Here is a 71,585-nt window from a genome sequence, read left to right on the forward strand (position 1 = left end):
ATAAAACTGGCATTTGAGAAGTAGAGAAGTTTCACTTAACACATTTTCTGAATGTCTCTCTTTTTAGCTCTGGTCCTCCTATTTGGATCCCAGAGTGAACAAGCAGATATCTTGAGGTAGAAATGTTATGCCTCCAAAAGTGGCTTAATTCTTGCGCCTAGTAGTATCTTCCTGTGACACTGGAGGAAGGTCCTGAAGGAAGGACAGCAGGGCATGTGTGCAGGATTTCAGGAGCTGGAGACTTCTGGAGACCATGCAGGAAGGCATGACTCTGGGGTCCTGCTACAGAGAAATGGTACTCAAGGCTGGTTGATGATTGATTATGTGCTTGGATCCCAGAGCCAGACACTGAGGTGCTAATACTAGAGATTTGTAGTAATTGGGAAGAAAACCAACTACAGATTTGTAGTTTGTGGAGAAAGGGACAGATAGGAACAAATAACACGTGAAAAACTATTCCCAAATGTTTGTGCTTTATCTCTGAAGTGAATTAGACATCTTAAAACATTGCCTAAACTGTGCTCAGATGATCATCACATAAAATTCTCAGTCTCTGGAAATGACAGGGGTTCCTTCTGTCCCTTTGTTCAAGCATGGCACTTTATCCAGGTGAATTTTGCTATGGTCATTCATCCAGTTTGGTTTTCTCCCCAGGCTATGGAGAGCGGGGGCCCCAAGGTGCTGGAGACAGCAGAGGAGATCCAGGAGCGGCGCCAGGAGGTGCTGGGCCGGTATCAGAGATTCAAGGACCTAGTGGCTGAGCGAGGCCAGAAGCTGGAAGAGTCCTACCACTACCAGGTTTTCAGGAGAGATGCCGATGACCTGGAGAAGTGGATCCTGGAGAAGCTAAAAGTCTTGGAAGATAAGAGTTATGAAGATCCCACCAACATTCAGGTTCTTATTGTCCCATCCCAGCAGTCCCCTGGACGTTGTGGGTGTGGTGGTGGGGACATGGGACCACTTATCTGCTGTCTGCCAGCCTGGTGAGAAGTCAAGTGACATTATCTGTGCAGGACAGAGCTGTACCTCCTTGGCCCACAGGGTTCTCTGCAGGGAAATCTGCTGATATGACATCAGTGGCTTCACTCTCAAAGGCCCAGCTGTGGAAGAAACAGGCTGTTGTGGGTGTTGTGTGATGTCACAGGCATGGGGATCTCTTTGCATTCCCTCTTCTCAGAAAGAGGGGGAGCAACCAGGAGATTCATGGATTTTCCCCAAAATAGCTCTTCATGGTCTGAAGTCTAAGAGAGGCCCTGGAGGGGGCCTCGGTGAAAGCTCTGTCCCCTGCTGGTGGAGAAAGAGCAGAAGAAAGGAATCCCTTACCCCAGGAGGAAGCAGTTTTAGAAGAGCATCCAGACACCCCCAATGTAACCATTGGGTTACAGACAGAGCTGATGTCAATATCATCCTCCAGACAACCTTTGCCCACCCTGCCTGCTTGGGGACAGCCCCATGTAACTTCTTGAAAGGGGACAGACCTTGTCTTCTTTTCTCTCCAGAGGAGGACTGGCATTCTAGAGAAGCAAACCTCACCTGTGGGACCCTCTTTGCCTTCTTTGCCCAGAGGGTCTCAGCTGAGGCCATGGAAATTGTCTGTGTCCTGGGACACTGGCCCCAGGCCAGCACCTTCTCTGTTCACAGGGAAAATACCAGAAGCATGAAGCCTTGGAGGCTGAAGTGCAGGCCAAGTCGAGGGTCCTGCCTGAGCTTGAGGAGATCCGGTCACTCCGCTTTGCTGAGGGGCACTTTGCTCATGAGGATACCAAGGTAAGGTGCAGTCAGCTCCCAGTGCCCTCCCTGAGCTCCTGGAGTCTCTGGGTGCTGGAATCCCCAGCAGATGGAGCAGGAGGACTTCCCGGGGCTTCTTCCAGTGGGTTTTTCCTAGAGCTTCTATTTCCTTTGTTCATTGGGTCATCCTGAAATCTCAGTTGTTCCTACATTATGCCCTCACTCCAAGGTGTCCTCACTTCCAAGGCCTCATGCCCTCACCTCCATGGTGTCCTCACCTTCATGCTTCATGCCCTCATCTCCATGATGACCTTACATCCATGAGCCCATGGACTCACCTCCATGGTGCTAACCTCCTTGACCTCATGCCCTCTTCAGCTCAGGGATTTTCTGTGCAGGATCAGCAGAATGACTGATATGCCCTTCTCAGCATAGCCCCTGCTTAGAGCTGACTTATGTCCTGCATGTGTTTCTCAGCCTAATTTTCATACATGAGCCATGCTTGTTCACTGCAAAGCTCTCCTTTTGGAAAGACCATGTTTGGCTCAGTTGATGTTGATATTCATCTATTCTTTCAACTTGTGAGCTGGGCTTGGTGCCCTGGAAAAAAATGTCTAGCACAGCCCTGTGGGAGCCTGCGGTTTCTGCCCTCTCTACCCCCCAGGTGCACTTGGAGGAACTGTGCCGCCTGTGGGACTTCCTGCTGGAGCTGTTGCAGAAGAGGGGGGCCCATCTGCTTCGGGTTCTGCGGCTCCAGCGCTTCCTGCAAGAATGTGCTGATATCCTGGAATGGGTGGCAGACAAGGTGAGCAGCCTCGCTACTGGGTTTACACTCTGGTGAGCATGACATGCTTCTTCCTCACTGACTGGGAAAGGAGGCACTGGGGTGGAGGTCTGGGAGTATACAGTGCTGAGAGTCAGTCTGATGGGTAAGTGAAGTATCTGCCACTAGCCAGGGTCCCTCCCTAGCCTTTCTCTCTGGGCTGAGCTGAGAACCTTCTTCCCACCCTGGCCTGAGATCTACCAGGTGGGTTTGCTGCCCACATCCTCAGAAACCAGGTCTGTGAAGGACTGCCTATCCAGTAGAATCTACAGAGTTGTGGGAGTGGGATTGGGTCGAATCCAAAGTCTGAGGGTCTTTGTTCCAGCAAAGGTCATACCTCCCTGTAACCCAATTCTCTCTTGAGTTTATGGGAGGCTTTACCACCCTGAGCTCTGGCCCATACACATTCTCCTGGGAAGTGGCTGTACACTCAGAGTCTCTTGCTCCTTCCATGACACCAGAGTTTGGGGGAGTCCCTGTGTGGCTGGTGACCAGGCCTGCAAGGCTCCCAGGAGGCCTGGTGACTGACTGACTGTGCACACAGGAGGCCATCGTGACATCGGTGGAACTTGGGGAGGACTGGGAGCGCACAGAGCTTCTACACAAGAAGTTTGAGGAGTTCCAAGTGGACCTGGGAGCACGCAAGGGTCGAGTAGATGGGGTGAACCAGTATGCCAATGAGTGTGCTCAGGTGAGAGGGTCTCAGCCATGGCATCTGGGCCTTGGTGAGGGGAGTGAGTGTGTGATACAAATGTGGGTCCTTCCTTCCTAACACATATGATGTCATGCATATGATAGATATGTGGGCTATTCACAATATGCATGATGTCACATATCATGCATGGCATCTCACATGTGACATTGTGTGAGACCTTCATAGCTCATGATAGTAGTAGGGATTCTTCATAGCACACATGATATATCACATGTGACACACATGTGGGACCTTTAGACACTCATGGTGTTTTATACCTGTTGGGCATGTGGATCCTTCATGACATGCATAATGTCTCACATGTGAAAAATATGTGGAACCTTCATAATACTTGTGATAGCTTTCATGTGGTCTTCCTGGAGTGACCACAGCTGGCTTGCTTGCTTCTTTGTCCTCATTGCTCAGCTAGCTATGTAGCCCCAATGTTAGCATGGTGTTGGAGTGTTGGCCACCACCGCCTCTGTGTGTTCTGTCCATTGCCAGTGTCTCTGAAAATTCTCCAATTACCCTCTGTCCCCTGCAGTGGAACGCCTTCCTACTGACCAGCACACACTCTATCACATTGAGTATCTGGCCCTTAGCTCATAGCAGGGGAATTTTTGAAAATGGAGTCATGTTGTACACAGGGAATCTTTCTCTTCATCACTGTCCAGGCTCTTTAGGGCTCTTGGGGTAATAGGGCCAAGCAGTGAAGGGACACGTTTAGAGTGTGTGAAAATTGAAGATGAGAGATAGGAGAGCAGGGAAAACACCTGCTTTGCACATAGTCAACCTGGGCACCATCCCTGGTATCCCTTAGGGGCCTTCCCAATACCACCGGGAATGTTCTTGAGCACAGAGCCAGGTGTAAGCCCTGGATGTGTCTCCAAAACAGCAGAGCAGGTGATGGAAACTCAGCCTGCATGCAGGCATAGGGATTGGAGATGACACTTAGGCTGGCTTTGAGCATGGCCAGATGAAGGTGGCGTGGATGGCACCCATGCTCCTGGCACAGAAATAGACATAATTATCCCAGATATGGGGTGGGGGAGCAGCCATGCCTGAGTGTACCCTGTCCCTCTGCTCAGGAGAACCACCCAGAGCTGCCGCTAATCAGGGAGAAGCAGGCTGAGGTGAATGCTGCCTGGGACCGTCTCCACGACCTGGCGCTTCAGCGGCGGAAGACCCTGTCCAATGCGGCAGACCTCCAGCGATTCAAAAGGCATAGTGTGGGGTCTCTTGGGGGACTGCATGGTGTGGGCACTCCTGGAGTTTGTCAGAGGTCTTTGTGGAAGGGCCTGGGGGAAGACCTGGGAAGCCTGATGAAAGTCTTGGAGGTACTGAATCTCTGTCAGAAGGCCTTGGGGAGCCTGTGGCGGGTCCTTCTGATTGTGCTTTCTAGGGGGAAACTGGGCATTTTTCAGGGTGCAGTCTGGGCAGGCTGCCTCCAAGTAACACCCACAGGCCATGTGCAGGGACGTGAAGGAGGCCAGACAGTGGATGCAGGAGAAGGAGCCACTACTCAGGTCTGAGGACTATGGCAAGGATCTGGTGAGCGCCGAATCACTGTTCCACAGTCACAAGGGTCTGGAGCGCAGCCTGGCAGTCATGGACGACAAGGTGAGACAGCCTGGCTTCCTGCCCCACATGCTCCCATGCTGCCAGGATCTGCTCCGGGTTCTGGGTTCTTCCTCTTTGTCAATTCTTTTTTTTTTTTTTTTTTTTTGGGCCACACCCGGTGGTGCTCAGGGGTTACTCCTAGCTCTGTGCTCAAAAATCACTCCTGGAAAGCTCGGGGGACCATATGGGATACTGGGAATTGAACTCGGGTCCATCCCTGGTTGGTGGTGTGCAAGTCAAATGCTCTACCAATGCACTATTGCTCCAGCCCCCCACCCCCAAATTTTTTTGTTTTTGTTTTTTTTTTGTTTTTGGATTTTGGGCCACACCTGACAGTACTCAGGGCTTATTCCTGGCTCTGTGCTTAGAAATCGTTCCTAGCAGGCTCTGGGGACCATATGGGGGTGATGGGGATTATACCCAGGTCTGTCCTGGATCAGCCACATGCAAAGCAAACATGCTACTGCTGTGCTATCACTCTGATCCTTCGTCACATTTTGTCAAGCTCTGTGACTTAAGGCAAATAAAATGGGCCTCCAAAGCCAAGTACTGATCACTGTTTTCACCTGCACATGTTCTCTCTGGGTACACTAGGCCTTTCTTTCGACCCCCAGGGACTGTTCCTGACTCCCATACAGACAATCTGAGAGTGTGGGTATGTCTCTGCTCTCTTGCTGCAGGGAACATCTTTCTGTTTTGCCCACAACGTTTATGATCAGAAATAACAGTTCAGGGACTGAGAGGAAGAGGTCTGGTTTAAGTTTGTTCTAAGTAGGTCAGTATCTGCAATAGGAAAGTGCTGGAGAGCGAGGGTCTTGGGGACACTCTTTGGAGGCAGCTTGTGGGCAGGACCACAAGGGTCTTAGCAGGATCTTCAGTGTGCATGGACTGGTCCGGGGTGAATGGGGCTGAAGCAGGGGCACTGTGATGATAAAACAAGATAGATGTAAGAGAGAAAACCTTGAGGTCTGGGGGACCGAGAGTCCCAATTGTCCTCTAAGTGCAGTATTTATTGTTTAGGATCAGGAACACAGGAATAAAGAGCAAATGTTTACAGACAGTTGTCTATCTTTGCTCATCTAACTTGGCTACATTTTTTTTGGCCACACCCCGTGATGCTCAGGGTGCTATGCGCTCTTGCTATGCGCTCAGAAATTGCTCTTGGGGGACCATCTGAGACACTGGGGGATCAAACCACGATCCATCCAAGGCTAGCACGGGCAAGGCAGATACCTTAGCACTTATGCCACCACTCAGGCCCTTGACTACATTTTTTACAGATCAAAGGTACCCAGAGTAGCCAATGCACAAGTCTTTGGATTGTCTTCTTCTGGGAGAAGGGGCAGATAAAAGAGTAGATACAGGATCTCAGCAAGAGTGCATTCCCTAAAGGTAGTTAGGAATTAGGATTCCTAAATAACCTTTTTAGCCTCCTCCAGACTATTTTCTTTCTAGCTAAGCATATTTATTTCCTGGATGTCTGTCTATACAATCAGAGTGTGGCCTCACTGGATGGGCATGGTTACATCCTCCCAGAAGTATCAGTGAAGGTGCTGAGACCTACATTTGCCAGAGCCCCTCTTGCTCTTAGGTGAAAGAGCTGTGTGCCAAAGCTGACAAGCTGTCACGCTTGCACCCCTCGGAGGCTGCCCACATCCAGCAGATGAAGGAGGAGCTGATGGCTGGCTGGCAACAACTGCGGGACCTGGCCACACACAGACATGCTCAGCTGCAGGCATCCTACTGGTGAGAGCCTCCTGCAGGGTACAGTTTGGGGAGACAGGGTGTGCCCAAACCTGGGAACCCTCATGTGCAGTGGATCCCACACCTGTACTGTGTTCCCTCACCTGCAGTGTGTCCCAAAACCAGTACTGGGTCCCCAAACCTATACTGGGTCCCCAAACCTATACTGGGTCCCCACAACTGTACTGAGTCAGCTCACCTGTACTGGGTCCCCACAACTGTACTGAGTCCTCTCACCTGTACTGGGTCCCCTCACCTCCACAGCCTTGGGGAAAGGAGCATATGGGGCAGGGAACCCTGTGCTCACCTCAGTGCCCCTGGATAACCCTTCATCCTGTTTTCCTAGGTACCAGCGGTTCCTGTCAGACTATGAGGAGCTTTCAGGCTGGATGAGGGAGAAGACAGCTCTGATCAACGCTGATGAGCTGCCCACTGATGTGGCTGGTGGGGAAGCCCTGTTGGACAGGCACCAGCAGCACAAGGTGTGGGACCCAAGAGATTGGGGGTGGGGCCATAAGAATGGGTCTTGGGGAGCCAGGAGGATGGGACATGGAGTCTGGGACAATGGAAGACTGGGGCATAACAGCTTCTGCTTCTCTCATGTGCCATATGGCCACAGCATGAGCTGGACTCTTACAATGACCGATTTCAATCTGCGGAAGAGACTGCCCAGGCCCTGCTGGACACTGGTCATGAAGCATCTGAGAAAGTTCAGGAGAAGGTGGGTCAGCTGGATGGAGAAATGATCCTGTGTGTGCAGATGTGTGTACAGGAATGATGCAGTGTGTTGATCACACATAAAGGGTGCACACATGTGTTCATACACAGAGCATATGCATGCATGTGCTACACACAAAAGATAACTGGCATGCTTACATACATGTACACTTGTATGTAGATGTGTGATTGAGTATGCATGTGAGTATGGGTGTGCATATATATGCATGAGTACATACATGGTGCAGTATGTTCATCAATGCAACATAGGCACACAAATAACAATGCACTCAGATACATACTAAACACATGCACAAACATGGTACATGCGTGAGAATGGTGAACAGATATGTTTGTATACATACATGTACAGTATTGTGATTTGTGCTTGTGAATGTATACGTGTGTATACATACAGGTGTGATGCAGTGTATTGATAATATGTTCACATGGCCATGCACACATATGTACATGTACTCAACTCACAACCAAACATGCATGTATGTACAGCATGTTGCACAACACATGCAGATGAAAACAGGAATGTTTTGATGCATGTGTGCACACATTTGTGTGTGATTATTCATGTTTATGTGCGTACAAGTGTGACACGGTACATTGATCACATGCACATAGCATGTGCAGACGTATGTATATGACTCAGACCACACACTGAGCACACACACCACATAGGTAAGTTTGCACACATGTTCACATGCATATTGCACATATTGCACATATTGCACAGGTCAAGTGTGCTTGCTTGTGTGTGCACATGTATGTGTGTGAGTGTGTGTGTGTCAGGAGGAAGGCTGTGCTCACTGCAGGTGCTCACGGCAGCCATTGTGTCTGTGCCACGTAACCAGAATGGTATTGTCCACAGGGTGCCACTACCATGCCTAATCACTGCCCACATAGGGATGGCACCATAAAGCTTCTACCTGTGCACCTTCTATGAGAAGAACAGCAGGATAAGGGAATTGTCAACTCAGCATCCTCTTATACCCCTTCCTCTGTACAGATGTTTGATCTTGCCAGCAATTGGGCAGCTCTGTTGGAGCTGTGGGAGAAACGGCAGCAGCAATACCGGCAGTGCCTGGACCTGCATCTCTTCTACCGTGACAGTGAGCAAGTAGACAGCTGGATGAGCAGGCAGGAGGTATGGACAACCTCCCACAAAACCCCACATATGGCCTTCACCACAGCCACTTCCCAGCCAGTGTGGTCCAAGGGCAGATCTAGCCATTCCAAGGTTCTTGTTTTTGGTTTTCTGTTTGTTTGGGGGCTATACTCAGCAGCACTCAGGTGTTACTCCTGGCTCTGCACTCAGAAATTACTCCTAGAATGTTCAGAGGACCATATGAGTTGCCAGGTATCAAACCCAGGTCTGCCACGTGCAAGGCAAATGCCCTCCATGCTGTGCTATCTCTCTAGCACATGAAGTCAATTATTAAAAAATATAAATACCACAATTCACTCCCATGGGTAAATAGAATATTTAGGTCTCTCTATAACTATTAGAAAAGTGATTTGTTTTTGTTTTTGGGTCACGGTTGGCAGTGCTCAGGGATTATTCCTGATGCCAAGCTCAAGAATCCCTCCTGGCAGTGCTTTGGGAAGCATTTTGGATGCTGGGGGTTGTACCCAGGTTGGCCATGTGTCAGGCAAACATCCTCTTCTCTGTGCTATTGCTCTGGCTCACCATTTCAAGCTTCTTATAACCCTGCATTTCTGTTTAAAACCAGAAAACAAACATCAGGTTGCTGAGGGCTCAAGGAGAGATGTGGGGGTTCTCAGGACTTCCTGAGAGGCCACATCCTCGTGAAGCAGCTCAAAGCTCACACTGGTGGTTGTCCCCAGGAAGATGCATGTGGAAAGATGGAGATGGGTTAGGAGGGAGGCTGAAGCTCCCATTGCTGCCTGATGTGGTGGTGTCCCATGGTGTCCACTATCCACCACAGAGTCCAGCAAAATGGCATGGGCCCAGCTCAGCGTCTTCTGTGCTTATAGGCCTTCCTGGACAACGAAGAGCTGGGCAACTCAGTAGGCACCGTGGAGGCTCTCTGCTTGAAGCACGCAGACTTTGAGAAGGCTTTCTCTGCACAGGAGGCAAAGATCATGGTGAGACGCCACAGGCAAAGCTTGGGGGGCCCTGCAAAAGCAGGGGGTCTGTGTGTTTAGAAACTATTCCTCCCAAATCTGCACTCTGTGTACTATTCCACGGGCTTCCTAGACCCTGAGTGGCCATGTCCCTCACAGAACCAGAGAGCAGGACTGGGAAGGGCAGGTATTTTTGTGTACACCTTTGTAAGCAGCTGCAGAAAGAGTGGACAATTGCTGTGCTCAATTCCCCAGCTATCTCTGGTCTTAGCCACACACCGGCCATTGACACATACAGAGAAGAAGCTATAGAGCTGTAGCTCCTTCTGATTCTTTGCGGGGGAGTACATACCTGTTGATTCTCAGAGATTCTCAGCTCTGCTCTCCTCGAAGTGTTGGATGGAGACACATCCGGGTAGTGGGGGATTGAACTTAGATTGGTCACTTGCAAGGCAACACCCTCCCTGCTGTGCTATCGCTTGGGTCCCTCAGGCTCTTGATTTTGAGAGGAAACTGCACTTGCCATGGTCCTTATTTGTCTATACTCTTGGTCCCACTGCCAAAAGCCAACCATGTGGAATGATATTACTTGAGTGTGGCCATTGATTTTACATAATTTTCCTAATTCCATGAAGGTGCATTGATGATTCTAGGGCTACTTCATGAATCTGAGTGAAAATCCCTTCCTCCTGTCCAGTGTCCACACAGGTGTATGAAGGACAGGCATAGGGCACAGCAGCCCCTGGGTAACATTTTGAGCACAAATGAATTATCTGTGGCCAATGGCACAAAGAAACTGCCAGAAGCTTATAGCAGATGGGACCCAGGCCCTGGGTTTGCTGACTGCACTCTCCCTCCACTATTTTTCAGACCATGGATGAGACAGCAAACAAGCTGATAGATAATGGCCACTATGATGCAGAGAAAATCGCTGACATCCGGGACCGGGTATGTCACTTGCTCCTGTGTAGGGCCTAGAAGAACCCAGGCCTGTATCCACGGTGGTTGGGGCAGCCTGTTTGCATGGCCTGTTTGCAGTGGAGTCTGCTTGTATTCACAGCTGCTAGCTCGGCGAGACACCTTGCGGAATAGAGCGGCCACCCGACGTGAAAAGCTGGAAGCTTCGCTACTCCTGCAGAAATTCTATCAGGACTCAGATGACTTGAAGAATTGGATCAACAAGAAAAAAAAGCTGGCAGATGAGGAAGACTACAAGGTAGGCAGTGAGATCCAGACCTGAATGTGGCTTGGTTTGGTGGGCCAGTCTCAGAGCTGCTGGTAGCTGCTGGCCAGTGACAAGGTTGAACTCAGAGGCCAGCACACCCCACTGTATGCTCAGTGCTACTTTCTGAGTGCTGTGCTTGCAGCACTACCCTTGTCCTTCATTTCTCACTGCCCCTCTGATGGTGCTGAACACAGTGTCGTGCCTGTGCCCATCTCTTGCCCATTGGTACAAACTTACCTTGGGAACAGCAAGCAGGCAGAAATGGTGGCCATGGGCTGTACTCAGCTTTTGTGGCTCAGGAATATGATTTGGAAACTCCAGTCTGCCATGATGCTACTGTAGGGGGTGACTGAGTGCAGAGTCAGAGCAAACACCTGTGCATGGGGACCAAGAGACTTCCTGTGTGCCTAGCCAGGGCCTGAAAAAGCTGCTATTTTGTCACTGAGCTGTGGGATGGCATGAAGCATCTATAGTTGTGTTTTGAAATAAACAGCTACACACAAACACCTACTGGACAGGAAGAAGCTGAGGAGGCCTCCCCAAGCCCTAATAGCAGTGGACTGAGACTTCTCAGTTTCTCATGGACACAGCCTCTTCTGCTGAAAGGACACAGAAAGGGCAGGAATTCTCAGGGGGAATGTGTGTACTGAAGGGAGGTTCTGTGTGCTATGGGGGCTCATGCTCATGTGCTGATGGAATCTATGAACCTTCTGGGGCTGTGCTTCCTGCCCATTGGGGGCATCTGGCTCTGTCTGGCTTTACGAGGTCCGCCCTGCTGCCACAAAACATGAGGATTTGTATCCCAGGCTCCAGTGTTTGTACTCCTTTTGCTAACTGCTTCCCTCTTACTTTCCTTCCAGGAAACACAGAACTTAAAGAGCCGTGTCCAGAAGCAACAGGTGTTTGAGGAGGAGCTGGCAGACAATGAGAAGCTTCTCCACAGCTTAGAGCAGACAGGCCAGGAGATGATCGAGACAGGCCACTATGCCTCTCCCCAGGTGGCTGCACGTGTGGAGGAGGTCCAGGGGCTCTGGAAAGAGCTGTTAGAGGCCACAGCACAGAGAGGTCAGCACAAGGTTGCCATGTGGGGATGTGGGGTCATGGAGGGGACATGGAAGGCATTCAGCGGCTCAGAGAGATACTTTGTGGATGAGTCTGGAGACCCTCCCAATGCTGGTTAGGGAAAAGCTGTCCACTGTGGTGGAAGCAATTCTACAATCCACCATACAATATTTCACAGCAAACACAGGCTACACAGATATGATGTAACTATTTGTGCCATGTCCCCAGATACTGTTCTGAAACATGGAGAATCATAACATTTACTCAAAGAGAAAATTGTGAGGTTGGTTTGTATTGAGGACAAGCAGGAGAAAAATTCTGAGAAAGACTTTTTTGTGGGGGTTTGTTTTGGGGCCACATCTGTTGATGCTCAGGGGTTACTCCTAGCTCTGTACTCAGATATTATTCCTGGCTGACTCAGGAGACACTATGGGATATAAGGGATCAAACCTGTGTTGACCATGTTCAAAGTAAGTGACTTACCTGCTGTACTATTGCTCTGGCCCCTGACAATGACATTTATAAGGGATGCTTTGAGATCCTCAGGTCCTAGAACTCTTCTTTTGGGGAGCATAGTGTCTGGCATTTCTCTAGGAAAGGGAAGTGCATTGCAAACAAACATACATGTGCTGATGACCATATAACTTCACCAGGATGCCTTGCCCAAGAGTAGACAGTGTTATTTAGCTCCATTTGTGTAACAAATTCCTTCCACTTTGTACCAATCCAAGGGGCTTTCTTAGTCACAAAAGAGTGTGCTGTGTCCAGCCCTTGTGCTGGATACCCTCGAGCAGGCAGGCTCATGAGTTCTCGGTACTATCACTCTGGGTTTGTCTCTAGGGACCCAGCTGTATGATGCCAACCAGCAGCTGCAATTTGAGAACAATGAGGAGGATCTTCTGCGCTGGCTAGAGGAGGTGGAATGGCAGGCGGCTTCCGACGACTATGGGAAAGGCTTGGCTGATGTGCAGAACCTGCTGAGGAAACATGGCCTACTAGAAACGGCCCTAGGAAACCGCCAGGTGTGTGTGTGTGTGTGTGTGTGTGTGTGTGTGTGTGTGTGTGTGTGTGTGTGTGTACGTACAGGGTGTAGGCAGATGGGTGTTGTTGGCTGAGGCTCTGGTGACTGGACCTCACTGTCCCCCACTCAGCACTACCTCTGCTCAGAGTCTTTGTGAGGGCTCCTCCCACCTTGCTTCTTGTGTTTGCTTGGGTTCCTCCAGATTTCCATGGGGAATGGCTCTCTAGCCCCCACCCCCAACCTTTTGGGCTCTCTCTGCTTCCCACAGGGCCAGATGAACACCCTCACAGACCTGGCGGCATACTTTGAGGAAACAGGCCACCCTGATGCCGGGGACATCCGGGCACGGCAGCAGTCCCTGGCATCTCGGTTCGAGGCTCTGAAGGAGCCACTGGCTGCCCGCAAGAAGCGACTCACAGATCTGCTGCGTTTGCAGCAGATCTGCAGAGACACGGAAGACGAAGAGGCCTGGATCCAGGAGACTGAGCCCTCAGCTGCCTCCACCCAACTGGGTGAGTCCCCCCTGGCTGTCAGGTCTTGAAGAAGCTGCTGTGGTACCATCCCTGACCCATGATAATTGTCCTGCCTTTGAGAAGACTGAGGCCATCTCAGAAGGAAAAGTCAGCTCACTCCAGCCTGAGCTCAGATTCTGTAAAGGGCCATGGCCCAGTATCTGAGGGTCCAGTGCTGTGCCCACCTGCTCAGCACTCTTATTTTAATAATCTAAATCATAGCAGAATGGAAGGGCACATAGAAGGCACAATTCCAGTACCCATCCTTCACCATGACAGGCACATGAAGGCACAGAAAGATGTCATACCACAGAGTGTACTCAAGAGAGCAACTCAGAGGCATTTAGTTCTTCTAGAAGGGGAAGTTCCTCATCCATCACAGGGCACACAGTGTTGGGGGAGGAGAGGTATGATGGAGACCAGAATTCCATATGTGAGACTGTGGCCCTGTGATCTTTGCTGAGTGCTTACTGGGAGGCCATCATGTGCTGTTCTCATGTCCACCAGGAAACCTTAGAGGTTATCAACAGGGCTACTTAGGAACATGACAGAAAGGAGCATGGGCTGACCTGGGGGGATCTAATTGCTTTCAGAAGGTCAAGGAGAAAAGTGGGAATTTCAGGTTCCCAGGAAGTCCTCAACCTCTGACTTTCTATCTCGGCAGGCAAGGATCTGATCGCCTCCAAGAATCTTCTCAACAGGCACCAGGTCATCCAGGATGACATTGAGAGCCACAGGCCACGCATCCAGGCTATCACAGACCGGGGGACCAGGATGGTAGAGGAAGGTGTGTGGTTGTATTGGGAGGGCAGAGATCTGATGCCTGCAGCTTGAGGTGGTCCCTTGGTTTCTTCTTCTGCACCATCACTGAAGTCCTGGAGCTGCCTCCAAGGAAGCTTTGATGAGAAGTGAGCAGAATCCTATCTCTTGGGACAGAATGGTGTCTTTCCTGGCTTAGTTTACTTGCACAGGCCCTGGGAGTAATGGCCTTCCTCCTTGCAGGCAGGTCTGCTCAGCTCCTGTGCCAGACACCACTGGGATATCTGTCCCTACCTTTAAACACAGCTCCTTGGCCAAGTGACACTGCCTCCTGTGGTCACTGGGAGTCACAGTAGATCCTATGTTCCCAGAAGACACACTCTTTGCTTGTTGGAAAACCACTGGGGTTGCTAGTGTTTGGGGATGAAGAGTGAGCAAGTCACCCCAACCCTCTGTGAGCAGGACAGAGTGCTGGCTTTGAGCCTCTTTCCACATCTGGGTCTGTGCTTAGCTAGACCCCCACCAGATGCATTCTGTGGCATCCATGTCATAATTTCTACAGACACTATTGAATTGGGGCACCCCAGTACCAAGCTTAGTGATGACTCTTTGTCTCCATGATGGCTCCATAGGACACTTTGCAGCAGATGATGTGGTGTCCCGGGTTCAGAGTTTGAATGAGAATATGGAGTCTCTTCAGGCCCGGGCAGCACGGCGTCAGAAAGATCTGGAGGGCAACGTCCAGTTCCAGCAGTACCTGGCTGACCTGCATGAGGCTGAGGCATGGATTCGAGAGAAGGAACCTATTGTGAACAACACCAACTATGGAGCAGACGAGGAGGCTGCTGGGGTGAGGAGCTTCTCATACTGGCAATGGGCAGGGAGTGCACAGGTTCTAGGACATTGTTTGGGTTTTTCAATGATGACCTTTTGGCCTTCATCTGCTGGGACACCCCAAGAGTTGACCTAAGAGTCTCCACATTTTTCTAATGTCACAAACATCCACAGATTTTTTGGAGGTGATCTTCATCTGAAAGGGCTTGTCCAGAGCTCCACACTTGACTTGTTTCTCCCCAATTACCCTAGAGTGGCCCCGAGAGGTCATAAACAAGCCTTAACTTTAGAGAGAAGCAATTCCTCTCTCACAGAATCTAGAAGGTGAGTCTGATAAGAAAGATCCCACCAAGCTCACATCCCCCTTCCACCCTGCCTCTTCCGGGGTATTGTCCTTGCACTCTGTGTTAAGTTCATTGCAGTAAAGCATGCTGCTGGCAGCATCTTCTCAGTCTGATCTGGATAATTTTGACTTTATTTTGACAACATTCAGATTGTTATTCATATTTTTAACCTCTTATTCTCCTTTTTTTACTTTATTAAAAAATGCATCACATTGTTGACATAGTTGACCGTATTACATTTGTTTCCAGATAAGTGAAAGCAAAGTTACTGAAAAAAAAAAATAGAAAGAAAAAAATAAAAACGAAAAAGGAACAAAAAAGGAAAAAAGAACGAAACATATAGTAGCAAGCACATTTGTGAAAATTATTGTATCTCCCATGAAGTCATTAACATAATGGAAGATTAATTTATTGTCTTGGCACTTGTTAAAAATACCTCACAAATAAATAGAAAGTGGAGTCATGAAATAGTCCAGTGCCTTGATCCCTGTTCAATCTCCATATCTGCATAGTCACCCTAGCACTTCTGGGAACAATCCTTGAGCATAGAGCTGGGAGTGGCCCCTGAGCACTACCAGGTATGGCCCAAATCACCTCTTCCCAAAAGGTGTCTGAGACCAGGAGTTAGGGTGACAGGAATAACTCCAAATGTAGCTGAATTCCCAGGAATGCATCATATTATTCCTGAACTGTTTCTCCACCCACAACCAGGCTCTTCTGAAGAAGCACGAGGCCTTCCTGATAGACCTCACTGCCTTTGGGAATAGCATTCAGGCTCTTCGGGAGCAGGCCAATGCCTGCCAGGTAAGAGGGCAGAGGCATGAAGGGGAGAAGGAGAGTTGCTCTCTGTCCACTTCTCACTCACGCACTCCAGGATGCAATCTAGTGGACCCTGAGTTCTGTGACCTTGTAGCAAGAATCCCACTTCTCTCTAGGTCACATGCTCCTTCTATGGGTTTTCAGGGCCTGAGTTTCCTTCCTCCTGAGTCTCTCCTTGCTCGGGCTTTTCCTCATGGTCCTTCCTAATAATTTCCTTCATTCCCCCCCACCCCCTTTTTTAAAGTAATATCAACACTTGCTAAATCTAAGACAAATATTACTAAACTATAAAAGAGCAGTACATGGCAGCCGGTCAGTGGGCATTATTATTTTCTTTTATTTATTTATTTATTTATTTATTTATTTATTTATTTATTTATTTATTTATTTATTTATTTATTTATTTTTTATTGTGACTGAAGTTCATTACACAGAATTATTTACAGTACATAGTGACAATTAATGAAGGGCTTTCCCACCACCAATGTTGTCCTCCCTCCACTCCTGTTCCCAGCTTGTCTCCCACATATCCCTTCTTTACCCCCCCCACATATCCCTTCTTTACCCCCCCAGAATCCTAGTGTAACTGGTCTCCACCTTACAGTTTGTTATAGGTTGGGTATCTATTCTGTTTGGTGTTCCAGTCTGGTCATTTTTTTATTTACACTACATGTTCATATGACTGGTCTTGGTATCATTCTTTTCCCCCCTCAAATTTATGAGGCTGAATGATTCAAGTTATGCTATTCTGTTAGAGATAAAAAGGTTAAGGAAAAGAGAAGAAAAAACTTGGTATCAACTACTAAAATAGAAAGAAAAAAAATCACCGAATAATATCCACAAAAGTGAAAAAAAAAAAAAAAGAAAAAAGAGAAGTGAGCTTTTTCTGGTTTTGTTTTGCTTTATTTTTTTGTTTGTTTTTTGGGCATAATTATTTTCAAATGTGCAGTCAATAGATGCCTGGGCAGAAGAGACTCTTAGAGGAAGGAATGGGCGACCCTAAAAGCAAGGGAGCATGACAGGGTCCTTTAGGGCCATAGGGCCATATTATTGGAACCATGTGTTTAAAGGAGACACATGGCAGATTAACTTCTTATTATCTTGACACTTGCAAATGAGGCTTAAAAAACCCTAAAAAATAAATAGAAAGTGAAGTCACTGAAATAGTACAGTGCCTTGATCCCTATTAAATCTCTATAACTGCATAGTCACCCTAGCACTGCTGGGAACAATCCTTGAGCATAGAGCATATGGCTGTCTTGTGTAACGTCAGTGTGTTAATGATATACACATACTTGTGATGTGTAATACACCAATGATGGGGATGCTTTGTGTGTGTGTGTGTGTGTGTGTGTGTGTGTATGTGTGTGTGTGCTGCTTGCATGTGTGCATGTGTGATGTGAGGAAACAGCTCCTGAAGATAGAAAGTCAAAAGACCTGTCCGGGAAGTTCTGTCTCCACTCTAGAGGAGGGATAACCCTGTATGAAGACAAGATGTTTCACAGAGTCATTGCCCACGAGGGAGGAACATAGGATATTCAACTTGCTCATGTTCCCACTCTCTAAACTTGGTGGCCTCACCTTGCTGAGAGTCAGCAGGTCAGAAGTCTGGACACAGTTGAAGGCTGGGCTGAAGAGAAGGGAGAGCTGAGGAGGGCCAGAGGCTTTGAGCACTTCCAGTGTTTCTGACGGCCACTCTCCACCTTCCCTGGCTCTCCCCTGCTGGGATGGTGGTGTCTCCCTGCTACTTGCAGAAGCAGCAGGCTACGCCAGTGGAAGGTGCCGCCCGTGAGGAGAGGGTTGTGGCTCTGTACGACTTTCAGGCCCGCAGCCCCCGAGAGGTGACCATGAAGAAGGATGACGTCCTAATTCTGCTCAGCTCCATCAACAAGGTGCACCTACCACCCTGAGTACTTTCCTTCTGGGTCTTTCTTTATCCTCTGGGCCACACCTTTTCCCTTCTGAGCCTGGACAGAGAGCAGTCTTTTCAGCAGGAAGGAAATACCATTTTCTGCTCAGATGAAGCCCTGCAACCTTCATGGCAGGCTCAGACAGTGTGTTCTGTGGGCAGTAGATGTGACTTGTTCTACAGGATCACTGGCCTTTATCTGTCCCCTACTCTCAGTGGCAGGGCATGTCAGCATGTCTTCTTTGGGTCTATGCACACAAGAGGCAGAAAGCTAGGCTGTTAAACCCAGTTTTTCTAGTTCCAGTAGATAGATAGATAGATAGATAGATATATTGCTTTTTGCCATACCTGGTAGTGCTCAGGGGTTCCTCCTGGCTCTGTGCTCAGAATTCACTCTTGAGCAGATTTGGGGGATCATATAGGATGTCAGGGATTGAACCTGGGATTGATTTCCAAAACTCACAAGGAAGAAGAGGGTTTAGGGATGGCTTCTTGAGGGAAAAGTGGATGACAAGCTGTTCCAACTAGGATGCAATCATGGCTCCTGTCTCTGCATGGGCCCAAAGCCTCTGCCTCCCAGATCTCTGAGGAAATGAACTCAGAAGCAGACTCTAAAGGCTGTGTGTGGGTCAGGGCCAGCTGAGCATAAAAAGTTTTCTTGAGCTACTTACATTTGACTGTACTCTGGATGAGGTGGGCAGGGAAGCTGGGGGTTTGTGTGGTCTCCATGCCCCCCCCCAAAAAAAAACAACCCTGTGTGGCTCCAGAGGCTTCTGTGGTTTCTGGTGGTTTGTGCTTTACTACAAAGGGGCCAGTTGCAAGCACCAGGCCTCAGGATTGACTTCAGGAGCCCTGCCTGGCCTTGTTGGAGCCCGGGGCAGTTCAGGACCCTGAGATATGTGAGGCTGTAGGAATATCAGCCTGGGCTGCCCAGAGTCTCACAGCTCCCATGGAGTCTTGTTCCCCCAGCTGAGGCAGGGTGTGTGCTATCTCCCCAGGACTGGTGGAAGGTAGAGGCCGATGACCACCAAGGCTTTGTGCCCGCCGTGTATGTCAGAAAGTTGGCCCATGATGAGCTCCCCTCACTCCCACAGCGGCGACGGGAAGAGGTCGGGAGCATCACTCAGCGCCAGGAGCAGATCGAGGACCAGTGAGTCCAGGGCTGAAGGCCAAATTTGTCTGTCCCTTTGAGAGCTCAGAGACCAGTTGAGCAGCTTCATAGTTTCTCTTCTGTATGAGCACAGTCAGTTTCCTTTCAGTGGAAAATGTCCCTCTCTAGAGCAGGGATGGCATAAATGGTTCAGGATCTGGGACATCCCTGCTAATTGTCCCAGTACCTGCTCCCATCACATCACATCCACCAGTGCTCACTCTTCTCACACCTCTTCTCCTTGTGTCTACTCTTTCAAATCACATTCCCCAATACTTGCTTTTCTCAGATCACATCCCCTGTGCCTGCTCTCCTCACACCACGTCCCTCAGTGACTGATCTTTCCTCAGTCCCTCCTCTTCTCTCCCCTACTTCCCTTTTCTTCCTCTCTCTGACTCTCTCCTCTTCTGGACTTATGTATCTTCTTCTCCCTGAGTTCTCATCTATCTGCCAGGTACCACTCCCTCCTGGACCAAGCAGAGGACCGCCGGCGCCATCTGCTGCAACGGTACAAGGAGTTTCTGCTGGCCTATGAGGCTGGGGACATGTTGGACTGGATCCGAGAGAAAAGGGCTGAACACAGCGGGGTGGAACTGGATGATGTCTGGGAGTTGCAGAAGAAGTTTGATGAATTCCAGATGGTGAGCCAAGGACCGCTCTGCTCTCCTCCAGCTTCTTGGGGCTGCTGCCACTGTTTTCTCTTATTCCATCATGACCTAAGCAACTTCTTAACCTCAGATTTGATAAATATCTTCCTAAAGCTTTGGAGAAGAGCACATTTCAGTTCTTTCTCTGGGAGTTGTAGGTGGAAGGAAAGGCGGAGGGAATCAGTCATCCATTTTTCTGTTCCAGTCTTCACCATTTCCCAATTCTTAATCTCCAGGGAGATTGATTTCCCAAGTTCTACAAAAACCTCCCCGCCCTGTGTCCCTGATTTACTGGTGAGAGAATATGTTGTTAGATTCTGTATATAGTCTATATGCGGCAGAAGTAGAGGAAAAGAGAAGAGAATCAACCAGTTTATGTGATTCAGCACTTGCTTTTATTTTTATTTTCAAAAAATTCGCATTGAATCATTGTGAAATACACAGTTACAAAGTTGTTCATGATCAAATGAACTGATTATACAATGTTTAAGCACCAATCCTTTCACCATTATCTTGTCACCACCAATATCTCACTCTGGTCCCCAACCCTAGAAGGAGTCCTTTTGTTCTCCTGCCTTCCAGTCCACACCCTCCATTCTTTTTTTTTTTTTTTTTTTTGTTTCTTGGGTCACACCCAGTGGCACTCAGGGGTTGGTTACTCGTGGCTCTGTGCTCAAAATCGCTCCTGGCTCTGGGGACTATATGGGATGCAGGTCTGTCCTGGGTCAGCTGTATGCAAGGCAAACGCCCTACCACTGTGCTACCACTCCAGCCTCGAACCACATTCTCCATTCTACTTAATTCTCTGTTTCTTCTTATTCTCTTAATTAACAGTAATTTTAAATATCCCCTACCTTTTTATTTCTCTCTATGACTTGCTTCCCATGGAAGTCATGGTGGTGGACCAATTTGGTTGTCAGAGTAGATACAGCTGATAAAGATGTATAGACAGAGATTAGGAGGAAAAGGGAAAAGAGGGTACTATCATGACTGAATGCCAAGATGAAGAAGATTGTCATAATTTGACACAATGAATTGAAGTCCTAAAAGACCTCCTAGAGGGTTTTTTTTAATTTTTATTTATTTTTTATTTTTTATCATTGCCCTGAGTTTGGGAAAATCACTTCTGGGACCATGAACTTCTGTATAAGTCAAAGGGACCATCTTGTGGAGAGAATGTGGAATAACTCAGATATAGACCTCTGGTGGGTTGACTAGGAGAGATGTTTAACAATCTGGGGATGAGTATATGTCACAATCCAGGTAATTTGCCCCTTCCCTTAACTTGTCTCAGTATCGTGAAGTTTGGAGGAGATTAAAAGAACTATTCTTAGGGGCAGGAGTGAAGTTACAACCAGTATTAATATTTGGCCAAGCAAAGGTGAGGTGAGCCGGAACTATGACAAACTTTATTCTCCTTTGCACAAAACTTCCCACTCAGGATCTGAAAACAAATGAGCCTCGACTGAGGGACATCAACCAAGTGGCAGATGATCTTCTGTATGAAAAACTTCTAACACCACAAGGAGCTCAAATCCAGCAGGTAACCAAGGCTTCTTCAGGGAGAGTTGTAGGGGTCTTAATTTTACTTATAGGCACCCAATTGGGTCTTCTTAGTTCCACTGGAACAGATAGCAGGTGTAAGACACTGAATAGGCACAGAGAAGATCAAAGGCAAGGATCCAAATAATTCAGACACATGTATATCTAACCCCCCTGAAAATACCACCCCTTCTCTGCTACCCCCAGACCAAAAATCCAGACTTCACATATGCATATAGAAGGTGCAAAGGAAATGCAACCAGAGATGTAGAGACAGTGGGGAAGGGCCCTAACTAATAGAAGAAGACAGAATGGAGATACGTGGGTGTTCTAGACCTGATTCAGATCTGGCCCCCAAAATGAATTGAACAGTAGCAATTCAGTATCCATCCAGCTCTCTGGGTGACAGGAAAGCTGTAAGAGTTTTTTGCCCTGAGGTCACAGGGGAAGAAATCTGTCCAGAAAATACTCCTGATCCACATAGTGCTGAAAAGTGACTAGCATCCTGGAATCCAGAGGCAGGGATTTACCATTTCTTCTGGAGAAGCATCGCAGTTCTCAGTCACCAAGGCAGCCTGTCCCTGCATCTATCAGAGTTGGTAGCAATCTTAGTAGTGGACACAGGTTATGCATCTGGCTGGCTGGTTCTGCCAGGAGACTGGTTTGGAAGGGAATCAATGTCTTTTTTGGGGGGGGTGGGCAGGTGTTTTGGGCCACACCCAGTGATGCTCAGGGGTTACTCCTGGCTATGTGCTCAGAAATAGCTCCTGGCTTGGAAAACTATATGGGACACAGGGGATTGAATCAATGTTTGTCTTGAGTCAGCCATGTGCAAGGCAAATGCCCTACTACTGTGCTATCGTTTTGGCCTCAGAAATCAATGTCTTTTTTCATAACACTGGCCTGTACTCAAGCGAAGAAAGAAAGAGAAAGAAAGAAAGATAGATAGAAAAAAGAAAGAAAAATGAAAGAAAGAGGAAGGAAGAAGGAATGAAAGAAGGAAGGAAAAAGGAATGTAGAAAAGTAGGAAGGAAGGAAGGAAAAATAGAAGGAAGGAAGGATGTGATTTTGATGCCATGAAAACAGTCTGATGAGCCTGTACCTAGCCTTTAGACACAGAGTTTTCTCTGCCCTCCCCAGGACCTTTATCTGACTCTCCTTTACCTCTGCAGGAGCTGAATTCCCGCTGGGGCTCCCTGCAGAGGCTCGCTGAGGAGCAGCGCCAACTGCTGGGTAGTGCCCATGCTGTCGAGATGTTCCACAGGTAAGGATTCTAGCCTAAAAAACAGCATTTCTAGACCCAGTTTAAGAAGTCCTGAGTCTAATCACCTCCTTGAACCCTCACTGTCTGTTGCCTTCTTCCTGACATAGATGACAAAGATAGAAATCAGATATGTTATAGATTTTAAAAAATATTTGAATATATTTCTGAACTAGAAATGCATAGGTAGAGAGCAAGAGACAAATGCTAACCATTGTTCATGGTTATGCTAACTATTGACTCAAAATATTTTTATTTTTGATTTTTAAACTTGTATTTACACTAAGAAACACATCCAGCATAAGTAAACCTGTTAGAAGAAAGCAAAAGGAAAGTTGAAATGAGATGACAAGTCAGACAGTTTAGAAAGTCTCAAGATAAAAAACTGTACAAATAATTGTTTTGTATTATTTTGGCTACACCCGACAGTACTCACGGGTTACTCTTGTTTCTGCATTCAGGAATCACTCCTGGTAAGCTTGGGGGACTATATTGGATGCTGGAGACTGCTGCATCCCTGGGTTGGGCTGGGTTGGCGGCATGCAAGGCAAGTGCCTTACCTACTGTACTATTGCTCTGACTCCTGTACAAATAATAGTTGGCATATATCTGTGCATCTAGAAGGCAGGTTTGGATGTTTACTATCCATCAGAGAGTTATGACCTTGAAAACATATGGCATCTTTAGGCTTCTATATCTCTCATTAAAAATGGGAATGGCAGAGTTGAAGCAATCATAATGGTTAGGGGGCCTCCTTTGTATGTGGGTGACCCTGATTCAATTCTTGGCACTCATTTGGCCCCTGAATACTCCCAGGAGGTGTACCTTAACACTTCTGGATGTAGATCACACACCTCCTAAAAATAATGGGAATGATAATATTAACTATGCCCCAAGAAGTTTAAAGATTGTCTGAACCTGTGGTCTGGTGGAAAAAGGTGATATCTAGTGATAACTATGACTTTTATGATGATGATTATGATGATGATGATGGTAGTATCAGTGTAGGCATGCTGCTAATGAGCCTGATCATGATAGCAGTGATGATGGGATTGATGAAGATGAGAGTAGTATGGTGGTGGGTGTGATGATGAAGATGATGATGATAATCATGATAATGATGATGGGGTTGATGTGATGGTGATGGTGGTATGAATACATGTTAGAAAGCCCAGCTTGCCTGCAAATCAGGCACACAACATTACTCTTGCACTCTTGCTCCCATGGATAGAGAAGCAGATGACACAAAGGAGCAGATAGAGAAGAAGTGTCAGGCCCTGAGTGCAGCTGACCCTGGCTCAGATCTGCTAAGTGTGCAAGCCCTTCAGCGGCAACATGAAGGCTTCGAGAGGGACCTGCTTCCTTTAGGGGAGAAGGTGAGGAACATAGTGCCTGTCTCTTCTGGCACTCGCTTCTGTGTTTTTTCCTATCAGTGACCTCTTCTTTGCTTCTCTATCCCAGCCTCTACATATATATATCTTACTCCACACTTTTTTCTAATAATATCTTTATTTAAGCACCATGGTTACAAACATGTTTGTAGTTGGATTTAAGTCATAAAAAGTACACCTCCTTTCACAACAGTGCAACCTTCCCTCCACCAATCCCCCATCAACCTCCCCGCCACCTCCTGAATGTATTCCAGAGGCATTCTATTTTACTTACTATTATTGTCATGATAGTTGTTAGTGTAGTTATTTCTCTAACTGAGCTTACCATTCTTTGTGGTAAGCTTCATATAGTGGGCTGCTCCTTCTGGTCCTCTTGTCTTTTATTCTTCTTAAATCCCACAGATGAGTGATACTATTCTGTGTCTATTTCTCTCCCTATGACTTTATTTAATTCAGCATAATAGCTTCCATGTCCATCCATGTATAGGAAAATTTTCTGACTTCATTTTTCCTGACAGCTGCATAGGATTCCATTGTGTATATGTACCACAGTTCTTTAGCCACTCATATGTTATTGGGCATCTGTGTTATTTCCAGATTTTGGCTATTGTAAATATGCTGCAATTAACATAGGAACACAGAGGGCATTTTTGTATTGTGTTTTGTGTTCCGAAGGGTATATCCCTAGGAGTGGTATTGCTGGATCATATGGGAGCTCAATTTCCAGTTTTTTTGAGGAATATTCATATTATTTTCCAGAAAGGCAGGACTACATGGCATTCCCACCAGCAGTGAATAAGAGTTCCTTTCTCCCCACATTCCTACCAACACTGATGGTTCTTGTTCGTTGTGATGTGTGCTAATCTCTAGTTTTGATTTGAATCTCCCTGGATGAACTTAATACTTTAAGTTCATATTCTAGAACCTAAGAAACACAGAGGGGAAACTTAACATGGAAACAAACTTCCCCATCCTTGTGCTGACAGAGTGGATTCTGAATGAACACAACTCAGAAGTAGTTGGAAATCACCAGCCCAAGATGGAGAGGGAGTGACCCCATTAGGTGGAAGGTCTGAGTCTGACCCTAGAACACTGCTTACTTAGCAAGGAGGCAAGACCTGAATCTTACTCCCAACAAAAGTGAATTTGGGGGAGAGGGGCCACTAGAGAGGATAAGGGGCTGGCCTTGCACACAACATGACCCAAGTTCTATCCCTAGCACCTCATATGGTTTCCTGAGCACCACAAGAGTGATTCCTGGGCGCAGAATTAGGAATCAGCCCTGATCATCAATGGGAGTGGCCCCCAAACAAACAAAGGTGAACTAGGAACTTTCCTGAAGCTCTGTGGGCTAGACTGGAGCTGTGTTGTATTTGGCATTGTCAAGTAGAGCAAGCAGAAACATGGATGTTTCTTTTCTGGAAAGATTTTCCCATTGAACATGTTCAAATTGAAAATCTTGTATTCTTCATTGTTAATGCTGCTCCCAGCCTGGTCACTTTACTAACTGGCCCACAGCCTCCCACCTTCAAAGAACAAGTGTGATGCTGAATTGCTTCAGGCAGTTCCCTGTGTGCTCAAATATTGCCATTTGTTTGCAGTGGAGCAATAGACCCAATGGCTCACCCTGATGCACCATGTGGCACTGGACTCTGGACTTCTGGGCTATAAGCTAGGGGTGGCTCCAGGCTAATTTTCTCTCTCTCTCATATATATATATACATGATATAATATAGTTATATATAATTACTTTATTTAAACACTGTGCATACAAAATTGTTCATGATTGAGTTTCACTTGTAGAATGCATACCAGCCTTCACATTTCGTGCTACCAATCTCCCCAGTTTCCCTCCCATCTCCCAGCCTGCCTCTGGGATAGGCATTTTACTTCTCTCTCTCTCTCTCTTTCCCTTTTAATTGGGGGGTGCACATCTGACAGTGATCAGGGGTTATTCCTGGCTCTGTGCTTAGAAATTACTCCTGGCAGGCTGAGGGACCATATGGGATGCTGGAGGTTGTACCCAAGTCTGCTGCATTCAAGGCAAATGCCCTACCCACTGTGCTATTGCTCTAGCTCCTTTTTGCTCCTCTTGACACTGTGGTTTTATTTTTATTTATATATATATTTTTTGATTTTTCGGTCACACCTGGCAATGCTCAGGGGTTATTCCTGGCTCTATGCTCAGAAATCGCCCTCTGCAGGCTCGGGGGACCATATGGGATGCCGGGATTTGAACCAGCGACCTTCCGCATGCAAGGCAAACGCCTTACCGCTGTGCTATCTCTCCAGCCCCGACACTGTGGTTTGCACTATTGTGAATGTAGGGCTACTGTGCATGTCACTTTTAGCACCCCTTTCAGCACCCAGTTCTTGTCCAGAGTGATCCATTTCAACTATAATGATCATAATGAATCATTCTTTACCTTAACTGCATTCACCATTCTTTGTGGCAAGCTTCCTACCATGGACTGGTCTTCCTGGTCCTCATATCTATTATCTCTGGATATTATTACCTTTTTTAAAATCTTTCTTATATCTCACATATTAGTGGGATTATTCTATGTCTATCCCTTTCCCTTTCATTCAGTATATTACTCTCCATATCCATTATGTATAAGCAAATTTCATGACTTTCTTTTTCTTAGCAGTGTAATATGTGTAATATACCTTTGTGTATATGTACAAATTCCTTCATTCAGGCTGATTCTTAGAGCTCCCATATCTCCACAGGTGACTGTACTAGGGGAGACAGCAGAGCGGCTCATTGAGTCCCATCCAGATGCCATTGAGGACTTGCAGAGACAGCGGGTAGAACTGAATGAAGCCTGGAGTGACTTGTTGGGACTCACAGAGGATCGAAAGGAGAGCCTGAGTGAGGCCCAGAAGTTCTACCTGTTCCTCAGCAAGGCCAGGTAAGACAGCAGGTGAGGTAGGGCAGTGATGCCCCTCCTTCCCAGGAGCATTTTCTGGGCAAGGGTGGGCATGGATTCCTCTTTGATGGGCTGATGGCTCTCTGGGTCCAGGCCCTCCCTCTGCTAAAGCATGTGTCTTAGTTGCTCACTCTGTAAAGCACAGAATTAAAGGAGGCTGGTGTTGGCAGATGGCATGATCACTCTTGACTTGTAGCTTGTTTTCCATGTACAGAGGTTCTTGTGCATGGAGAACAGATGAGGACCAGGTAACTGAGAGTCAGAGTGTGTGAGTCTGAGGGAGTTTCCTACTAGAGCCAGTCCAGGACAGACAGACCTATCTCTTCCATCACTGCCCAATATGCCTGCTTCTCTAGGGACCTGGAGAACTGGATTAGTGGCATCGGGGGCCTGGTGTCCTCACAGGAGCTGGCTGATGATCTCACGGGCACTGAGATTCTGATAGAGAGGCACCAGGTATGACCATGGAGCCTGCACACACATTTGACAGGTTCCACACATTGACAGCTTCCAGTTCTGCTCACTGTGTGTTCTCTCTGCACAGGACCATCACGCTGACATGGAGGCCGAGGGCCCTTCCTTCCAGGCCTTGGAAGACTTTGGTGCAAAACTTATAGATGATGGGCACCGGGCCAGCCCTGACATTGAGGACAAGCTTCAGGCTGTCCGCACTGGGAGAGATGGTTTGGAGGAAGCTTGGGAAAAACGCAAGAGAATGCTGGATCAGTGTCTGGAGTTGCAGGTATAGCTGCCCCTAGTAGACAGTCTGTGCCTTATGCTGCCTTGTGCTGCTCTGTGCAGGTTTTAAGAGTGCTCTTCCCCTTACCAGGCTCATCTGCTCCTCAATGCTGTCACTGCACTGAGGAGCTTTCTTCCTTGTCTGTCACATAAAACAAGATGGGGTGGTCCTAGGGAAGGAAGGTGCTCCCTGAGTGTTTGATGGAGGGTGTACCTGACTTTTACTATGCCCTCTGTGCAGTGCACTCCTTTTATTAATCAGTAAAGTCAGGATGTGTGATTTTCTCATAGTTCAGTAAAATGATTATTAAATCAGAGAAGATTTGACAATTCTGAGATGAAGGCACAGAAGGAAGAAGTGTGTAACCAGCACCTGAGAACCAGTGGTCACCCCAAGTTTAAGGGTAACCCAGTACAGGAACATCAGCTGCTGATGGAACAGTGTTAATAGTGCTGGGGAATGTCTTGGAGGAATGTTTCTGGGAGCACAGTGAAGGTCCCCGAGGCCAGTCTCATGGGAGGAGCAAATCCTCCCTCTTCTCCATGGAATCTAACTATCATCTTCTCCTGTTCCCACAGTTGTTCCAAGGGAAATGTGACCAGGCTGAGAGCTGGATGGTGGCCAGGGAGAATGCCCTGAGGGCTGATGACAAGGACTCACTGGACAGCCTGGAGGCTCTGATGAAGAAACGTGATGATTTAGACAAGGCCATGGCTGCCCAGGTGAGCCTGCTTGCAGGAAGGTTTCTCCTCACTCTTCAGCTGCCCTGCAGTAGCTCCCATCGGCTTAGCTTCACCACTATTGGCAATGCTGAGACCACATCTTACTTCATACTGCCTTGGAACATGATTGTACACCTCTCCCTCTGCAATGTTCAGGGTCTCTGTTATTTTTTTTTTTGGTTTTTGGGTCACACCCAGCAGTGCTCAGGGGTTACTCCTGACTCTATGCTCAGAAATCACTCCTGGAAGGCACAGGGGACCATATGGGATTGCGGGATTCGAACTGCCGTCCTTCTGCATGAAAGCAAACACCTTACCTGCATGCTATCTCTCTGGCTACAGGGTCACTGTTCTCCAGGCCCTTCTGTGTGGTCAGTCATGAGTTCTGCTTCTTCTATTCTTTTTGGAAGCCAAAGGTCCTCATGATTTGTGTGGGGTTGCTTATCCCCCATCTTCTACTGACTTCACTGAGTCACTGAGTTGGGGGTCATAGCAGGCCATAAGCTCTGGGCTCTGGCTCTTCTCTTTTCCCCTGCCTAGGAGGAGAAGATGGTGGAGCTCCAGAACACTGCTGAGTGGCTCATCTCCAATGACCACTATGCTCAGGATGTGATTGCTGCCCGCTTGCAGCGGCTCCTGGACAGGTCTGACCTCATCAATGCTTTGTGAGGAAGATGAGGTGTACAGGGGTCTGGGGGTAGGAAGGGGACTGAGTACCCTTCTCTGCTGGGTGATCAAGACTCCTAAGTGAAGGGAAATTCTGACCTGGACCCACAGATGAAAGGTGCACCTGGCTTGTGAATGGCCGTCATGTGGGGGAATAGACCCACTATCACAGTGTAGATGAGACTGAGCCTTGCTTGGAAAACACTATTCACAGTGTAGACAGACTAGGCCTTGCTTGACATCCACTATCCACAGTGTAGACAGTACTGGGCTTTACATAAGATCCACTATCCACAGTATAGACAAAACTGGGCTTGTTTGAGAAAAACTGTTCACAGTGTAGATGGTACAGGGCCTTGTTTAAGAAAACTATCCACAGTGTAGATGTGACCAGGCTGTAACTGAGACTTTGCTTGAGAAACACTGTTCACAGAGCTTCTGGACCTTGCCTGAGACCCACTGTCCACAGTGTAGATGGGATAGGGCTGTGCAGCTGTTCAGTCACACAGGTTGGTGTGGGCAGGGGAGTAATAGCATGTCTCTACCCCAGGTGGAGGGCTCTCAAGGTACAGTTGGCTGCTGAACGAACCAAATTGGGGGACTATGCAGATCTGAAACAGTTTTACCGGGATCTTGAAGAGTTGAAAGAGTGGATCAGTGAGAAGCTGCCCACAGCCTGTGATGAGTCCTACAAAGACCCCACCAACATCCAGGCAAGCCCACCTCAGGCCCAGTGCCCTGAGATTCGTGCTGGGGGTGGGAGGTGGGAGTGGGGATGAGGGAGGCAGGTGTTGGGGTACAGGATGGAGGTTGTCTTGTGTTGACTCAGCTGAATGTGTTCCTCTCCCTTCCCTCCCCGAACACCTCTAAATTCTTTACTCGGGTGGGCTAGAAAGGGCTCCTCTATGCTGGTCCAAAGGCTATGCCATGTGTGATCTCTACAGAGAAAGTACCTGAAGCACCAGACCTTTGAGAATGAGGTCCATGGCCGGGCTGAGCAGGTGGAAGGACTCCTAAACTTGGGAAACTCACTGATTGAGCGGAGGGCATGTGATGGCCAGGAGGATACTGTGAAGGTAGGTGCCATGTGTGATGAGGACAGAGGGGACAGTCAGGATTCTATATGATGCTGACCCTGAAGTTGGGATTCTTTGTAAGTAGGGTGCCAGGGCTTGCCTCTACTCAGGGCAGGAGACCCACTCACCCTTCCCCTATATGCATTTAGTCTGGGCTCTGAGCCCATAGCTCATGGCTGTGTCTCCCAGCATAGTTGATTGGGCCCACAGTATTCAGTCAGTCTCTTGCACATCAGGCCATAGAATAAAAGGTGGCAACCCTGGCGCCTCAATATCCTGCCTGTGGTGTTTCGCCTCCACTACCAAGAATCCTCCAAGGCATTTAGGTCTGACTATCTTCTAATACCCCCTACTGTCTCCTTAGATGGGCAATTCTGGTGGATTCATGCATTCACCACTCCCTGCTCTCCTCTCAGGTGACCAAGGACTCTGGACTTGCACTTCCTAGTGAATGTCTTATCTCTTGGGGTAGGGGCAGTTGGAGGAATTGGAGAAAGAATGGGACTACCTTCTGGAAAGAACCATTGACAAAGGGCAAAAACTCAACGAGGCCAGCAGGCAGCAGAGATTCAACACGGGTGTTCGGGATTTTGAATTCTGGCTGTCAGAGGTGAGATCCCTGGGGAAAAACAGGGCTGGATACCATGGTTATATGTCCTGGATGTTTGCACTTGTGTGGGAAGAATGTCACCACCTGGAGTTCCAGCTCATTGGGACCATCATATTACATGGACTCACAGTCCTTGTATGGCAAGGCTGTGAGAAGCTGTATGTGCTGGCGGGAGATGAAGATCCATGTATGCTTCCCTTGGGGAACTTGGGGCCATGGCTTCTGCTGGGCTCGCTGTCCTGCAGAGTGATCACCAGTAGGCCTGACTGCATCTTCCTAACCCCAGGCAGAAACCCTGCTGGCTATGAAGGACCAGGCCAGGGACTTGGCTTCAGCAGGAAACCTGCTCAAGAAGCATCAGCTCCTAGAGACAGAGATGTTGGCCAGACAGGTAAGAGTGTGTGCCATCTGGTTTGGAGGGGTTGTGCCTGGCCTCCTGCTCCTGTCTTAGGAGACTGTTAGAAGCCATTTGTGTCTGCAGCCAGTGACCATTCTCACCATGAAGCAATCAGACCTGTCCATCATTGTCCATTAGACTCTTGAATATAGGAAGCAAATCTAGAAAGTCACTTCTGCTTGTTTCCTGACAAGCCTCTGTGAACTCACTGTGTCCTAGTCATGTGCAAGTGTGCTCTAGGGAATTAGAAAAGTGTTGATCAAGGGCTGTGTGGAAGTTGTATATGCATGCTGGAATTTTGGTGGAGAACGAGGCCATGATTAACATGCATGGTTTCCTTGCAGATGTCCCCTAGGGTGGAAAGTCAGAGGCCCTTCAATTTGGGTCAAGACTGGAGGGTCTTCCCTGGGATATCCCTCAAGTGTGAAGTTAGACGGGGGCAGACACAGGAGAGCTGCAGTAACCATCTGAAAACTTGGCATCCTCAATAATTCTATCAGTAGAGGCCATACTCAGGAAATGTCCTGTCTGAGCACAGAGATCTCCCACCAGCCATGCTTCTTGGGGAGAAGGGAAGAGCAATGGGCCCAGGGAAGAAGGTTAGGGATAGCTGCTGACCATTCTGTCTTCCTGAGCAATGAGGGTGTGATGTCCAGTTCTCTCAGAGCTGCCTTCCTCACTTCCTACACTGGGGCTTTCCAGGATGCACTCAAGGACCTAAATGAGCTGGCTGCTGAGCTGCTTTCCAGTGGGACCTTCAATACTGAGCAGATTGTGGAGAAGAGGGACACAGTAAATCAGCGTCTCCTGAATGTACAAGACCTGGCCTCTGCTCACCATGAGAAGCTGAAGGAGGCCCATGCTCTATTCCAGTTCTTTCAGGATCTGGATGATGAGGAGGCCTGGATAGAGTATGTATAGCTACCAGGCGAGGGGCCAGGAGACATTTCTATGGCAAGGGAAAAGGTTCTGTTGTGCTAGGGTGAACAGGCCTGAAGAACAGGTGTTTTGGGGATTAAGAAAATAAGACAGAAAGGGGGCAGTGTGATAGCACATCTGAGTTTTATCCTGGGCATCCTATATGGTCCCCTGAGCCTGCCAGGAATGATTTCTGAGCGCAGAGCCAGGAGTAACCCCTGAGGAAAAAAAAAAACACCCAAAAAAGAAAGAATAAAAAAGAAAAGAAAAGAAAAAGAAAACAAGACAGAAGAGAGAAAAGCATGGAGTCAGGGTGTTTTTAGCCTCATTGACGGAAAGCCCTGACTTCACCTATGGTATTTATTGTTTAGAAGCAATACCTACAGGAAGAAAGGCAAACATTTAATAGATAGTTGCCTGTCTGTTTATCTAACCTAGCTAAGTCTGGAGTATCTAGTGTAGCTAAAATAGCTAATATCTTCAATTTCTCTTCTGGGAAAGGGAACAGATATAAGAATGAATACAAAAACCCCCAACAATAGGATGTCCCCTAAGTAGGTACCTAAGGGTACAGTGTTCTGGTAATTAGTAATTAATGTACCTAAATTACTTTTTAAGCCCCTCTCCTCAGACTGTCATTTTTCTAGCTAAGCACATTTATTTCCAGGATATCTGTAAATCCAACACTGTTGGGGTCTTGGTCCCGTGTGCCAGGCTTTGTTCCCCTGATTCCTCACCTTGGATATAGCAGAGGAGGTCAGTGTGCCAGGAATGGGAAGTCCTTGAGCTGTACTCAGGGAGCTAAGCTGTGAGCCAAGCATCATGTGAGTCTACACAGTCCCACGGCCCCAGTACCACTACCTCCTACAGTTGTGCGCATCTGCAGAGATGGTCATCCACCTTGTTCCACTCCGAGTGGGTCCCCAGTGTGACCTAGAACTGACCCTCTGCTGTTGTGGATTCTATGCTGGAAAATACCAAGGACATTCTCAGGGAACTATTTCCTATACCCCTATTTGTTTTTCTACAAACACCTGAGGTTCCCACTAGTGACTTGTGATCTGGGTTGGCATCAGCACAGGCATCAAACAGGATGAGTTAGAAACCTTTGAAGTTGCTGCGTCACTTAGTTTCAGTGCTTCACAGAGACACAGACATCACCCTCAAGAGCTGTCTCTGCAATGAGTACCCTATATACAAAAAGACAAGAGGTACAGCACTGTGGAAACCATGACCATGCATATGTATGAGGGGCATTTTCTAGAGAAATGAGATGGCCAGGGGAGCAGGCAAAGGGGTGGTGAGGCATCTCTGTACCTCATCTGGCTTTACCTGTGTCTTGTAAACTTTGAGTTTCACTAAAGCTGTGATCACCATTTATTTCCCTTTGTGGTCCTGTCTCCAGAGCACCAGTGAAGTCTCATTGTCTCCTGCTCCAGCCTTGCAAGGTTGTATGAACCCTCCTCCTATGGAGACTTCTGAGATCTACTTTCTTTTCTTCCTGTCTAGAGAGAAGCTTGTGCGTATGAGCTCCCAGGACTTTGGACGAGATCTTCAGGGTGTCCAGAACTTACTCAAGAAACACCGGCGCCTGGAAGGAGAGTTGGTGGCCCACGAGCCTGCCATCCAGGTAGGACTTTTGGACTTTAGGTGGTTTATCCAGCCATAGGACTTAGGCCTATGAATCCCCAGAATAAGGTAGGACTCACCTACTTGAGACAGGAGAGGCAGAGGAAAGACCAGCCTGAGGGCACAAATAAGGAGATCCCCATTAATCTCAGGTCATGGGAGGGTGGTGCTGTTTCCTGGAGCAGGAGGCCTATGACTGGCAGCTGTGAAGTGGGACATGGAAGAAACATATTGATGCCAAGTGAAATGGCACCAGGGCCACCCTGTGCACTGGATATAGGAGGCAGCAGGATGCTCAAGACCACAGAACATTCTGGAAATGGAGTGAATAACTAAGAACCAGGGTGTTTCTGCCTCATCACTCTAGCCTCCCCTTTTAGGCCTCCTGAGACCTTGAAATAGTGTATACTCAGGAAAGAGAGAGGAAGGGACACTGTCAGAGCCAGTAGTGATAGGGATGGTATTCTCCAGAATGTGTTGGACATGGCTGAAAAGTTGGGGGACAAGGCTGCCATGGGCCGAGAACAGATCCACGAGCGACTGGCTCAGTTCGTGCGTCACTGGGAGGATCTTCAAGAGCTGGCGAAGGTTCGGTGAGTGGGAAACAGATACAAGAATCTTGACTTGGGCTCAGTGAGTGGGGAGTAAATGCAGGAACCTGTCATGGGCTTGGTGAGTGTAGAGGGATACAGGAACCTTGTTGTGTTCAGTGAGTGGGGAGCAGATGCTAGAACCTTGTCATGGATTCAATGAGTGGAAAGTGGATGTGGGAACCTTGTCATGAACTTGGTGAGTCCATATCTATGTCATGGACATAGGAGCAGGCACTAAATCTTTGACTCAGACTCAGTGAACCTTGTCATGGGCTCAGTATCAGTATCTGGTCCCAATTGACCTTCTGTGTCTCTCTTGGTAGCTTATTCAGGCTTCTCTCAATACTCAACCCTGTGCATGACTTGCAATCCCACCTCCTAACTGGGCTTAATGTATGTGTGCAAAGAATCAGGGGTCAATTTCCCTTTACAGTCATGCAGCCTCCCAGACCGTAAAGACAGAGAAGTCTGGGTTGAAGCAATGCATGCCAGAAGGGTGTCTCCCTAGGAAGAGCCACCAACTTTGGGCTATTGAGGAGAACCTTCAATATATAGGGGCTGCCACATACTGCACAGAGCCCCCCACCTTGACAGGTGGCTCCCAAATGGCAGTCTTGGCATGTAGGTCACCATGTACTCTCCCTGTCACAAGACAGATGATGCAGATGAGACCTATTTGGGACCTGGTTGCCTCCTTTGAGGGCCCTGTTGCTGAGGCCCAGGACTGTGGCTGTCCTGGAAGCCTGGGTCTGTTCAAGGCTTCCTGGCCTATCCCCCATCCTTGTTCATTACTAACTCACATGCTTTATTGGGGTTTCCTGCCCTGAGCAGTGGTCAGCGACTGGCTGAGTCCTTGGAGTTCCTTCAGTTCATGGAGACTGCAGAGGAGGAGGAGGCCTGGCTCAGCGAGAAGGAGGCCACGGTGGGCCGTGGTGATTCCGGGGACACATTGGCTGCTACAAAGGTGAGCAGGGTAGTCTCCTTCCTGTGGAACTTTCCTTCCAGGGTCATGGTGGCAGACATGAGTTCCAGCCTGGAACAGATGGCAGCCAGCACATGAAAATTGGTAGTGGGTGAGGCCGGGACAGCCCAACATGCAGGTCTTCTCCCTCCAAGCAGCTCACAGACACCACAGAGCATCAGGCACAGACTTGGGCCCCAAGGATGCTTCATATGTGTTAGCCCTGGGTTTAGATCCCTCTAGCTGGCTAATTCTAGAGATCCATCTTCCAGGGAGATAGAGCTTGGGGGCAGGGTAACCAGCCAGCCAGTGCTCACTCTCATTGGTCTTTGTGCAGAGTTTACTGAAGAAGCACGAAGCCTTGGAGAATGACTTCGCTGTCCATGAGACCCGTGTACAGAGTGTCTGCACCCAAGGAGAGGACATCCTGAGGAAGGTAGGCTCTACCTCTGACTCTGGGTCCTACCCCATGCCAAGGCACTCTCTGTGAGCCCAGACCAGGTGCTGTGCTGTGCTACCACAACCACACACACTGCTTCTGTAAACTTATGAACTCCTTTACTATCCCCAGCAAAGGACAGTTGTTTGAATTTTTCTTATATTTATTTATTCATTTATTTATTTTTGGTTTTTGTGCCACCCGACAGCGCTCAGGGGTTACTCCTGGCTCTGTGCTCAGAAATCGCTCCTGGCCGGCACGGGGGACCATATGGGATGCCAGGATTTGAACCACTGTTGGTCCTGGGTTGGCCACTTGCAAAGCAAATGCCCTACAGCTGTGCTATCTCTCTGGCCCAAATTTTCCTCTTTGTTGGTACCTTTTCTGGAATTTTGGGTGAGACTTCTTTGCTTATCCTGTAGGAACACAGACTTTTAAAGATTTTGTTGCAGACTTTGCCATAAAGTGCTGCCAGAATCAAAAGAAAGATCCTGGGAACCCTTGAGTGAGGATTCCTTGTTAGTAACATGATCAATTATTTCAGTGCTCATTTTCTTGAAGACACATTTGACTCAGTGCTCCCAAGAGATACATAAACAGAGATGATTACTGCCTTTTAGAAGGCCATACTCAGGGGTGCAAGTGTGAGTAAGTCCAAACCAGATAAAGGAGTGATCAGCTGCAGTGTGGGTCGATCCCCAGACACCAGACCTAGAGATATGTTCTGGGGAGACTTTTTTTTTAATTATCTTTATTTAAGCACCATGATTACAAATATATCTGTAGTTGGGTTTTCGTTATAAAAAGGAACACCCCCGGGCCCAGAGAGATAGCACAGTGGCGTTTGCCTTGCAAGCAGCCGATCCAGGACCAAAAGTGGTTGATTCGAATCCCGGTGTCCCATATGGTCCCCCGTGCCTGCCAGGAGCTATTTCTGAGCAGACAGCCAGGAGTAACCCCTGAGCATCGCCGGGTGTGGCCCCAAAAAAAAAAAAAAAAAAAAAAGAATACCCCCTTCACCAGTGCAACATTCCCACCACCAATGCCTCCCCTCCTTCCTCCCTCCATCTCTTGCCTGTATTTGAGACAGACATTCTTTTTTTTGTTTGTTTTTTGGGCCATATCCGATGATGCTCAAGAGTTACTCCTGGCTATGCACTCAGAAATCAATCCTGGCTTGGGGGTCCATATGGGACACTGGGGATCGAACCAGGTCCGTCCTGAATCAGTTGCATAAAAGGCAAATGCCCTACCACTGTGCTTTTTCTCTGGCCCCTCATGATAGGCATTCTATTTCTCTCACTCACTATCAATGTCATTATAGTTGTCAGTGTAGTTATTTCTCTAACTGGACTCACCACTCTTTGTTGTAAGCTTCATATTGTGGGCCATTTCTTCCAGCCCTCATCTCTATGGTCTCTGTGTATTATTACAATACTGTCTTTTATTTTCTTAAAATCCATATATGAGTGAGACTATTCTATATTTCTCCTATTCTGACTTATTTCATTCAGCATAATAGTTTCCATGTCCATCCATGTATAGGAAAATTTTATGATGTCATTTTATTCTGACGGCTGCATAGTATTCCATTGTGTAAATGTAAATGATTTTTTTAGTCACTCATCTGTTGTCGGGCATCTGGGTTGTTTCCAGATTCTGGCTATTGTAAATAGCACTGCAATGAATATAGGTGTGCAGAAGGCATTTTTGTATTGTGTTTTTGTGTTCCTAGGGTAGAGACTGTGTTTCTATGTCACCTGAGTGCATCCTCTCCTTGCTCACACAATGCCTCCTCCTTTGGTCCTTGTGTTCCTGCAGGACAATCAGAATCAGGACAAGATTTCTACTAAGATACAGGCTCTGAAGGCCAAGGCTCCTGCTCTGTCCCAGGCTCTAAGGGCCTGGAAAATGCAACTAGATGACGACTATGCCTTTCAGCACTTCAACTGGAAGGCAGATGTAGTAGAGGCCTGGATTGGTGAGTGTTTGGCTCTGAGGCTTTAGCAATGCTGACTTCTCCCTTAGAAATGTTCCAGGGCTTCCACTTTGGGTGAAAGACAGCCCTTTCACCCTCCATCCCATTCCCTTGGGATGTAATCACACCAACACTCAGGTACATGAGTGCAGATATGTGCATGTCCACATGTGTGAATATATGGTACAGTTGCACACAGACACATGGACTTAGTGTCAGCATTCCTGAGTATTCAATTCTGAAAATTTGTTCATGTGAGAGTCTGAAAGTATGTCTTGGCAGGCACCCTGAGAGATGAGCTGCTCATTTTGAAACTCCAACCTGGCCTGCAGATTCCCAGACCCCAGGTGCCCAGATGCCCAGAGTGAGAGCATCTCCCCCGAGCTGGAGGCTCTGTCAAGCAGCCTATGATATGTCTTTTCCAGAGTAGGGCTGAGGGTTCTTTCTGACAAGCTTTCTTTTTTCTTCAGCTGAGAAGGAGGCCAGTCTGAAGATGGAGGGCAACGGCACAGATCTGACTACCTTCCTCAACCTCCTGGCAAAGCAGGTGAGCTCAATGCATTTGCATGAGTACTGCCCACCCTTGATGAACACACTGAGAGTGGTCTCTGAATCTGGGCCATTGTCTGCAGGGTCCTGGGAGCCTCCTCTCCCTCCTGGGAAGGGTACTTTTTAATTTCTTCCACCATTCCCACACTGCTTACAAGGAAATACCCCTGAGCAGTTTAAATTCAATTCCTGGGGGCTGGAGAGATAGCATGGAGGTAGCGCGTTTGCAGAAGGCCGGTGGTTCAAATCCCAGCATCCCATGTGGTCCCCTGAGCCTGCCAGGAGTGATTTCTGAGCATAGAGCCAGGAGTAACCCCTGAGTGCTGCTGGGTATGACCCAAAAACCAAAAAAAAAAAAAATTCAATTCCTGGTTCTGGCTCTCAGGCCTTGGAACCAATGTTACTCAGTGAACCTTAAGAGTATTTATGCAGCAGAGGATACTCACTTTTCTGCTTCCTGTTCATGATCTTCATGCAATTAGCTTCTAGAGTTAGTCTGTCTGCCTCTGAACAGCCTACACTTCAGAGGATCTCTCCTTTTGGCACATTTTCCCCATGGCTTATTCTCAGGCATGCTTCACCATCCCTTTCAAGGTCCTTTGGTTAAAACTTAGTTGCTTTGGGGCTAGAGTGATAGTACAGTGGTGAGGATGTTTGCCTATCACGTGGCTGACACAGGTTTCATCCCAGCATTCCATTTGGCCCTCCAGGCACCATCAGGAGTAATTTCTGAGTGCAGAGCTGAGCACTGCTGGTTGTGCCCCTAAAACCAATAACAAAAAAAGCAATGCTCTGTATTGGTCTCTCCACCTGTATGTGTGCATATTCAGTCTTACGTTTCCATGATCAGCACCTCTTCCTGATCACATGAGTCTGGACCTCAAAGCATCATATGCTTTGGGAGCCTGGCTAATGCACCCACCTCTGGGCACTCAAGTGGCAGCACCCAACCAGAACTCAGAGGGCAAGCTGAGGCTTGCCAAGAATGTGAGTTGGAAGTTGGATGTGGCTGCAATGATGTTGTCTGTCGTGCTCCAGAATTTCCTATCTAACTTAAACAGAGCTCTAGCTATCTGGTCCTCACTACAGTCCTGCCCAAATGTTGCTCTTGGCTTCTGTTAAGGCAGGTTTACCTTTTCCTCAGCCTTCACGACCACCCTTTCTTGCTCTCCTGTACACAGCGCCCAAGTGTGCCTGACCCTGGTTTTGGACTTCTTATTGCTTGAGTTCTCTGGGGTCTTTCTCAGGACACACTGGATGCCAGCATACAGAGCTTTCAGCAGGAGAGGCTGTCTGAGATAACAGACCTAAAGAATGGACTGGTGTCTGCTCAGCACAATCAGGCCAAAGCCATTGAGGAGCGCCATGCTGCTCTTCTGCAGAGCTGGGAAAAACTGGTGGCAGCCTCAGCTGTCCACAGACAGAAGCTGCTGGACAGGCAATTGCCCTTGCAGAAGGTGAGACAAAAAGAGACAGCCAGTATATCCTGGCCAGACACAGCTCCTGCTTTTTAGGCTGATGGTTTTGAAACACACTGGAGACCCTCTTTGGATCATCAGATAGCTGGGTACCCTGGAGATGGTCTAGTGGGCAAAGGGCATGGATGTTTCTTCTTCAGTGTCTCATTTCACAGCCACATTTTGATTCATTAACATGGTTTGTGGTTTCCCAGATGTAAGGGGGAGTGGATCACACATGTAGAATAAGAAACAGAGGGTATTGAAAGGGATCTCTGGGGATCTTAGAACAACCAGCTCCAGCATTTCTTACCCACAGTGCACATGTCAGTTGTAGGCCCCTACTCTGCCCCATGTCAGCCTGGGAGACACAGCCTCAGGCCTGGTTTGCTCCTGTGGGTGGCATTGTTGAGGCAGAGGGACATCCTGTCTGCTCTGTAGGCTGAGGAACTCTTCATGGAATTTGCACACAAGGCCTCGGCTTTCAACAACTGGTGTGAGAATGCGGAGGAGGACCTTAGTGAGCCTGTGCACTGTATCTCCCTAAATGAGATCCGGAAGCTGCAGAAGGACCATGAGGCTTTCCTGGCCTCCCTGGCAGGGGCCCAGGCTGACTTCAACCACCTACTGGAGCTAGATCAGCAGATTAAGGCCCTGGGGGTGTCTTCTAGTCCTTATACCTGGTTAACCGTGGAGGTGCTGGAGAAGATGTGGAAACACCTCCCCGACATCATCAAGGTAACGAGGCCACATGTGGTCTCATTCTTGCAATTCAACTGGGGGATTTGGAGAAATGAAAGAGGAGCACTTGCCTTCTGCCTGGGACAGCTGTCAGAAAGAGATATAGAGCTCACTCATGTATAGAGGTAGACTTGTGGGTGCTGAGTTGGGATGAGAGAGGTAAACTCAAGCACAATGAGGCATCTCCAGAGAGACATGAAAGTTCATGAGTGTGTTTTTCTGGTTCACAGTTGCACAGCCCCCAGTACACCATTTTTGTTTTAAAAACGCTTTCATAGTGTGGCAGGAGTGATAACACAGCAGGTAGGGCATTTGTTTTGCATATGGTCACCCTGGGTTTAATTCCTGGCATCCCATATGGTCCCCCAAGCCCACCAGTAAAGCAGGAGAAACCCCTGGGCACTGCTGGGTGTGGCCCCCCAAACCCAAACAAGCAAACCTCATAGTGCATCTTCATTATGCCTTAAATATATTAATATTTTCCTACATTGTGTTTTATTCCTAATTTTTCTTTTAACACTGCATTTTACTGAGTTGTTTTTAAGTTGTTTCAGCATGAAGTATTCAAATACTAATCCACCATCAGTATAAACTTCCCTCACCAGTGTCCCCCAATCTCGCATCCACCTGCCTACATGCAGGCATAAACCAATTGACTTTGTATTTCTTGTTACAACACAAAGGTCAATGCAGTTATTAAAGCTTAGGTCAACATAGGCCAGTCTGAAATGATAGTTCTATCTGTCCTTGGTGTTACTAAAGTCAATGTATAGGAATTTACTGGGCTGTGTTTGCTGTTAGTTGAGCTTCTATGTTACTGTTTAGGCTCCTTGAGGTCAGTAGATTACTCTGTGACTTTCCCATCAGATTTCCTTTGATACCACTGGGCTAACATGACTATAAGATATTGAGGTGTCGATGCCCACAATCTAAAACAAATTGGTGGCTTGGAAGTTTGATAAAGTTCTGTCACAGAGCTGGGTCATTTCTGTGGGAGAGTATAGGGGTGATGCTTGACTGCTGTAGTTCATGCAGAAGGAGACTCATATATCCACCCCTATGCTTTCTGAGAAGGCCACAGAGGTATCAACTCAGACTAGACAACCTGGGAATACTCAGTGGCCATTACTTTCTTTTCTCTACAATTTTCTTAATCCTGGACACTAAAGGGAAAAGCTGAACTCAAGGGTTGGTCATTTCACAATGAAGGAGCATTGCCAATGTGCACATGTCTGGTTTGTGTTGTAGGAACGGGAGCAGGAGTTGCAAAAGGAAGAGGCCAGACAGGTGAAAAACTTCGAGATGTGCCAGGAGTTTGAACAGAATGCTAGTGCATTCCTTCAGTGGGTCCTGGAGACCAGGTGGGCCTTGAGAAATCCCCAACATGCTTTCCCTGTGCTAGAGGCCCATTAGCAGAGGGCAGAACATACATGGGGTAGGTATGGGAGAGTCTCTTATTGCACTGGCAGCTATAGAGTCCTGGCTTTGACTAGCTCAACACTAGGAAAGGGCTTCTCTGTGTCCTCTCACTTATCCCTGCCACTGTGATCATGGTCCAAAAGATAGTGCCAGCCCTATCGTTTCAGGCACTTTATTCTGCACCAAGAATTCTACATCTTGGTCTGGGAAAAAAGACTCAAAGTTCTGGAAGCACTTGTTTACCATGATAGAGTCCCAGGTTTCATCCCCAGGACTGTACAGCCTGCTGAGCACAAAGCCAGGAGTAGTTCTGAATACTGCCACGTGTGACCTACAGCAAAACTCAACAAATAAACAAATAAAATTCCACATTTATTTCCTCTGTTACCTCCAGTGCAGACATGAAAAGTTCTGAGCAGCTCTGAATCCTCAGTCTGTGGCTGAGCATCAGTTGAGTGTGGCACAGGCCCCTTAGTGGAGGGAAACTTGCTCCTGAGAAGCATAATACTGGCAAATGGGAGACAGTCCTGGTATGAGCACCCAATAGGAAGGTGTTCAGTTCCTGGATGAGAACCAAGGAAAAACAGAACATAGTCTTGGGGGTGGTGCTTTCATTAATTTCTAAATGTTCTACCTGTGAAATTAAGGTGTTGTAATACCTAGGGAAGTGGATACTTGATACTTGGAAGGTGTAATGTCTGAGAAGAAATGGTCCAAGCTGGTTGATTATCCAGTCAGTGGACAATCTGCAAGAAGTTAAGTTTTGAGGGCCAATGATGGATTTAAACCATCTGTGATAGACCAGTGGACTTACTCACTGAGGAGTGTATGCCACTCGTGAATCCCCAAATCCTGAGGACCAAGGGCAGATAGTCACAGTTCAGGGATTCTGGTCCTCTGAAAGCCTGTGATCAGAACTTTACCCTACCCCTACTCCTACCTCTAGAATTGTATCCTATCCCTAGAATCCCCTAGAGAAGGAAATGTGGGAACATGAAGCTTCACAAGGATGTCATGGGTGCTGGGGTTGGATGGATGCTCACATACCAAGCTCCAAGTACCCTCGAGTTTCCTACCCTCTGAAGAAGCTTGCTCAGCCACCTTGTTAATATGCATCTTCCTTTTTCTCTCCTCGGTTTCCTGCTGGGACACCATGTATAGGGCCTATTTCCTGGACGGGTCAGTATTCTGTTCTCATACTTTTTGTGCTCTCTTAGTTTGGGAAATCAGGTGCAAAAGTGGGCTAAGACCAGATCTAAGCTGTAACTCAGGTCCTGCACAAGGCCAGGTGGGGGTCACCATATGGGGCTGTTTCTTGCCAGGCTGAGGAGATACCTTTCCTGAGCCTGGATATGGCTAAAGGAGGGATGGAGAGAGATCCAGTGCCCAGGGGGTCTGTAGGCAGGTTGCAGCTCTGTTGAGGGTGGGAGTCTGATGACTAGGAGTATTAGTCACCTGTGGGTCTGACTGAAATGTTGGCCTCTGACCTGGACAATCATGTTGTCTTCTATTCTTCACTAGGTCTTTGCTCAAAGAAACAGGAACTCTGGAATCTCAATTGGAAGCCAATAAAGTGAGTAGTGTGTGTTCTGTAGTTGAGGAGATTTCATAGAGAATGAAAGAACACACTTCACATGCTGTGCTCCTACCATACTTTAGGTGTGCTACCTGTTCTGAGTGCATCCCCATCCTGAGAGTCTTTCCATCCTGAAGGCCCTCCCCCCCATCTTGATGTACTATGCATTCTGAGGACATTTATTTCCAAGGATATGAAACCTAAGGGTTCACATGAGCCTTCCCTCAGGCCTATTCTTTGCCTACTTGTTCAGAACCCTGGGAGATACTTGAAAGGCGCTTTTAGGTGACTTCAGTTCCTCAATTGTCTTTCTTCCCTGAATCCCTACTTTGGAGCTGGTTCCCGATCTCATCTGTCTTCTTGCAGAGGAAGCAGAAAGAGATCCAGGCAATGAAGCGTCAGCTGACAAAGATCGAGGACTTGGGGGACAGCCTAGAAGAGGCTTTGGTACTGGACCTCAAGTACAGCACCATTGGCCTGGCCCAGCAGTGGGACCAGTTACATCAGCTGGGGGTGCGGATGCAGCACAACCTTGAACAGCAGATCCAGGCCAAGTAGGAGGGCATGGGGCTAGAGGGATGCAGGTTGTTGGGGGGCTGGGTCTCACTCAGGGGGAGGGGGCGTTGGATCAGATAGCCTCTCTACTGAATGTGGAACTCACAAGTTCTTTCCCTCTCAGGGACACCATTGGTGTGAGTGAGGAGACCCTGAAGGAATTCAGCACAACCTACAAGTGAGTACAGCTTACATAACCAGTTTGCCCTTTCTAGATCTTTCTTCTAGATCTCTGAATTGCAGGATTTCACTCTTAGTTGCTCAGTGGAATCTTAAGCCCGTAAGAAGAAACACTAGCTTTTCATTTATTTTTAGAGGTTATAATTTCCACGTTCTTTACCTGTAGTGGAATTTGTCTTTAACCTTTGCATTTTTGAGCTCCTCAATATGGGTTTTGGTGGACATATTGGGTCCACACCTGTGGGTTTGAACCTTAATGGGGGTGTTTTGTCTTTGTGGGTTTTGCCAGAATGATTCCCTCCTGCCTTGCTGTGAATGGCACAAGGCACACTGTAATTTCACACATAGCCTGGGAAAGCAAAAAAGAAACTTCTTTACTTTTATAAAGTCTTTATTTAAGCACCATAATTACAAGCATGTTCGTAGTTGAGTTTCAGTCATAAACGAACACCCACCATCACCAGTGCAACCTTCCCATCACCAATGCCCTCCACCCACCTCCCCCACCCCTGCCTATATTTGCAACAGGCATTTTACTTCTCGCATTCATTAACATTGCCATTCTAATTGTTAGTGTAGTTATTTCCCTAACAGCTTTGTGGTGAGGTTCATGATGTGAGCCAGTCCTTCAGGCCCTTAACTCTATTGTCTCTGGGCCTTATTACAATAATGTCTTTTAATTTTTCTTAAAACCCATAGATAAATGAGACTATTCTGTGCTTATCTCTCTTTCTTTGACTTATTTCACCCAGTATAATAGATTCCATTACATCTATATATAGGAAAATTTCATGACCTCATTTCTCTTGATGGCTACATAATTGTGTATATGTACCACAGTTTCTTTAGCTATTCCTCTGTTGAAGGGCATCTTGGTTGTTCTCAGAGTCTGGCTATTGTAAATAGTGCTGCAATGAATATAAATGTGAGAAAGGGATTTTTGAATTGCATTTTTTTTGTGTAGGGTAGGGTAGGATGTACCCTAGGAGTGGTATAGCTGGATCATATGGGAGCTCAGTTTCCATTTTTTTGAGGAATCTCCATATTGTTTTCCATAAAGGCTGGACTAGATGGCATTCCCACCAGCAGTGAATGAGAGCTCCTTTCTCTCCACATCCCCTCCAGCACTGATTGTTCTTGTTCTTTGTGATATCTGCCAGTCTCTGTTGTTTGAGATGGTACCTCATTGTTGTTTTGATTTGCATCTCCCTGATGATTAGTTATGTGGAACATTTTTTCATGTGTCTTTTGACCATTTGTATTTCTTCTTTGAGGAAGTGTCTGTTCATGTCTTCTCCCCATATTTGATGAGGTTAGATGTTTTATTCTTGTAAAGTTCTGTCTTTTATTTTATTTTATTCTGTCTGTTTATTCTTGTAAGGTTCTGTCGTTTATTTTTATTTTATTCTGTCTGCTTATTCTTGTAAAGTTCTGTAAAGTGCCTTGTACATTTTGGATATTAGCCCCTTATCTAATGGGTATTGGGTGAATAGTTTCTCCCATTCTGTGGGTGGTTCTTGTGTTGTAGGCATTATTTCCTTTGAGGTGTAGAAGCTTCTCAGCTTAATATATTTCCATATGTTTATCTCTGCTTGTTTGGAGAGTGCTGTTTCCTTCTTGAAGATGCCTTTAGTCTCAATGTCCATAAGGTACATAGAACAACACGTAGGAACTTCTTAATAGCTTTATATCTGGGCACACACTGGGTACAGTTGGTGCAGCAAATCAGCTGCATGAGGCTATGGCTCTTTTTGGCTTTCCCATTTGACTTTTCCTTTCCAGCTGCTTTGGAAGTGATGACATGGAAGAGCTACAGTCCTGGCTTTTAGCACTTGGGTGCAGTGCTTGGGTTCTGGGCACAGGCTCTCACATCTCTGGATGGAGCTGATGCCAGCAGACTCCTTAGTTCCCTAATACTCTGCTTACATCGAATGAACCCCTGAGCCTTCTCATACCATACATGCCTTCCATGGTCCCATGAGGCTGCTCAGGTCCCTATGTGACTGCTCTCCTTTCCCCATGTGGCTGTCCTGCCTATCCTCATGCAGCCTTCCTTCCTGCCCCACCCCTGGGACTGTCCTCCCCATCAAGCCTTAGGCCAATGCTTCTCTCTCAGACACTTTGATGAAAACCTGACTGGGCACCTGACTCACAAAGATTTCCGCTCCTGCCTGAGAGGCCTCAACTACTATCTGCCCATGGTGGAAGAGGGTGAGCCTGAGCCCAAGTTTGAGAAGTTCCTGGATGCCGTGGATCCTGGGAGGTAGGAGAATCTACACCATGATGATCATGCAGGCACACTATGGGCCTGGGCAAAGATGCTTCCTAAGCTCTTTGGAGAAAAACCACAGAGCCAGGAAAGCAGAATTGCGGACAGTGGGGCTGGGGTTTGGGCAGAGGGGTGGAGATGAGGGGTGTTTCCATCTGGGGAGTTGAGGGCACTTACCCACTGTCCACAGGAAAGGCTACATCTCATTGGAGGACTATACGGCCTTCCTGATTGACAAGGAGTCAGAAAACATCAAGTCCAGTGATGAGATTGAGAGTGGGTTCCAAGCCCTAGCAGAGGGCAAATCATATATCACCAAGGAGGACATGAAGCAGGTAAGGATCCAGACTTATACTTTAAGGTGCCTGACCAAGCTTGTCTGCCCATCTCATCCTGGGACTGCCCCCCACCACATCTATCAGTGCAAGGATCTACTCCCAACTCTTGTGCTCAAGGATTGCTCCCAGTGGTGATTCGGGAGAAAGATGTGGTACCAGGTATTGCTAGAGGTTAGTAGGACACTAGCCTGAATCTGAAGTTTCTGACCTTGCCTTTCATCTCTGTAGTATCTCTATGACCCCAGAAATCTAAATATTGGTATTTCCTTTTTTTGTTTATGTTTTTGGGCCACACCCAGTGCCACTCAGGGATTACTCCTGGCTCTTCACTAGAAAATTACTCCTGGAAGGTTCAGGATGGGATGTGGGATGAGCTATGGGATACTGGGGATTGAATTTAGGTAGGTCATGTGCAAGGCAAATGCCCTACTTTCTGTGCTATTTCTCTGGCCCCAAGTAGTGTTTTCTTCCTTATTTCAATAGTTTATGTGTGGCCACAAAAGTTGGCATTTCTCCCCTCATTCAGCAATGCTCAGAGGATTTCTGGCAGTGTTTAGGGAAAACTATGGGGTACATACAAGGCAAATATCCTATATTATCTCTTTATCCTTTGGCATTTTATTTGATACTACCTTTTCTCCACAAATATTTCTTAGCAATGTTTACCTATTTATCAATTCCTTATTTTAAGAAAGATCACTTCAGCTTGCTTCTGAGATCTCTGACACATTATATTGGACTCAACATAGATCTGATTAATGATTCAGATGTCTGAAACGACTCAAATGTCTGAACAATTTTGCTATGCTTAACACGTGGATTTGATTTGAGCTACCTCCAATCCGAAGAGGTGGACTCGAACTCCAATCTGTGTTCATGCTTCAGGTGCTTTCCAACACAAGAATGTAGGAGGCAGGCTTGTGGGTGGGGCAGGCTTTGCAGGGAATCTTGTCATCCAGTCTCACCTGCTAAAGCAGCCTATGAGAAAGTGCTGTAGGAACAGGTTAACTTCTTGCTCTCTACTTCCCACTGCTCAACTTCAGGGTGTTTGACTGCACCCCTGGGCGGTACTGTTGACTTGTTTTCTCTCTTGGTTTCAGGCTCTGACCCCGGAGCAGGTGGCCTTCTGTGCTTCACACATGCAGCAGTATGTGGACCCTCGGGGCCGAGGCCACGCAGCTGGCTACGACTATGTGGGCTTCACCAATTCCTACTTTGGGAATTGAGAGCAATGATGTTTGACTGGTGTTTAACCTCCTGGGTAGCAGATGTGATCAGGATGAAGTAGGATAAGATATGGAGGATGCTGGTGGGGAAGGACCTGTGGGTGTTTCTTTGTTATCTTGGTGGCAGTAATTCAGCCACCCCAGCTCAGAAATATGGTACTGGTAGGCCTGGAAGAAAATAAATTCTATCCCTTGGTCCTGTGTTTACTTGCTTATACATGACCTTATGCTGTTGATTGGATTATAGAAAAAGGTAATTCCTTAAAAACTCATTTGAGGCTTTTGGGGAAAGTTGAGTGGGCTATAGCCCACACCTTGCTGGCATAAATCTGGATGTGACTTGTAATATTGCATATTCACCTGGCTGTTGTTAGCTGTGTCCCTAGTTAAAATAATAATAATAATAATTATAATAATTATTATTATTAATTTGGGGCTGGAGCGGTGGTGCAAGTGATAGGGCATCTGCCTTGCTTGCACTAACCTAGGATGGACCCCGGTTCTATCCCCTGATGTCCCATATGGTCCTCCAAGCCAGGAGCAATTTCTGAGTGCATAGCCAGGAGTAACTTCTGGGTGTCTCTTAAGCGTCACTGGGTATGGCCCAAAAACAAACAAAACAAAGAAAAATTTGGAAGAGTTTATTTTTCTGGGTATTGTGGAATGAAATGTTGCTATTAGATCAGAGCCCAAGAAGCTGAGGTTCAGCTCAGTGCTGGCTAAAATGCAACCCATATTTAGTGATGTGCTGTTTCTCTTGGACCATGGGTCCTTTAGCTATTTTCCATTGAAGATATTTGATACTGGGATGGGGGCAATATTGCTTCTGTAAAATGGAGCCATGCAAATAGCCAAAACCTATGATGTCTTCAAACTTGGTGGACGCTAGCACTGAGGTGCCAAGTATGGCAATCATTTAGGGTTCTACCTAAGAAGCATTTTCTGCCAGCCCTTGAGCTATCTTTTCAGTCTGTAGCCTTTCCAATCTGTTCTAGCTCTTCACCATATGCCCATGATGACTCTCACGGAATTCCTTGGACTCCCTTTTTAATTCACAACCCCAATAAACTTTACTTTGTTGCAGATATATCTAGTGTTTTGATTTTTAAAGCATCTCAATGCTTGGCTGTGGAGGGCCACCTTCCCTGTGAAAATGGACCCTCTCCATTTCTTTTTTAAAGAGACATTTAAACTCCCCAAGTGCCCAAGTAATGAAAATAAAATGTTGTGACATCTGATTAGCAATATGACTCTCATAAATCACTGACTGGATTAAAAAATCCATATACTAGGAATACATATAGTTTAGTCCATATAATAAAATGGCAGAAAACATGATCTCTAAATATATAGAATTTCATGAAGTAATTTTACGGAAGTAAAGCTACAATCACACCTGCAAGGTGGCTGTGCTTGGCCATCAGCCTTCTAAATGAATGGATTGAAAACATCAAAGCCTTTTATTTGATGTAAATTATTTACCTATTGGATAAGTCAAGTTTTCTGTGTTTTTGGGTTCACAGGGCATATCCCTAGGAGTATTGCTGGATCATATGTAAAATAAATTTCTAGTATTTTGAGAAATATTCATATTGTTTCCGAAAAGGCTAGACCAGTCTGCATTTTCACCAGCTGTGAATAAGAGTCCCATTTTTTCTGCATCTGAGCCAGCACTGGTTGTTCTTGTTCTTTGTGACGTGTGCCAGTCTCTGTGGTATGAGATGATACCTCATGATTAGTGATGTAGAGCATTTTTAATGTGACTGTTGGCCATCTGTATTTCTTCTTTGAGGAAATGTCTGTTTATGTTTTCTCCCCATTTTTTGGTATGGGGTTAGATGTTTCTGGCTAAGTTCTATTAATGCCTTGCATATCTTAGAAATTAACCCCGTATCCCAGTTATTGGGTAAATAGTTTCTTCCATTCCATGAATAGAAATGTTTACTTTATGATAAACTTGGTATCTATATCTAGATGGCTATTTTTTGTGCTTTTTTTTAAATTTCCAAGTACTGCTTAAAAAAAGAAAGAAAGAAAGAAAGAAAGAAGAAAGCATTTTCACTTTTTTGCTTCTTCTGACCCAATATGTTGTAGTGCTCTGTAATCCATGTGAATGTTCAAAGTATGGTTTTCTGTAGATCCCAGAGTAGAAGTAGGTGACTCTCATCATTGTGCTTCCGTGCCTCCACACTTTGGATTCTTTCAAAGTGTGGTCATTGGTATGTTGTGGACACTGAGGATATAATAGATATCTCAGGAATGTCATCCTCATTCTATAAGAGGACTTTCTTTAGACTCCATCTTTCATATTTTGTGAACATGCTATTTGTTTTTGAGAATCTCTACCACACTGATGACATGGCTAGGATCCATACCTGTACCTGAGTGGTTTAGTGCTTTATGCATAGGTGCTATCCATGATCCTGAAACATGCCCCTCCCACACTATAAGAGCAATTGTAGGCCTTATAATGTGTTTTATCAATGTCAAAGATTGAGTACCTAGAGCTGAAGCAGATGTATGTATCATATTTTCACTCTACTTGTAGGACAGTTGTAGGACCTATGAGGCAGAAAGTGATATTTCTCAGATGACAGTGAGTGTTCCACACTTCCACTGATCTGCTATCTTTATTCCAATGCAGCCTATATCTTCAAAGCATATTTTATTTCCATGCTTTATCCAACTATCACTACTATTTTTCCTATCATTCAAGTGACCTTTTTTGTGGGGGCAATCCTGTCTATGCTCAGGGCTAATTCCTGGTTATGCACTCAGTTATCATTCCTGCCTTTGCAACAGGGCACCCAATGGGGTATAACAATTCAATTCAGATTATCTGTATGACAGGACTGCACTCTTGACAGTGCATTATCACTCTAGCATCATTAGGTGACCTACATTTTTTGGTCTTCACCTAGCAGTGCTCAGGCTGACTTCAGGCAGACATGGCATTTTCTTGGTGTGTGCCAACCCAAGTTTGATCAGTGGCACTGAGCACTACCTGAGCACTACCGGGAAGCATTCCTGAGTTCAGAGACAGGAGGAAGTTTTATAAGCACTTTGGCTATTTCCCCAAAGGAATCTCTTTTAGTCCTACAGTCCAGCACCAGCCAGTCATAAACCATAAACCAGCCTCTTTGAATAAGATCCTAATCATGATTGGCTGCTGAGTTTATAAAACCCTCTCCAGGGTTGGCTATTGGAAAAGACAGTTGGGGAGAGTCATTTGGAAGAAACAGTTGGAGGAGCAAGAAGAGTTTATTGGCAATTGGAAGAGACAGTTGGAGGAACAAGTGGATTGAATTGTTTCTAACCATGGCTACAGTTTTCTTCCTGATTTTGGACAGACCTTTGGCAACTGTAGTCTGTATCCTTTTGCTTTACCTGGCCCTCAGTCTAACCTGGCCCTGGTCCCAAATCCAGATCTCTCTCCCATTTTATCTTTCTCCTGGCCTAGGGATTTGTCATAGGCAAATCCATGGCCTTCTCTAATAAATAAGACTGTAATATTTGTCAGAATCTTGCCTGAAAGGCCTCATGGAGTCCAGAAACATGGGCCCATCAAGCAGATCAGCTCTGATAATCTCTTGCGATGACGATTAGGCTCCTGGTTCTGATCCACACATTTTAAGCTTCCTACTAACATCAGTACAAATGACCTTTCATGGAAAGTTATCTTGTCTAAGATGAGCACCCAGAAAACTTTAGGCCCATTTTTTTCTGTATTCCCTTAGGTTGATTTCAAGTAACTTCCCATTAGTAACCTTTACCATCCATTCCTTGTTTTCATTGATAACATTTTTTGTTGTTTATTTTTGTATTGAGGATACACTGTGCTACTTAGATCTTACTCCTGTCCCTGCAGTCAGGAATCCCCATAGATACTGTCTCCAAGTTCTGCCTCCTCTGTGGTATGGGGATGAAGATCCAATGATTCATGACTGAAATGTTGCTTATTGGTAGAACCTTTGCCTTGTATGTGTGCCTGGGTTTTATCCCCATAAGCAAAGAGATGTAGGGTAAGAGAGAAAAAGGAAGGAAGAAAGGGAGGGAGGAAGGGATGGAGAAAAGAAGGGATGAAAGAAGGGAAGCCTGAGAAATAGTACATCTGGAAAGGTTTTGTCTTAGACCATATAAAGTCCCTGAGCAGTGCCAGATGTGACTCATAAATGAAAGATAGATTACCTTGATCAGCAGGGTTTGTCCCAAAAACAAAAAAGGGAAGAAAGAAGGAAGGAAAGTGATTAGAAAGAAACCAAGTCATAGATTCCCTGAGCATGTGAGTCCCACTTATAGCTCTTTGTGGACCTCCAAAAACATAAGGGGGCTTCATACCCGGCATTTTATCAAAATATTCCTGGCGCCACACTCAAAAATGATTTTCAGTGGGCCCACTCTTTTCAGGCTCACTCCTGGTGTGCTTTCCCACCCTATGGTGTTCACTGCTGGGGGGTCCACGTGCCTGTTTCTCCTGTGCTCTCTGCTCATATTCTCACTCCCTGACTTCTCTGACATCTGCCCTTCTGGTTTGGCCTCATTTCAGTCTTGAGCTCACCTTTGGGAAGGGTTTTTCATCTGCCCCTTTCCTGTGAGGACGTTTTCCTTTTAAGCATTGTAATTGCAATCAATGACCAGAGACAGAAGGTTTCCGATGTTGGAGTTTTTTTTTTTTTTTTTTTTGGTAAATTATTTTCTATTGAAGTTGAAAGAGATGGGAAGTGTGTGTGTGTGTGTGTGTGTGTGTGTGTGTGTGTGTCTGGTGTAGGGAGACATGTTCCAGAGAAAACAGATTGGACAGAAGCTGGGTGGAGAGAGAGAGAGAGAGAGAGAGAGAGAGAGAGAGAGAGAGAGAGAGAGAGAGAGAGAGAGAGAGAGAGAGAGAGAGAGAGAGAGAGAGAGAGAGAGAGAGAGAGAGAGAGAGAGAGAGAGAGAGAGAGAGAGAGAGATGGGAGTGAGACCAGCATTGTCCGTGGGAGACCCTGGCTCCAGACTTGCACCCAGGGTCCCTCCTCACAACTGGGGAAGCCCGAACCCTGCAATGAGCTGGCCTCCTGTGTTGTTGATTCTGCAGGGAGAGTCATCGGAGTTTTCTCTTTCGAAGATGTCCACTGTGTTTCCAGTACCCCAGTACTGGAAATAAAATAAGTAAAGTAAATTACGTTGATTTTAGAAATGCTTCCATGTCCTGTTCAGTTTATTTGGCTTTGCTCCCATTGTTGCTTGGGGCACCTTGCAGTATGGATTTCTGGCTCATGGGTCAATAACATTCCTCACCCATGTGAGCCCCTGCAGAGATTATGGACACTATTAAAAATATAAATTAGGGGCCGGAGAGATAGCATGGAGATAGGGCATTTGCCTTGCATGCAGAAGGACGATGGTTTGAATCCCAGCATCCCATATAGTCCCCCGAGCCTGTCAGGAGCGATTTCTGAACCTAGAGCCAGAAGTAACCCCTGAGCGCCGCCGGGTGTGACATATATATATATATTAAACATCTTAGGAAATCTCAACGAGGAAAACAAGGAAGTTTACGGAACACTGGAAATTAAGGCCCCCCACGGCTGAGTGCAGGAAGAAGCAGCCACTGAGGCTGCAGAGACCTGGCCAGAATTTCCTTCTCTATGCTTCCATCAGGGCTGAGACAGGCCAAGATGGTCACATGAGGGCGACTGCCCAGGTCTGAGCATAATTTCCCACTCAGTGACTCTAATTTTCAAATGCCAGAGCTTGTTTAGCATTCTAGGGGCAAAGTGTTCTGAGAAAACTTTTTTTTTTTTTTTTTTGTGACACAGTAGTGGTGCTCAGAGCACTGTATGATGCCGTGGATGAAACCCTGGACCCTACACATAAAACCCAACTTTTGGAGTCATCTCACCACAACCTTTGAATTTATTTAAATGTTTTCTAGCAAGAGCTATAGTGCAACTGAATAGTGAATTTCTACACACCCAATATGGTCCCCCAAACCACACCAAATCAGATCCTTGAGCTCAGAGCCAGAACTAAATTAGCCCGAGCTCAGAGACAATCATAAGGAGTCTGAGCATAGCTGTGAGTGGCCTAAGAAATTAAAATAAAGAGTTGAGGGTCTGGAATATTGGCTCAGTGGATAAAGCATATGCTTCATCCATGTGTCCTGTATATTAACTCCAGCAATGCTTAAAAAATAAATAAAACAAAATAAACCACTGTAAAGATCACACAGTGGGAGAACAGTCACAGAAAGCTAAAAGAGACCCAGGAACTGAGAGGGTCACACCTCTGTGTGAGAGTGCAGCCTGCCTGTGTGGCTGCAGAGATATGGAATCTGTCTTTTCCTTTGCCTCCATCGGGGTTGAGAAAGGTGATGGGTGCACTACCCTAGGGTGGCCACAGGAGGGCGGAACGCCCATGTCCTGAGCATGATTTCCAACCCCAAAACTTTAATTTCCAATTACAGAGCATTCTTAGTATTCTAGGAGCAAAGATTTCTGATAACATATTTTTCTTTGTCCTATAAAAAGGACGGAACCCAAGACGCTTAGATGCAAACTCGAGACCTTGGAGTTATATTCCCAACGCGCGCGTGCGTGCGTGCGTGCGTGCGTGTGCGTGTGTGTGTGTGTGTGTGTGTGTGTGAAGTGATTTGTGCCAGATCTATAGTACAGCTGAAGGGGACATTACCATACATCATACATGCAACTGAATGTGGCTCTATATGTTGCACCACATATGGTCCACCAAACCCCTCCAAAAGTCCTCCAAACCACTCCAAAAGAGTGCAGAGAGAAGAGTGAGTCAGAATTAATCTGGGATGGCCTAAAATATTAAAATAATAAGTTGGGGGTCTGGAATGTGGCTCAGTGGTAGACCATATTCTCAATCATATAACCTGGGCATGGAGTCCTAGCACTTTTTTTTTTTTTAACAAATTAAAATAAGATAAAATAAAATAAAGCCTTTTTTGAGGGACCAGAGAGGTGACACAAGTGGTAGGGCATTTGCCTTGCACATGGATAACCTAGGACAGACCGTGGTTTGATCCCCTGGTGTCCCATATGGTCCCTCAAGGCAGGAGCAATTTCTGAGCGCATAGCCAGGAGTAACCCCTGAGTGTCACCAGGTGTGGCCCAAAAAACCCCAAAATCAAAAAAGCCTTTTCCTTTTGTAAACCAGGATAGAGTCACCACAGGGAGAGAACAATCCCAGGTAGCCTGGAAACCCCAGAACTGAGAGCACCACGTTGGTGTATGGGAGAAGATGGCCAGTGAGGCTGCAGAAATCCAGGCCCCGAAACTGGGGCACTCTCCCCTTTGCCTTGAACAGGTTGAGAAAGGCAATGCCTGCTCTTCCTCAGAATGGGCATACAAGGGCACATATCTCATGTCCTTAGCAAGCAACTAATTTCTGAATTTAGAGCATTCTTGGGAATCATCAGGCAAAGAGTTTTGAGAATTTTCTTTTTTTTTTTTTTGTGCTACAAGCACTGGTTCTTGGGGTACAATATGATGCTGTGGATAGAGCCTGGAACTCTGCATGAAAACCCCAGTCTTTGGAGTCATGCCCCAACCTTTCCCTTTGAATTTAAGTGTTTTGGGGACAGACATTAATACAGATGAATAGATAATTGCCGTGCATGCCACTGTCTGAGTTTCTTTCCCCTGCCCCTATATAATACCCCAAACCTCACTAAAACCAATCCCTGAGCTCAAAACCAAAAATAAACTAGCCTGATCTTAGAACCAATAATAAAGAACTGAGAAGAGCTGTGAGTGGCCCAAGAAATCGAAATGATAAGTTGAGTGTCTGGACGGTGATTCAGTGGTAGAGTACATGCCTCACCTGGTGTCCTGTGCATTGACTCCCAGCACTGTTTAAAAAAATAAAATAAAGACTTTTTGTAAACCAGGGTAAAGACAACATAGGCGGAGAACAATCCAGATTAACTCATTGGAATGTTGGAACTGAGGACTCCCACATCTATTTGTGGGAGAAGAAACAAGACCCAGACCTGGAATTTGTCACTTGCCTTTAGCTTGATAGGAGCTAGAAATTCTATGGGTGTACTGCCCGTGGTGAGCACACCCCACTTGCCGATCATAATTTTCCACACATGTGACCCTACTTTTCTTTCCTTTTTTTTTGTTTTTTTTTTTTTTTGTTTTTTTTTTGTTTTTGGTTACACCTGGCAGCGTTCAGGGGTTACTCCTGGCTCTGTGCTCTGAAATCGCCCCTGGCAGGCACAGGGGACCATATGGGATGCAGGGATTCGAACCACTGACCTTCTGCATGCAAGGCAAACGCCTTACCTCCATGCTATCTCTCCAGCCCTGACCCTACTTTTCTAATTACAGAGCAATCTTAGGGTTCATAGGGCAAAGAGTTCTCAGAATATTTTTTTCTTTTTTGTGTCACATGTAGTGGTGATTGGGGTATCGTATGATGCAATAGATGGACCAGGGACTCTTGCATGCAAACCAGTCTTTGGAGTCATTCCTACCAATCTCTCCCTTTGAGTTTATTTAACTGATTCTAGGCCAGATCTCTAGTATAGAAGAATACTAATTGCTGTGAATACCACTGTCTAAGTTTATATTCCCTGGAGCCCATATGGTCCTCCAAGCCCCAACAAAACTGAACCCTAATCTCAGAGCCGGGAATAAATTAACCTAAGCTCAGAGACAACAGTAAGGAACCCGAACAGAGCTGTGAGTGGCCTAAGAAATTAAAATAGCGAGTTGAGGGGCTGTAATGTGACTCAGTGGTAGAGCATTCTCACCTTTTCACCCGTGTATCCTGGGCATTGACTCCTAGCAGTGTTTAAAAAAGTAAAATAAATCAAACCAAAGCCTTTTTGTAAGCCAAGATAGAACCACCACAGGGAGAGGACAGACAGTCCTAGGAAGCTCAGAGGCACCTGGAAACTGAGCCCCGCAGTCCTGTGTGGGTGAAGGCGGCCAGTGGGGCTGAGAAAGGTGATGGGTGCACTTGCACAGAGTGGCCACACGAGGACGGCCCGCCCCACGTTCTGAGCATGATTTCCCACCCAAGGGCCTCTAATTTCCCAATTATAGAGCATCCTTGGTGTTCTAGGGGTAAAGTGTTCTGAACATGATTTTTTTATTTCTCTCTTTTTGCTACAACCAATGATGCTTTCGAGCATATGACGCAGTCAGTGGTCGTATATTGGGACGCTGCATGCAAACTCCAGTCCTTGAATTCATATCTCCAACCTCTCCCTTTGAGTTTTTTTTTTTTTAAAACTGTTTCAACCCCAATCTATAATATAGCTGAAGAGTCATTTGCCATACACGATACTACTGTGGCTCTATATCTTGCACCCCATATGGTCCCCAAGCCATTCCAAAAGTGATCCTTGAACTCAGAGCCAACAGTATGAAACCTGAGCAGACCTGTGAGTGGCCTAGGAAATTAAAATAATGAGTGGAGGGTCTAAACTGTGGCTCAGTAATAGAGTACATGCCTCACCCATGTGTCCTGTGCATTGACTCCCAGCACTGTTTAAAGAAATAAAATAGAGACATTTTGTAAACCAGGGTAAAGCCAACAGAGGGGAAGACAATCCCAGGAAAAACAGGATGACTCCAAAACTGAGGATCCCCACATCTATGTGCAGGTGAATGCGGCCAGTGAGGCCACAGAGAACAGGCCCTGGAATTTGTACAGGTCTTGCCTTTGCCTTCATAGGGGCTGAGAAAGGTCATGAGAGCACAGCCCTGGGGTTGCCACACGAGTGAGTCTAATTTTGATTTACAGAGCATGCCTAGCATTATAGGGGCAGAGAGTTTTAAGAGTATTTTTCTTTTTTGTGCCACACTTTTCTTTTTTGTGCTTGGGATATTATATGATGCTGTGGATGAAATCTGGGACCCTGCAAGCAAACCTCAGTTTTTGGAGTCATCCTCCAACATCTTTCTTTGGTTTAATTAAATGTTTTTAGGCCATAACTATAATACCAATGAATAGCTAATTGCTGTGCACAACACTGTCTTGAGTTTCTTTTCCCTATACCTGATATGGTCCCCAAACCCTACTAAAACTGATACTGAGCTTAGAGCTAGAACTTAGTAACCTGATTTCAGAGTCAATAGTAACAAACCTGAGAAAGCATGTTTTTCTGAATCAGGTTAAGGTCAAACTGAAGCAAAACATATAAACATGGCTCAGTGGTAGAGCACATGCCTTACCCATGTATTCTGGGCATTGACAACTGGCACTGTTTAAAAAATAGAAAGCAGGGTCAGTCAACATAGGGATGACAGTGGCAATACAAATCCAAGATTTGGAAGCAGAACCTTTGTGTGATGAGCCGTGTCAATCACTTGGAACAACTGCAAAAAAAAGTTCTTTGGAGAGGAAAGAATGTCATTCACTGAGGGGAAAACCACATGCATTCATCCCAATCTTGTCTATTGTTTGATTACATGCTAATTGTTTAGGCATTCTTAATGGGAGTTTCATGTTTTGTGGTTGTTTTTTTATAAGTTTGCAGTGGATGGCTGGAATGCAATAATCAAATAGATTTTTTTTACCTGTCCAAGATGTGCTTGTTATTAGGAATCTCAAAGAATCTGTACACATAATCAATATTGAAATGATAATGAAAGTATTCTGATTCTGTTTAAATAAATGTATTGAAGAATTCCAAGTACAAGAAAGGCCCAAATCACCAGAGCAGAGAAACTGAAGCAAAACTGTTTAAAACAAAAGCCCTTTGTTCTTCAAAGCCACATCAGCTTTCACTGCAGTTTAGCTTGTGTAAGAATGTTTGTTTGCTTGCTTGCTGGCTGTTTCCAGAGTAGAAAGCATAAAGACCCTTTGTTTAGGGCAAGAGTTGGCAGGGCTACCTGAATTCTTGGTCTGGGTGAATGAATTCTGTTTCTTTCCCCCGACCTTGGCTGCAATTTTGATTTCTTGAACTTTCCCTAACTAAAAAATGAAATCTGCTTTTTCTGGAACATACCCAGTTTCCTGGATTCTGCCTGGTTTTCAGACCAGTAAGGGCTTTCTTTGGGTGTGGTTCAAGGGCAAATATCGAATTTCTGCACAAATATCAAGGGAGGCAATCGGACACTGGCCAGTAGAAAAGCAGGACTGGGAGACAGAAGAAGAAAGTGCTCAAGGGCTGTCTTATTTCCAGAAATCTCTCCAGCAAGGTTCCTAAGGGCAGCAGGAGGTGCTGGAGATGGGGGCAGACTCTAAATTCCAAGAGGGTTCACGTCCAGGGAAAGAAATGGAGTAGGAAAGATGAGGGCCAGGATCCGGAGTTCAGTGCCTGCCTAGGAGGACAGATGCCAGGAAATGGGCAAATGCTTCCCTGCCCACGTGTTCCCCAGGCAACCAGCCTTGCCCAACAAAGAAAACCAACAGGGGTGCTAGAAAGACTCAAGGGGGCCCCATGGAAGGGACAGACAGAGAGGGACAGAATGAAGACACTTAAACTCCAAGAATCAGAGCTGTCTTCACAAACGAAACTGAGTTTACTCACTTATTGATTCATTTATTGTCACTTACTCACTTTTTATTCATTTATGCACTTATTTATTCACAAAGTTACTGTTAGGGTCCAGAAATCGAAGGATGAGACCACACAAATTGGAGTAAATTTAAACTTTATTCTGCCTGCCAACAGCTCCTAGGGTTCTCTCCCAGGGATGAAAGAACTCTGCCAAAGGTTGCAAATGGGATTATATATATATATGGATTATATAGGATAGGGATATAGGGAGGTCCTAATTTTCTGATGATCTTTAAAATAATTGGCTCTTGTCTAGAGGTACCTTCCTATTGTTCCCTTGTCCTTTCCTCATAGGCTACCTAGTACAGGTAGATTGAGGCCGGGTCTATGGAAATAGGCTTCTGAAACCCCAGCATGTGGCTCATACCATATGGTCCTTACAAAATGGTGTTTCTCCCTGCTCGGAATCTAAGAAGAAGCCCGTCATGTGGCTTTTACAAAATGGCGTCACTCCTTGTTCAGAATTCAGGCCCCAACAGTTACTGGCAAAATGAGTGGAAAACTTTTTTTTTTTATTATAAAATATTTAATTAAATTTAATAGATGTAACAGAAAATCAAGATATAACAAGCAATATTTCACACTATTATAACATAAAACTTCAAATATAATATTTATTTTATAAATAAAAATTAGTTAATATAATAATCAGTAAAATTTTTAAAAATTTCAATGAGGTTATGTTTAAAGTGTGCTCTATTTGTGTAATATGCACATTATTAAAAGTATCAAAGATAACTTACCTTACATTGTATCTAAACAATTACTATAAATATGAAACTGTAAATCAATCCTTTGTTAACCATACATTTACACTAAATCCTGATGACCAATATTTTATACAAATATTCTTGACTTCAACAAGTTTTGAAAGGTCCGGCAGTCCAGATAATACTTCGACAAGGAGAAATGAAGAGACGATTACTCAGGCAAAAGCTCAAGTGGGTCTTTATTTCTGCAGGGTCTACCGTTGTGTGCCTGTAACAGGACAAAGGCAAAAGACCAAGGCCTCGTGGTGTTCTACATTTCTTCTTATATACTATAAGGGGGAAGGGGTAGAGACGACTTCTTTAGAGGCGGGACATCCGCCAAGGTAATACGAGGTATTGGTGGGGGTGGGGTAGTGAGGTAGTGACGACTTCCTTAAGGGCGGGACATCCGCCAAGGTTAGTGGGGGTGGGGGTAGTGACGACTTCCTTAGGGGCGGGACATCTGCCAAGGCAATTCCAGGTATTGGTGGGGGTGGGTAGTGAGGTAGTGACGACTTCCTTAAGGGTGGGACATCCACCAAGGTTGACTTTCCTTTTCAGTTTCACTGTGATCTCACTATGTAAACCCACTGGCAAACATAACTACTATTTACTTTTTTTTTTGTTTGTTTTTTTTGGGCCACACCCAGCGGTGCTCAGGGGTTACTCCTGGCTGTCTGCTCAGAAATAGCTCCTGGTAGGCATGGGGGACCATATGGGACACCGGGATTCGAACCAACCACCTTTGGTCCTGGATCGGCTGCTTGCAAGGCAAACGCCACTGTGCTATCTCTCCGGGCACTTTTTTTTTTTAATTTTTATTTTGATCATAATGGCTTACACATCTTTCACAGTAGTATTTTAGGTACATATAACATTGAATCAGGGGAATACCCATCACCAAATTTGTCCTCCCCCAGCCCAGTTCCCCTTCTGCAACCCATATACCCCACCATCACCCCTGGACTGATATAGTAGGTGGTCCCCTCTTTGTCTAGCTTACTACTAGTGATCATATATCTGTTTGGTCCTGGTGCCATCCCTTGTTTCTGCCTCTATGTAAGAAATGGAGCTAGATAAATCGAGTTATGTGATTTTGTTTGAAGGAAAGAAAAGCAAAATAAGAAAGAAAAATAAAGAAAAATACAAAATAAGAAAGAAAAAAAAAGAAGTCAAATATGCTGAAAATAGGCAGAGTCCTTCTAGAGGATTTTAACCTCAGTTTGAGAGAGGATGTGAAAAAGGTAATTGAAACACCACCACAATACAGAAAGAAATATAAAATTAAATATCCAGAGAGCATTACAGCAATAAAGACAAGCACCACACAATAGTCTCGGTTCTGAAATCAACTCATGCCGGAGTGCAAAAAGAAAGAGAAAGATAAGATAAAATAAAATAAAATAATATTGGAGACATCAACTTCAATCTCTACACTAATATAAAGACTTCAAAAAATCAATCAATCAATAAATAAATATGCGGAAAAATGATTGTTTTGTGTTTTTTTTTTCTTTTTTCCTCTGCATAGGCACAGTAACTATTGGGAATTCCCTTGGCCTAGGACAGGGGTCTTCAAACTTTTTAAAGTGGGGGCCGGATTATGGTTCCTTAGAGAGCTGGAGGGCCAGACTATATGAGCTACTAATTCCTACTCACACTGCACTTATCTTATATAAATAAAATGAAAACCATTTATAAACAAACAGATCACTCACCAGTATTTCAATGGGAACTGTGGGCCTGCTTTTGGCTAATGAGATGGTCAATGTCCGGTTCCATATTTGTCACTGCCAGCCATAACAAGTGATGCAAGTGGGCATCAGTTAATCTTGATCTGGTTGGAGATTTCAGATGTTTCATTCTTGAAAAAGTCTGTTCACAGGCATAAGTGCTACCAAAGATGGTTACCATTTTGAGTGCATGGTTCCTGATATTTGGATATGTCTCAGAGGGGAGAGATGCATAGAAATTCAAAAGGTTACTTGACTTAAATGCGTCTTTCAGAGAGTCACAATTCTGCAGTTCAGCCAGTTCCATTTGGTAAATTGTAAGGACATTTTCAATCTCAACAGAAAATGGGTTACAAAAAAGCTGTATGTCCTGTTCATGGAGATGAAGCTCTTTGAATCTAAATTGAAACTCCTTTTGCAACAATTCTAGTGAAGCCAGACATATTTCCTTTGGGAATGCAACCAATGGTTTGTCCGCTGACAGGTTTTGAGTTGTTGGGAGATGACTGAAGTTTTCTTCCTGTACTTGTTTGATGAGAAGGCCTAATTTTACTTCAAATGCTTTCACATGCTATGCCATATCACAGATGAGCTTCCCCTTGCCTTGAAGTTGCAGATTGAAACTGTTGAGTAGCTCTGTTATATCTGTCAGAAAGGCAAGGTGCCATTTCCATTCTGCATCATTGAGCTCTGGTACTTCTTGGTTTTTTGTAAGTAGAAAAGCTGTAATCTGTGGAAGTAAGTCATAGAAACGTTTCAAAACTCTCCCTCTACTCAGCCAACAGACTTCTGTGTGGTACAGATCATCTTCATGGGCAACATTTACCTCAGATAGAAATTCCTAAAATTGTCTGTGGTTTAGTGCATGAGTTCTAATGTAATTAACACAAGATACCACAATTTTCATAACAGAGCCCCACTTCAGTGATTTACAACACAGCGCTTGTTGGTGGATGAGGCAGTGTATGGCAATTGGATGAGGATGGTTATGTTTGTCCATCTCTTGTGTAATGTGAGCAATTACTCCTCTCTTAGACCCCACCATGCTAGGAGCACCATCAGTTGTTACACTGACTAGTTTAACCCAGTCCAGCTCCAAACCATTCACAGTTTGGCAAACCTTTTCAAATATATCCACTCCTGTGGTTGTACCTTTGATACTTTGCAGTGCAGCAAGCTCTTTTGTGACTTCAAAATACTCATTTGTCCCATGCATATAAATGAGAAGATGGGCAGAATCATGAACATCATTGCATTCGTCGAGTGCCAAGGAAAAATAGCAAAGTTTGTTTGCAGAGTTTTGCAAATGGTGCAGCAAATTTTCTCCCATTTCTTCAATCCTTCGTGTCATTGTAACTCCTGAAAGGCTTACTGTACTAAATAAATCAGCCTTCTCTGGACACATCTCTTTGGCAACAAAAATAAGGCATTCTTTAACAAATTCTCCCTCCACAAATGGTTTGCCATTGTGCACTATTAGCTTGGCAACTTGAAAACTTGCCCACAGTGAGGAAGTATTTAACTGCTTCTGCTTCACAAAAGTATTTTGCTGAGTCGTCAGTGTATATTTCAGTTGTAATATTTTATCTTTTCTCACTTCTCCAACCAAACAATCATATTTATCTTTATGTTGAGTTTGATAGTGGTGTCGCAAATTGTATTCTTTGAACACATCAACTATATTCTGGCATATCAGACACACAGCTTTTTCTTTGTACCGCATAAAAAAGTAATCATAAGTCCACTGTTCTTTGAATATCCTACACTCACTGTCAATTTTTCTTTTTCTTGACATCATTGTTTCCTAGGGATTCCAAACTGATATTAGTGAAATACAAATATGTGTGTATATATACACATGGTGTATGAACCCCCATTAGTCCCTGACGTGAACACTTACCCCTTGCAGGCTTTTCTTTTTTTTTTTTTTTAATTTTTTTATTTTTAATTATGAAAACAATGATGCAAAGAGGACAAGGTAAAGTTACAGTGAAAGAACAATTGCCCATAAACAGAGTTCTCAGAAGAAATCTCCTTGCTGACGCCTAAATATTGAACTTACAGTCAAAAAATCATTAAGAAAAATAAGCAGATTATATTGTTGGTGCATTTGGGGGTGGACCGAAGGCACACTAAAAAAAGGGGAAATCTTACATATAAAAAAGAGCTCTTATCTACTAGAGATAGGAACTCATAGTTGTTTACAATACAGGGATATCTCCTACCTTGAAAATATGTCATGTGGAACCAACTTAGACCTCAGGTGATTAGATACCATCCGTCCAGCCTTGAACCCTGGATCCCAGACATAGAAACGGTACAGTTCTTCACAAGAGCTGCAGGAAACAAATCCCATCCAGGACAGCCTTAATACTGCGGGGTCACCAACAAGTGCCAGCTCTAATATGATATCCTGACAATGAGGAAAATGGGAACAACTTGACCTAAGAGCAGGTTATCCTACCTTACTAGCTAACAATAAGACAAAATCAGAAGACTTGTCACCCTTTGGTAGGTCCAAAAGCCAAGATTGCGATTTACAGATGACTGGCTGCTAGAACCATGACCAGACTGTATACATCTTGGGACCAATAAAAAAAAAGCCCTAGTCTAGGGTTTGAACTGCGACCTGCACAATAACCTGCTGTGAGCCAAATTTTGTTTGCAGTCTTCAGCACCTGCAAACAGGTCCTTCGTGGAGTTCGGGAAAAATTCCACGGGGAGAAGGTGGGCACGCGGAATGGCGAATGACGGAAACATATTGTAGAAATGAATGAAACCACGCAGATTGCATGGGGACTTATGTTTCAAAGAACGAAGACAATTTTATTTATTTATTTATTTATTTATTTATTTATTTTTTTTGGTTTTTGGGCCACACCCTGTGACGCTCAGGGGTTACTCCTGGCTATGCGCTCAGAAGTTGCTCCTGGCTTCTTGGGGGACCATATGGGACGCCGGGGGATCGAACCGCGGTCCGTCCTAGGCTAGCGCAGGTAAGGCAGGCACCTTACCTCCAGCGCCACCGCCCGGCCCCGACAATTTTATTTTTTAAGCTGGCAGCTTTTAAAAGGTAGAGGCAGGGAAAAGCGGGTGCAAATTTTAGACATCAAAGAAACTGGGAAAGAAAGAAGGACTTTGGCTTAGGTTAGCATATTAAAGAGCCGATACTGAAGGTGAAAAGGCAGTTTGTTTTGGGTTCGCTTGTTTTGGGTAAAACAGAAGAAACCAGGTAATTATCAGGGAAGTAGGAAGAGTGAGGAATGTTTCAGAGTTTCGGGGGAAAACTGAAAATTACTTTGTTTTGAGCTAAGTTTATGGAAAAACCTGATTTAGGCGCCAAGGTAGCAAAAATTACAGGGAGCTGTTAAGTGGGAGATTTTTGGCGGGATTAGTACTGTCCTTAGAAAGAATTTACTAAGGCCTGATTTCTAATAATGGTTAAAAATAAAGAGAGAGATAGTTACAGCCACATATTAGAATTATGGCCAAACCATCCACGCAAAGGGTCAAGTGATTTTGACTGCTCTAAGTGGGCCTTTTTGGCAAATAATTCCTTTTCAGGAGGGCAATATACCTTGTGGTATGTACCTCTCCTGAGTGGGGTGTGGCAATAACCATGATCCCCAGTTCCAAAGGTCTGGCAGAGACAATTGTAACGGAATGGGGCTTCTGGAAGCACAAAGAAAGACGCTATCCTAGGTGCCATCTTAGGTTCAGTGCAAAGACCAAGACCACCTGTAGCATAAAATAATTAACAATGGGGCTGGATGGCGATGGATGGAGGCCTTTGTGCTTAGGCCCCAGCCACGTGGCTTCATCCCCATCCAGCTGGCGAATTCCAGGCCCAGGTAATCGGCGTAATCAAGACTCACTCACATGCAGGCTTTAGGAAGAATCATCTTTATTCAGGCCCTATTCACCACATGTGTGTGGCCTATCTCATAACCTTTTAAGCAATAGTTATTCTTGGCCCTGCATCTAAACTCCTTTCAGCCATCTTTCCTTTGGGCTCCATGCGGCCCCATGATCCAAAAGCCAGGGAGCCGAGCCGGGCCAAGAGAGGAACGGCCAAAGGGCCGAATTCCCTTGGTCCATGCCTTATCTAACCTTTTCCAGACCCCTCCCAGGAATGGGAGGGGCTCGCAGGTAAGGTTACGCCTACTATCCGGTTCCCAAGACCCCTCCCCGAAATGGGTGGGTCTAGGGTTTCAAATGGGTACACCCACATTTCCTCCTTTTCTTAATATTTTTATGCACCAACGTAATGGAGTGAAAACTTTTAGAACCACAAAGACTGACTTCATCATAAGTCCCACCCCTGGATCTATGCAGATACTGAGATCTCTAGACACAGAGGTCTGATTGTATCACCCAGGACAGAACAGAAGTCTTCCAAACACCACAAAAGCACCACCGGGAGAGTAAATGATCCTGAACAGAGTCTATAGTTAATCCCATGACAATATACTCTAAGGATGGAGAAACCCCATATCTCTTAGGCCAAGTGAATTCCTTTTAGAATGACCCCAATATTTACTGTGCCAGGGCAGGAGGGAAAAAAACAAAAAAAAACAAACAGCACAAAACATTGTTTATTTTTTATATATTATTTTTTATCTTCATTTATTATTATTATTATTATTATTATTATTATTATTTTTATTTACCTATCTATTTTTGGTCGATTTCTCTGTTTGGGTGTGGTTATTGAACTTGTTGTCCCCAGTTATAACTATTTTTTTCTCTGCTTTTCTTTTCTTTCTTTATGTGCTATGTCATGTTTCTTATCTCAAGACCATGGCGTTTGTTTTTTTGTTTTGTTTTGTTTTGTTTTTGTGGTGCTTATCATTATTGTTGGAGTCCTCACTGGATATTTGACACTTCTTTTTGTACTGGTGGAGTGTTTCATCTTCTTTTTCTCCTTCGTCTCTCAAATCGATGATGAGAGCCTCTAGAAGGATTCTGTCCATTTTCGGAGTATTAGACTTTTACCCCAGTTTATTACTTTTCTCTTCTTTAAACAAAACCACGCAACTTGAACTAGCTAGTCCTGCCTCCCAATTAGAGGGGGAAATAAGGGAGGCACCAAGACCAAACAGGTGCAAGACTACTATGTAGTAGAATAGGTACATAGGGGACCACATATTCTAGAAGTCCTGGGGGTGAGGGAAGAGGATATGGGAAGTAGGACAAAAACGGAGGTGTAGGGAGGACAATTTGGTGATGGGAATCCCCCCTGATTTTATGTAAATATTTACCTAAAATATTATTGTCAACAATATGTAAGCCATTATGATCAAAATAAAATTATATTTAAAAAAGAAAAATAAGGCAGAACCCATGTACAATTACCTTGTCCACAAGTCCCCAGATTGTAGAATATTATAACATTTCTTAGCAGTACACAAAGCAACTTAAAGCCATGAGATTTTTGTGACTCAACTTTGAAGGCATAGTATTTTTATATATTAATGCACATACATATTAGTTTAAGTTAACATCAAAAGTTTAAGAGGTTTTTTTTTAAGGGTTAGTCAAAAGGACACAGTAAAAACGGTGTTAGAATGGCAAATATTGTTTGCATAGGCCCACCAAAATATGGGGGTCATAGAAAGGAATAGCCTTGGTCTAAATACAAGGAGACCACTACCCCTGAAGTTTCCTGGCATAAGACCAACTCTAGGCTCCAGGCAAACTAGTTTATTCAATCCAAGTCATTGTCTGTAGTGCCAATACAGTTTTATTTTTCACGCAGTCCTATTGTTGGCATCAGGTTTTTGTATTAAAGATCCTGGAATCTTCACATCCTACATGGAAGTCAGGCTGGTGTGGAGTATCCTCTAGTTTCACCTCACAATTAAGGGGCAATACAGCAAGCCCTGTCCAGTAAGCAGGTCATTTTTTTTTGTTAAGTCTTCTCAGTGTTAAGGGAAGTCTCTTTTGAGTAGATCGATGTCAGAGCAGCTGTAGGGTCTTCCCTGGTAGAGGAATGCCTCCAGGTGATGTTATAGACAACGTTGGATGTTTTGTAGATGTCTTCTCTAGATCAGGGGTGAATGGAATATGCCCATTCTTTTGAGGCCTGTGCCAGGTCTTTATGTCAATGTTCAGGGTGTAAGGTTCCATTGCACTACAAGATTTGTGTGTTCCCATCTCTATTAGATAAGAACTTATTGGTATGTATAGTATTTTCCCGTTTTAGTGTGCCTAAGAAAACAAGAAATAAAGCCATGTGGCATTATCAGAGTATATGGGGGCGTAAGAACACGTCCAACAATACCCATGACTTGGTTCAAACATAAGCATTAAACTGAGGGATTCTTTCACACCAAATTCCATATTGAGCAGTTCACAAAGAGAAGATAAAAAAAAGGGGGGGGGAACGTCACTGTATAAGAAAATATTCAGCAAAAGTTATAGCCGTCAAAGAAAACACCCATAAAATGTTGAAAAGACGTAAGTGTCCTTTTTATGCCTTTTGGAATAGTTGGGTGGGTGTTAACTCCAGGGCACCACTTTGGTCTGTGACTTAGGACTTTACAGTACTTAAGTTAGAAAGGGTAAATGAGGAGTAATGATGATAGGGGTTAAGGAAGTTAAAGAGAAATATGATCTTTTGTAGGGATATGCAAAAGGGCAGAGTACAAAATGGACATTCTGCATACATAAAAACATAATTCAATGATAGTGAGTACTATTAATGTATCTTGTACTGCCCCCACACGATTTTGAAAATATAGACTGGAAAGAGATTACCAGTGACTTCAAGATGCTGGGAGGCCAGAAGTTCAGAGCCCCACCCAGACCTCCCTAAGGAGCTGAATGGATAATGGGGGAAAGCCGACGGTACCTTCAAGCTCCACCAAGGGGCCCAACTTACCAGCTTGCCCAGGCATGTGACCCAGGGAAGCCCTGGAGATCTGGAGCAAGGTGGTAGAGGGGTGCTGGGGTTACCCAAGTCCCACACCCCACCTAGGCCTGGTTAAGAAGGCCTCTAGCATGGCGGGGGCCTGCTGAACCCCATACTGCTAGACTCCCAGCTCCCAGGAAGGAGAGATCCTTCAAGAAGCTGGGAGGCCAGAAGTTCAGAGCCCACCCAGACCCTCCCTAAGGAGCTGAATGGATCATGGGGGAAAGCCTAGGGTACCTTCAAGCTCCACCAAGGGGCCCAACTCACTAGCTTGCCCAGGCATGTGGCCTGGGGAACCTTGCAGGCTTTTCTAAGCAGACCAGCTCAGTCCCTGATAGTTCAGTTATATCTCCCTAGATAATGCCCAAATTGATATGTTCGGAATCAGCATGTGAACACTGAAAAGGAATTGCAAAATGCATATAAAATTTTCAATGTAATCCCTTTAAAATGCTTCAGCATCGAACCCCTAATTTTCCACATGGGCAATTCAGCACCGAACCCCTAACCTCCCAACCACCGCCCACCCCCTAACTTTGATTTCAGCACTGAACGCCTCACCACCCCCAAAGGGGAATTTTCATATGAGTCACCCACAGCCCAATTGGGCAGAACCCCCCATCTGGCAAAAATTTATTTCTATTGCACTTTTGACTGACCTTTGGCAGTGGAGGGACTGGAGGAAAACCTCACTGACAAGCAGGCACAGCACACAGACACCACGTTGCCTGGGGGTGGAGCAGGCGCCTTTTCACATCACATAGTCACCCACATGTGGTACTCCTCGCCACGCGGCCTCCGGTGCCCTCCAGTGATGTCATTAGCAATGTGCGCGCCAAGCGCCAGGCGCAAGGGCATATCAGTGTCCCTCTCAACACCACCCTCCCAGCACACAACATGCCATGGGCAGAGGTGGTTGACGTCATCCCTGAGAAACCATGACACTGAGTGTTTATGCTGGCAGGTATCTTGGCAACCAAACAGCGCTCACTGCTGTCGGGCCGGATCAGACTCCTCTGCGGGCCACATGTGGCCTGTGGGCCATAGTTTGAAGACCCCTGGCTTAGGAGATACAGGGTTTCTCCCACCCTGAAGTGTACTGTCATGGGATTAACTATAGACTCCTTGCATGATCACTTACTCTCCCCTCGGTGTTTTCGTGGTGTATGGAAGACTTCTGCTTCATCATGGATGGTAAAATCAGACCTCTGATGAGTGGAAAACTTCTTAACCTTTTGAGTCTAGGACTGAATTTCCTCTCCTGCAAAGAACAAGGTCCCTAATCCTAGATCTCCCCTGCTACGTCTTCAGGGTCTTCAGGTGCAGAGATGAGGAAAGAGAGGAAGACTCAGATTCCATCTGGGGGTGCTGCTTCTCTCTTCGCATGTCATCTAGGAATCCTCACCTGTATCACTTTTATATTGGTTTATTTGGATCTGTTATTTTGGAGCTCTTATTACAGAACAAAGTATAGATCTTAAACAAAATTCCATGAAGAGAGGCCAGGGTGATGATGCAAAGGACTGGACCTTCATGTTTACTTGCAAGAACCTCACAGCTTTGACCCCCACCCCCAGCACCTCATGGCCCTCTGAGCATTTATGCTGGAAATGGTCAAGATACCAAAATAATATAATTCAATTAAGAACCATTCAATTTGGCTGTTAAAGCTGCTTTGGCAACTTTGGGAAAGCCAAGTCAAATCCTCAGAGATTTAGATGTTCATTGTTTCATCCATGAAAATTCAAAAGATTTCATAGCAGAAGTTTTTATTACAAGTGCTATTGTTCTTCCAGTATTAGCTGGTTTTTCTGCTATGTATCGGACTTCCTGCCTAGCAATATAAACACATGAACATGCATGTATCATATGTGGTCTATACAAAGCATTCTCAGCCATAAGAACAGGAATGAATAATTTTGATTGCAAGCAAGCACAGTGGGAATTAGAGAAGAGGAAATGGCTCCTCTCCTCATGCCTCTCATCTCTTATACCTGCAAAAAGCCCTGGACATTTGTAACTGAATCCTAATGACCCAGCATCTCAGTGAAACCTGGATGCTTTGCCAGCCATATACCCCCACACCTGCACTACTGGTCTCTCTGGCCCTGCCACCAGCCTTCCTTCTCTTACCTGCTGCCTTCCCTTGCTGGAGGAATCTATAAGACCCGTCTGTATTCTCTCAGAGCCATTTCCTGACTTCACAGCAAAGGACGAGGCAGAAGTCACTCTCTGGGATTAATTAGGGCCTCCCTGGGGCTTCTCTGGAGTGGAGGGAGATGAAAGTCCCAGATCTCTCCCGAGAAGGACCTCCTAAGAGAGGCTGGCAGCCAGGGCATATGGGCATGCTCTTAGGAGAGTCAGAACACCTGGGTACATTCAGAAGAGTCAGGGTTCATTCACACAATCTTAAAAGAATCAGGGCATGTGGACACACTCAGGAAAGTCAGAATGCATGGGCACAGTCTCAGGAGAGTTAGGGTATGTGGACACACTCTCAGGAACGATAGGAGAGTCAGGATACTTGGGTACACTATGGGTCAGGGTCTGTGGGCACACTCTTGTGGAGCCGAGCTTTTCACCCAGCCAAGGGATTTTTACCTTGCCTGCAGGACAGAGGCATCCTAGGTAGGACCCTGATAAATACAGTTTCTTTCAGGTGTGATTCCTGTTGCTCACTCACCTGATCTTTTATCCCCGTCTACTATATCTGGGCTAGGGCTGTGTCCTGTCTCTGCCCTACCTCTGTCTGAGCCCCTCAGCTCTCATGGACAATGCAATGGCTTCTGAGGAC

At 45.8% G+C, this 71,585-nt stretch overlaps 1 protein-coding gene across 1 annotated transcript; it reads left to right on the forward strand.

The window, feature by feature from the left end:
• Positions 1-657: 657 nt before the first annotated feature.
• Positions 658-47,872, forward strand: SPTA1 (spectrin alpha, erythrocytic 1). The gene is made up of 51 exons (XM_049776748.1): positions 658-894; positions 1,642-1,767; positions 2,393-2,533; positions 3,096-3,242; positions 4,334-4,467; positions 4,721-4,865; positions 6,457-6,611; positions 6,955-7,090; positions 7,228-7,329; positions 8,347-8,484; positions 9,336-9,446; positions 10,296-10,373; positions 10,486-10,641; positions 11,511-11,715; positions 12,553-12,734; positions 13,002-13,245; positions 13,910-14,032; positions 14,637-14,854; positions 15,894-15,986; positions 17,756-17,893; positions 18,909-19,060; positions 19,515-19,701; positions 21,149-21,250; positions 22,422-22,513; positions 23,742-23,886; positions 26,635-26,816; positions 27,191-27,290; positions 27,379-27,576; positions 28,152-28,295; positions 28,836-28,939; positions 29,512-29,674; positions 29,906-30,037; positions 30,510-30,647; positions 30,934-31,038; positions 31,747-31,955; positions 33,472-33,592; positions 34,063-34,184; positions 35,016-35,148; positions 35,483-35,581; positions 37,406-37,565; positions 38,033-38,109; positions 39,359-39,568; positions 40,010-40,306; positions 41,558-41,670; positions 42,890-42,907; positions 43,250-43,301; positions 43,671-43,858; positions 43,984-44,037; positions 46,156-46,302; positions 46,499-46,643; positions 47,747-47,872. Exons 1-51 carry the CDS (start codon positions 658-660, stop codon positions 47,870-47,872), a joined length of 7,224 nt encoding a protein of 2,407 aa, XP_049632705.1.
• The last annotated feature ends 23,713 nt before the right edge of the window (positions 47,873-71,585 follow it).

Source organism: Suncus etruscus, chromosome 7 (assembly GCF_024139225.1).
Source record: "Suncus etruscus isolate mSunEtr1 chromosome 7, mSunEtr1.pri.cur, whole genome shotgun sequence".
In the NCBI taxonomy this organism is placed as follows: domain Eukaryota; kingdom Metazoa; phylum Chordata; class Mammalia; order Eulipotyphla; family Soricidae; genus Suncus; species Suncus etruscus.

What these genes read in the sequence shown, in the direction of transcription:
- SPTA1 (XM_049776748.1), top strand. Translation starts at nt 658, where the DNA reads ATGGAGAGCGGGGGCCCCAAGGTGCTGGAGACAGCAGAGGAGATCCAG. An exon ending in CTGAGAAAGTTCAGGAGAAG is followed by an intron (nt 7,330 to 8,346) that starts GTGGGTCAGCTG and finishes TCCTCTGTACAG; the next exon opens with ATGTTTGATCTTGCCAGCAA. An exon ending in TGTAGTAGAGGCCTGGATTG is followed by an intron (nt 37,566 to 38,032) that starts GTGAGTGTTTGG and finishes TTTTTTCTTCAG; the next exon opens with CTGAGAAGGAGGCCAGTCTG.